General features: G+C 36.7%; 4 protein-coding genes across 4 annotated transcripts; all 4 read right to left on the bottom strand.

Annotated features, from left to right (window-relative positions):
• Positions 1–4,041: 4,041 nt before the first annotated feature.
• On the bottom strand, positions 4,042–4,977 carry LOC138074231 (olfactory receptor 4F15-like). The gene has a single exon (XM_068966301.1). It carries the CDS (start codon positions 4,975–4,977, stop codon positions 4,042–4,044), a length of 936 nt encoding a protein of 311 aa, XP_068822402.1.
• A 14,269-nt stretch (positions 4,978–19,246) lies between these two features.
• On the bottom strand, positions 19,247–20,182 carry LOC138073237 (olfactory receptor 4F21-like). Its single transcript, XM_068964823.1, has one exon. The coding sequence runs from the start codon at positions 20,180–20,182 to the stop codon at positions 19,247–19,249; it is 936 nt and encodes a 311-aa protein (XP_068820924.1).
• A 9,895-nt stretch (positions 20,183–30,077) lies between these two features.
• On the bottom strand, positions 30,078–30,989 carry LOC138073679 (olfactory receptor 4K15-like). The gene has a single exon (XM_068965528.1). It carries the CDS (start codon positions 30,987–30,989, stop codon positions 30,078–30,080), a length of 912 nt encoding a protein of 303 aa, XP_068821629.1.
• Positions 30,990–54,021: 23,032 nt separating this feature from the next.
• Positions 54,022–54,960, bottom strand: LOC138073467 (olfactory receptor 4K3-like). Its single transcript, XM_068965222.1, has one exon. The coding sequence runs from the start codon at positions 54,958–54,960 to the stop codon at positions 54,022–54,024; it is 939 nt and encodes a 312-aa protein (XP_068821323.1).
• Between the last annotated feature and the right edge of the window lie 17,129 nt (positions 54,961–72,089).

The raw sequence follows: 72,089 nt of genomic DNA on the forward strand, positions 1-72,089 counted from the left end.
CCAGTCCATTCTAAATGAGATCAGTCCTGCGTGTTCATTGTAAGGACTGATGTTGAAGCTGAAACTCCAATACTTTGGCCACCTGATGCAAAAAGTTGACTCACTGGAAAAGACTCTGATGCTGGGAAGGATTGGGGGCAGGAGGTAAAGGGGGCGACAGAGGATGAGATGATGGCCCACAAATGAAGAACTTTTAAAAGGCAAGGATGAAGTCTTTCTATGAGTTCTTTCAGCATAGTTACTTCTCATAAAGGCAATTCTAGCTATCACCACCCTTAAAAGTTTGATCTTTCAGAAGCACACATGGATGAGTGCTCAATGCTTGATATGGTTCCATCTATTCAGTCATTTTATCAGCAACTTAATGGCAAGATATTTACATTGGATTCCCTCCATGTTGGAAGAACAACAAATTGTTTTTCTTGTATACATATATTTTCGAGGTATCACTTTGACTACTCTTACAGCAATACCTTGGCCATTCAGTTCAGTCACTCAGTCGTGTCCGACTCTCTGTGACCCCATGAATCGCAGCATGCCAGGGCTCCCTGTCCATCACCAACTCCCGGAGTTCACCCAAACTCATGTCCATCGAGTTGGTGATGCCATCCAGCCATCTCATCCTCTGTCGTCCCCTTCTCCTCCTGCCCCCAATCCCTCCCAGCATCAGAGTGTTTTCTAATGAGTCAACTCTTTGCATCAGGTGGCCAAAGTATTGGAGTTTCAGCTTCAGCATCAGTCCTTCCAAAGAAAACCCAGGACTGATCTCGTTTAGAATGGACTGGTTGGATCTCCTTACAGTCCAAGGGACTCTCAGGAGTCTTCTCCAACACCACAGTTCAAAAGCATCAATTCTTTAGCGTTCAGCTTTCTTCACAGTCCAACTTTCACATCCACACATGACCACTGGAAAAACCATAGCCTTGACTAGATGGACCTTGGCTATTAGGTGATCCAAAAACACATAGGATGCTTAATGTCCTTCATAACATTTCTTAGGACAAAGGAATATGTTGACAAGAAAGAAAGAAAAAACGAGCACACAATCAAGTGATCCACTGGTGATTCAGCGACCAGAAGCTGTCAGCTCTTCGAATGTGGGGATAGCTTTTTAAAGGTATAGGTTAATATGCAAGTTAGTCCCAGTTTGGAAATGGCACTCTGCGCTTTAACTTTGAACCATTAGTATAAAGTATTGTGCCCCAGAATGCATAGGTGTGGGAGCCAAGGGTAGATAGTAAGTGGCTTTATTCACCATCACTTCATTGGAGAACTTGAGCTTTCTGAACCTACAACTTTGAACTCTACAGGGTTGGGAAAATGCTCCTTCTGAGGATAGAGTAAGCATTCCAATAAACCTGAAATTTTGGTAGCTCTCTGGTCATTTTGATTTTCTTGTGTCAGTAGATCATCAGACAATGAAACAAGTTTCTATCACTCTAGGGATAATTAACCTTCATTATCATGAATAAATATAGTTGCTGCTACACTTGCATCAACAGTAATGGATGATAACTTTAAATGAGCAGCTGTAGAACTTACAGTCTGAGAAGATTATGGGCTTGGACTTAGACTGCTCAAGTAGGAAGGTATGGATCTGGGCAAGTTATCTGGATTAGCAAAAGTGGTGGATAAATGTAAGGATGATCTAGAAACGGTTGTGGAGGAGGAAGCTGATGGATACCAGATACAAACTACTTTGTATAAAATAGATAAACCATAAGAATATACTATACAGAACAAGGAATTATAGCCATTACATCTTGTAATAGCCTATAATAGAGTGTAATCTGCATAAATACTGAAGCACTGTGCTATACACTGAAAGTGATATATAACAGTGTAAATCAACTATGCTTCAGTAAAAATAAATTTTAAAAAGATGATGAATATCATCCTAGGTGCATGTGTAATGACAGACAAATGAACACTTGTTCCATTTACACTCTTGTGTTTATAATAGCCAGGACATGGAAACAACCTAGATGTCCATCAGCAGATGAATGGATAAGAAAGCTGTGGTACATATACACAATGGAGTATTACTCAGCCATTAAAAAGAATACATTTGAATCAGTTCTAATGAGATGGATAAAACTGGAGCTGATTATACAGAGTGAACCAATACAGTATACTAACACATATATACAGAATTTAGAAAGATGGTAATGATAACCCTGTATGCGAGACAGCAAAAGAGACACAGATGTATAGAACGGACCTTTGGACTCTGAGGGAGAGGGAGAGGGTGGGATGATTTGGGAGAATGGCACTGAAACATGTATACTATCATGTAAGAAACGAATCGCCAGTCTATGTTCGATACAGGATACAGGATGCTTGGGGCTGGTGCACGGGGATGATCCAGGGAGATGATGTGGGGTGGGAGGTGGGAGGGGGTTCAGGATTGGGAACTCATGTACACCCGTGGCGGATTCATGTCAATGTATGGCAAAACCAATACAGTATTGTAAAGTAAAATAAAGTTAAAATTTTAAAAAAGTTAAAAAAATTAACGATGGGGTGAACTTACATGGGATGTGAATGCCTCTAAGCAAGACATCTGATGCTCTTAGCACCTGATGCATGTCCCTCTGCACTTAATATTTCCAAGAATGTACATTGTTCTCTATTATTGAAGAAGAAAAGTTAAAATTTTACGTAACATCCTGCTCATTCTGCCTCTGTAACTCAGCTTGCTCCTTGCAAAGTCTGGAGATCCATGTAGTCTCAGAAAGTGGGGGCTTACAATACTAGGAACTGGAGCTTATCTTACTCACCCTTGTCCTGCTCTTTGCTATTGCCCAGCCCCTGCAAACCTACTTAATCATGCCTGTCCGTGTAAAGGTCAGGCATCCCCATCTTGACTGCTGTTCCCACGCACGTGAAGCCCCTTAGTTCAAACCAGCCTATTAACATCTATTGTTGCCCTCTATAGTCTGTCTATAAAAACTCTGTAGCCCCTTTGTTCAGGGCTCAGAGCTTAGAGTGTTAGCTCCTCTGGGCCTGCTGGCGTAATAAACCTGAGTTCTCCAACTCTCTGAGTGTGGTGCTTGGGTTCTCAATTACTGGTTTCTGCAACACTGTGAGTTCCAGAAGCTTTCTACCTGAAGACATTTTCCTGGCTATCAAATTGTTCAACCCACTGTGTGGGGAAGCCTAGAAATTCCATGAAGTTAATGCCCCAGAGCTATGTGTGTTTTACTTGCTCAGTCATGTCTGACTCTTTGCAACTCCGTGGACTGTAGTCCACCAGGCTTCTATGTCCTTGGGATTCTCCAGGCAAGAATACTGAAGTGGATTGCTATTCCCTTCTCCAGAGGATCTTCCTGACCCAGGGATGGAACCCTGGTCTCCTGCATTGCATGCAGATTCTTTACCATTAGAGCTACAGGGAAGTCCCTATGAGAGCTATACTAGCACAGAAATAAACACCTTCCTTGCATCTCAGGTGGGACAACTGTAAGTCATAGAATCTATACAGTTTTTTAGAGGGTCACAGCAAGATTTCTCCCCACTTGTGTATAGTAGTAGGATACCAATTAATATATTCTTTATTGGCATCTTCTCTTTGTTGTTTCATGTTCCCACTTCTGAACAATTGTGTTCTAGGAAACCTTTCCAAATAAACTACTTGCATTCAGATTTTGTCTCTTTTAAATAATAAGTAAAATCATTGCAACTACATATATAGCAATTCAATGTGGTGATTCTTAACATTAATCACAACACATTTACAGGTTATTTTTTACACCTCATGAATAACAGAAGCAATATCATTATAGCTTTTTATTTGAAAAATAACCCCAAATTCAAAATTTTCTTTGTCAGATCACTCTGTTCTCTGTAAGGATATCAATTCTTAGTATAATATATTTACATTTCCCATGATGGTAATGGTCTTATACTCCACAGGTAAAGTAGTAGCAGATATAGGATGGCAGATGATGAGTCTATTCTGGGAATGATAAATCTGAGGTGCCTAAGTGGAGATGGGCCAGCTGGATATATACAGTTTTCAAGCTTCAAAAAATGCTGTGGTCAACAAAATCTGGAAAAAAGTATCTTTTTGAGCAATCTTTTTATTGCTACCTTTATGTCTTTGTTCCTCAGTGTATAGATAGCAGGATTCAACACAGGGGTAATAGCAAAGTCAACAATGAACAGATTTTTATCAAGTGATGGTGGAGGAGAAGGCCAGACATAGAGAAACATGCATGGAGTGAAAAACAAAAACACCACAGTGATGTGAGACGACAAAGTGACAAGTGCCTTGGACAAGTCTCCTGAAGAACGTTTCCAGACAGTGACCAAAATGAAGGAGTAGGAAAGGATTAGCAGGAAGAAGGTGCCCATGCTCATGAAGCCACTGTTGGCAGTAACAATAAACTCAAGCTTGGCTCCATCTGTGCATGCAAGTTTTATAATCTTAGGAAAGTCACAATAAAAGCTGTCTACTTCATTAGGTCCACAGAATGGCAATTTAATAACAAATAAAAATTGAGACATAGCATGGATCACCCCAATTACCCAGCCAGTGATTACAAATGAGACACATATTTTAGGGTTCATGATTTTCAAGTAGTGAAGAGGCTTACATATTGCTGTGCACCTGTCAAATGCCATGGCTATAAGTAACACCATCTCCACTCCTCCTATGGTGTGGATGAAACATATCTGTGTCATACAGCTTTGGAAAGATATTATTTTGTCTTCATTTAAGAGGTCTGTGATTATCTTGGGAACTGTGGTAGAGGAAAGGCCCACATCAATGAGGGACAGGTTGGCGAGTAGGAAGTACATAGGAGAATGTAAGTGAGAATCAAAAATTACTAAAATCAAAATAAAAAGGTTTCCCAAGATGACCCCTAAGTAGAGCAAAGAACATATCAAAATAAGAAAAAGCCTTTTCTCCCAAGAGCAAGAAAGGGCCAATAACACAAACTCATTGACCATAGAGTCATTTAGTCCACCCATTGACAGGGACAGAAGAGCTGATTTTTAAGTGACCTGAGGATAAAAATTAAAAAGAATAGGTATCACTGGTTCAGACATAGATTGTCTATTTTATTGGTAATTAAATTAGATATAATTGATTGAGAGGAGAAGCTTAAGAATTTGGAAGAAATAAGGTTAGCAACAAATTCATTGTACTATAGATAATATCTGAAGGTAAAATTGTGACTGTAATTTTTGTAGATAGAACCAAAAAGAGTTAACATTCCATAGTTAAGTCTCTTTTTAATTTATTTTTTCCTCAAAAAATTTTAGATCATTTTTCTGATCATTGCCTGTTTTCTCACATCAAATAGCCATCACCTCTTCTGTTATGCAACTATTAATACTTGTATTAATAGTTTAATACAACTTTTACACTAATTCTGTATGCTCTAAACTAAACATTTCTTAGTCCATTAATATTCTCAAACTTCTTTGAGCTTATTGAGATCACCAGGACAAAAAGACTTGAATATATTTAATCAGTTCTTACCATCAGCTTTTAAAGTTTAAATGGAGCTCAGGTGCACAGGACTTAATAATTATAATACTTGATTTATGGTATATCTTCTTTGGTCCATGACCACTTTTAATAAATATGTTAATTAATGAGAAACCAAAAATAAAATATTGGCTGAGGTAAATAATGGTAAATATGATGATAATTAAGAATCAGCTATGATCACAGCTAACATTTGAATGTCTTCTATACTCAGGTAATTGTAAGTACATTATCAAAGTACATTGGGAGTACAAACCTCCTAATGTCTCCTTAAGATATGTTCAGTTTTATTATACCTATTTCACCAGTGAAGAAACTGAGCCCCATAAAGGTAAGTGGCAAAGCCAGAATTTGAATCAAGAGCCACAGAACTTTCAGAGTACACACTCCAAGAACTGCTTTATGCTTTTCAAAGCCAGCACCTCCAAGTATACTAGATTTCCCTATGGATCTAGAAGCATCAATCAACCCATTTCCTTTCTCCCCAATTAATTACTATACATGTTGCCCATCCCAAAGCCTTTTCCCTCCCCATTTCTGGATAATGGAATACCTACCTATTTAGGTATTTGGTAGAGATTTCTCAATTTTGAAAAAGGGTAAATCCTTATCCTCATCCCCAGATGAAGCATGATAATCCAATGTCACTTAGCCATGAACTGGTTTATGAGGAGCATATAACCTAGATTTGTACAATGACATATAGAATAATGTCTTCTGGGCAAAGTTTTCTTTCCCAGTTTAAAATACAAAGCTTCATATGTAGAAGGCTCTTTTCCTGGCCCCTTTGTTCCTGCATTCAATGTTAGTGTGATGCCTAAAGGGAAAAGGGAAGCAACATTTGTGCTAGATAGTTTTACTCATATCCTCTCAAATCCTCAAAATATCAGAAGAAATAAGTTATACTTCTCCCACTTTATAGGTGGATACATTTCATCACCATTATTTGACAGCCTGCTCTGGTTTATATAGCTTCTAACTGGCAGAGTTAGAATGTCAACCAAAGTTTCAAAAGGCTTAATGGTTCTGCTTTGTGATGACCAGGAATAACCCAAATAAAAACATATGCAAAGACAGAGAAATGTGAAAAAATACCGTGACATATGGAATTTATTTGTTCTTTTTCCCTTTATTCTTCAAGACATACATTAAATGTCACCTACTCTGGAAAATTTATTGAAGACCGTAACCAGAGTAAATAGCTTCTCTCTATAAACTATCGTTAGTTATATTTTATGTGTTCTTTATAATAAAATATATTAGAATTTTTTGTATATTAGTTCTCTATTTTCAGCTAAGATTTTCAAGGAAAGGAACTGTTAGCTGATTTTGTATGCCCCAATATTTTGCACTATTTCTGGCACAATGTAGGAACTACTAAAGGATAATCTTCACTAACATCCTTATTGTAGAGATTAATAAGTAAAATCAGGGGCCTTGAAGCCCCTGTGATGAATTTGGAGCAAATAGCCACCAAATGACTTCAGGAATTGAATTCACTGATACTTGTAAAACCAGCCACTTTCCTGTCATGTGCCTCCTGGAGTGATATCAACACCCTGCATTCCCAATTAGATTCTACACCTAATACAATAAAACTAGAGAGATACCTTTCTCTTTTGCCTCAAACAAAATGTTTATAGGCACTACAGAGTATCTGACAATTTCCCTCCAGTTATAGTGGAGTATTAACATAAAACATAGTATAGAAATATTGCTGAGCAGAAAAACATTATCAGATATTTGATCAGCAATTCAAAAGAACAGTACAATTTTGATAAGCAAGGTTCCTGTAAAAAGCAATTTGCTACATAAATAAGGAAGAGAACCTTTAAATACCTTTGGATTTTTGATGCACATATAATAAATTAGAAGTTCTGATAAACTAACCTAAAATACATAATTTGTCATTAAGTTAAAAGCGATTATAGAGTATAAAATACTGCATATAAAGTAAATGTGTATGGAAATATTTAGACTATATACTGCAAGATCTTTAGTTTGTAGGGTTTCAGATGATTTCATATTTTTCCTAAATATTACCTCTTGTTTCCTGTATTTTACAAGAAATTTTTATGGATTTTCTAATTTCTAAGAAAAATTTGAAATTAGTGAAAGAAATAAAAATAATATAAGAACAATTTCATAAATAGTATAATGTCATAACTAAGAGCATGGATTCTAGGACCAGACTACCTGGGTTCAAATCTCCATCTCCTTGATTTATTAGTTAGGTTGTCCTTGGGTGAGTTACTTCATTTCTCTTTTCCTCAGTTTCCTCATCTGTAAAATAAGGATGATAATAGTACTTACCTTATAGTGTTGTTGTGAGGATTAAGTGAAGTAATAAATGGAAAACATCAGACAATACTCTGGCATATAATGAGTACTCAATAAACTTTTTAAAAATAATTTTAATTTTTAAGACTCGATATTCAATTCTTTCCAAAAATAAAGATAGCATGCTCTGCCATGTCTGTTGGAATGAAATCACTAAGACATAAATTTTTATTTCCATGAATCTAATTTCAGAGAGAAAAATAATGGAAAATTGAAGCCCCTTCACAGAACAATTTAATAAAGATAAGTGCTCTTTGAAGATAAATTTACCTCACAATACAATTGTAATAATGAAAATGAGACCGGAAGGATATAAAAAATGTGAGTGAAAATCATTCAAAAGGAAACTGGAGATAGAGGAAGGAAGATTTGCAAGCAAACTGAAACCAGTTGCTAGGCTTTGGAGAACAGGTTTTCTAGGTAACTGCTCAGTTGCACACTTCACTCAGCAGCAGCTGCAAGAGACTGAAGCACACAGGAAGTTAATAATCTTTTTGAATTGCCACCATTTCTTCATTTCTTAATACAGAGAGTTAAAAATAGTTCATACCATTAGAAAGGAAGTCAATTAGCAGGACTGGATATTGTCCATAATTTCTTCTAGTGGAAACCAGATCTTCTGTGCACATTGGTTTTCCCAAGGGTAAATTATTACAATTTGCAGAAGAGTTACTGAGAAATCGAAAAATTCAATATGATATTGAGCAGTAACTTTTTACTCTGAAAATATATTTTTTTCTCAAAGATTAGATAATTTTAGGTTTGCTTTAGATGTTCATTGAGTTATTGCACTTTATATGAACAACTTTTTGGCACCAATATAAGTTTGAGAACCATCATCTACACTCTTAGCCACTTGTCACACTTGGAATTTTGAGAAATAGTGAATTGATATTTGAAAAAATTAGGGGAGTTTCAAAATAGTGCCAAATTAGACTGGGAAAATCTCAATTGGTATTTTTTAAGTGAATAAACTTTAGTTTTTAGCACAGTTTTAGATTTACAGAAAAATTATGTGTAGAATCCCCATATTCCTCCTCACATGCCCTCCACAAAGTCCTTTTACATTAACATCTTGCCATAGAGTGGTGTTTTTGCTACAACTGATGAGCCAGTAGTGATACATTATTATTAACTAAAGTCTACAGTTGGCTTAAAACTCAGCATTCAGAAAACTAAGATCATGGCATCCTGTCCCAGCACTTCATGGCAAATAGATGGGGAAATAGTGGAAACAGTGAGAGACTTTATTTTGGGGGGCTCCAAAATCACTGCAGATGGTGACTGCAGCCATGAAATTGAGACATTTGCTCCTTGGAAGAAAAGTTATGACCAATTAAGACAGCATATTCAAAAGCAGAGACATTACTTTGCCAACAAAGGTACATCTAGTCAAGGCTATGGTTTTTCCAGTAGTCATTATGGATGTGAAAGTTGGACTTAAAGAAAGTTGAGCCCCAAAGAATTGATGCTTTTGAACTATGGTGTTGGAGAAGACTCTTGAGAGTCCCTTGGACTGTAAGGAGATCCAACCAGTCCATCATAAAGGAAACTGGTCCTGAATATTCATTGGAAGGACTGATGCTGAAGCTGAAACTCCAATACTTTGGCTACCTGATGCAAAGAACTGACTCATTAGAAAAGACCCTGATGGTGGGAAAGATTGAAGCCGGGAGAAGGGGACAACAGAGGGTGAGATAGTTGGATGGCATCACTGACTCCATGGACATGAGTTTGAGCATTCTCCGGGAGTTGGTAATGGACAGGGAGGCCTGATGTGCTGCAGTCTATGAGGTCACAAAGAGTTGGACATGACTGAGCAACTGAACTGACTGACTGACAGTTTACATTACACTACATTCTTTGTGTTGTACATTCTATGGGTATTGAGAAGGATATAATGACATGTATCTATCATCATATAATCATGCAGAATAGTTTCACTCACAAAAAATCCTCAATGCTCTGTTGATTTATTCTTAGCCCCTAACCTTCCCTTGGCAACCATTAATCTTTCTTACCATCTCCAGTCTTGCCTTTTCCAAACAGTCATATAGTTGAAATCATATAGTTTATAGCCATTTCAGATTGGTTTAGCATTTAAAGTTCTACCATGTCTTTTCATGGATTGATAGCTCATTTCTTTTTATTGCTAAATAATATTACATTGTCTGTATATATCACTCATTTATGGAAGGGCATTTTGTTGCTTCCAAGTTTTGTCAATTATGAATAATACTGCTATAAACATTCATATGCAGATTTTTATTTGGATATAAATTTTCAATTCATTTCAGTAAAACCAAATGGTGCAATTTCTGGACATATGATAAGACTATGTTTAACTTTGTAAGAAATCTACCTTTTAAGGGAGGTTTGCCTTTTTATTGTTTAAGTTTTTTATAGAATTGTACCTTCTTGATATATGAGTTCTATTTATATATTCTAAATTATATACCTATTCTGTATATTATTTCTCAGTGTGTTTATGTGTGTGTATGTTCTCAGTGGTTAGTCTATTCATTTTCTTAATAGCATCTTCTTAAATTGAGGTACAACTGACATGCAACATTACATGTATTCTTTTTAGGTTTACACAATAATTCAGTATTTGTATACATTGTGAAATGTTCACTACAATAAATCTAATTAACATCTGTCACTATATGTAGTTATGAAAATTTTTTTTCTTATGATAGTAACTTTTGAGATAACTCTCTTAGTGACTTTCAAATATACAGTATAGTTATTAACTATAGTCACCATGCTGAACATTGTATCTCCATGACTTGTTTATTTTTTAACTAGAAATAAACACTAGTTCTTTTAGACTCCCTCCACCCATTTTTGCACTCCATCAGCCCTTACTCTGGCAACAAGAATTCTGTTCTTTGTATTCATGAGCTTGGGTATTTGTTTGATATTTTATTTCTCATATAATTTAGATAACACAATGTTTGCCCTTCTTTGATTTATTTAACTGAGAAAATAACTAACACCTAAAAAAGATGTCCTTTTCATTATAGGGGACTAGAATGCAAAAGTAGAAGTCAAGAAACACCCAGAGTAACAGGCAAATTTGGCCTTGGAATACAACATGAAGAATGACAAAGCCTAACAAAGTTCTGCCAAGTGAACACACTGGTCATAGCAAACACCCTCTTCCAACAACACAAGAGAAGACTCTACACATGGACCTCACCAGATGGCCAACACCAAAATCAGATTGATTATATTCTTTGCAGCCAAAGATGGAGAAGCTCTATACAGTCAGCAAAAACAAGACCGGGAGCTGTGGCTCAGATCATGAACTCCTTATTGCCAAATTCAGAATTAAATTGAATAAAGTGGGGAAAACCACTTGACCATTCAGGTATGACCTAAATCATATGACCCTTATACAGTGGAAGTGAGAAATAGATTTAAAGGACTAGATCTGTTATACAGAGTGCCTGATGAACTATGGACAGAGGTTCGTGACATTGTACAGGAGACAGGGATCAAGACAATCCCCATGGAAAAGAAATGCAAAAAGGCAAAACAGCTGTCTGGGGAGGCCTTACAAATAGCTGTGAAAAGAAGGGAAGCGAAAAGCAAAGGAGAAAAGGAAAGATACAAGCATCTGAATGCAGAGTTCCAAAAAATAGCAAGGAGAGATAAGAAAGTGTTCCTCAGCAATCAATGCAAAGAAATAGAGGAAAACAACCGAATGGGAAAGACTAGAGATCTCTTCAAGAAAAGTAGAGATACCAAGGGAACATTTCATGCAAAGATGGGCTTGATAAAGGACAGAAATGGTATGGACCTAACAGAAGCAGAAGATCTTAAGAAGAGGTGGCAAGAATACACAGAAGAACTGTACAAAAAAAGAGCTTCACGACCCAGATAATCACGATGGTGTGATCACTCACCTAGAGCCAGACATCCTGGAATGTGAAGTCAAGTGGGCCTTCGAAAGCATCACTACGAACAAAGCTAGTGGAGGTGATCGAATTCCAGTTGAGCTATTTCAAATCCTGAAAAAATGATGCTGTGAAAGTGCTGTACTCAATATGCCAGCAAATTTGGAAAACTTAGCAGTGCCCACAGGACTGAAAAAGGTCAGTTTTCAATCCAATCCCAAAGAAAGGCAATGCCAAAGAATGCTCAAACTACCACACAATTGCACTCATCTCACATGCTAGTAAAATAATGCTCAAAATTCTCCAAGCCAGGCTTCAGCAAGCAATACGTGAACCATGAACTTCCAGATATTCAAGCTGGATTTAGAAAAGACATACGAACCAGAGATCAAATTGCCAACATCCGTTGGATCATCAAAAAAGCAGGAGCATTCCAGAAAAACATCTACTTCTGCTTTATTGACTATGCCAAAGCCTTTGACTGTGTGGATCACATGACCTGCCTCCTGAGAAATCTGTATGCAGGTCAGGAAGCAACAGTTAGAACTGGACATGGAACAACAGACTGGTTCCAAATAGGAAAAGGAGTACGTCAAGGCTGTATATTGTCACCCTGCTTATTTAACTTATATGCCGAGTACATGATGAGAAATGCTGGGCTGGATGAAGCACAAGCTGGAACCAGGATTGCTGGGAGAAATATCAATAATGTCAGATGTGCAGATGACACCACCCTTATGGCAAAAAGTGAAGAACTAAAGAGCCTCTTGATGAAAGTGAAAGAGAAGAATGAAAAAGTTGACTTAAAGCTCAACATTCAGAAAACTAAGATCATGGCATCTGGTCCCATCACTTCATGGCAAATAGAGGGGGAAACAGTGGAAACAGTGGCTGCTTTTATCTTAGGGGGCTCCAAAATTGCTGCAGATGGTGACTGCAGCCATGAAATTAAAACACACTTGCTCCTTGGAAGAAAAGCTATGACTAACCTAGATAGCATATTCAAAAGCAGAGACATTGCCAACAAAGGTCCGTCTAGTCAAAGCTATGGTTTTTGCAGTAGTCATGTATAGATGTGAGAGTTGGACTTAAAGAAAACTGAGCCCCGAAGAATTGATTCTTTTGAACTGTGGTGTTGGAGAAGACTCTTCAGAGTCCCTTGGACTTAAGGAGATCCAACCAGTCCATCCTAAAGGAAACTGGTCCTGAATATTCATTGGAAGGACTGATGCTGAAGCTGAAACTCCAATACTTTGGCCACCTGATGCGAAGAACTGACTCATTGGAAAAACCCTGATGCTGGGAAAGATTGAAAGCAGGAGGAGAAGGGGATGACGGAGGATGAGATGTTAGATGGCATCACTGACTCCATGGACATGAGTTTGAGTGAACTCTGGGAGTTGGTGATGGACATGGAGGCCTGGCATGCTGCAGTCCATGGGGTTTCAAAGAGTTGGACACGACTGAGTGACTGAACTGAAGTGAGGTAGTGATTCGGTTGCTTTGTTTTGCATGTGTCTATACAACTTTTCCAACACCGTTTATTGAAAAAAACTTTCCTTTTCTCATTAAGTGTTCCTGGCTGTTTTGTCATATATTCATTGAATGGTTATGTGTGGGTTTATTTCTGGGCTTTCTAATTTGTTCCATTGATCAATGCATCTATTTTTGCATTCATACAATAACTGTTTTGATGACTGTAGCTTTGTAATAGATTTTGAAATCAGGGAGCATGATGCCTCCAGCTTTGTTCTTTATCAAGATTCCTCTGGCTATTTGTTTTTTATGGGGAAAGTTCCATACCAGTTTTATATTTGTTTATTCTATTTCTGTAAATAATCCCATTAGAGTTTGATAGAGATTGTGTTGAATCTATACATGCTTTGAGTAGTATGGATATTTTGATAGTACTAATTCTTTCAATGCATGAGCACAGAATACCTTTCCATTTATTTGTGTCATCTTCAGTCTTTCATCATTATCTTATAGTTTTTAGTGGGTAGATTTGCTTTTTTGCTAGATCAGTTTGTATGTGACCTAAACTCCATAAGAATGAACTGAGGGCTATCCCATGATACCCCTTAAAACAGTGATTCTCATCTCAGTATATTGTCTCTAGGTGACATTTGGCACTGTATGGAGGTATTTTGGGTTATCAAAATTTGGGAGGAGGATTTGCTGCTACTGGCAGGGATGCTGTCCCAAATTTCACAGCATATAGAACAGTTTCCCAAACAGAGACTTAATTGCCTCAATATTAATATTAATGATGCTGAGGGTGAGATACCTTTCCTTATACCAGTTGGTTCCCTGTCTAAAAATGAAAGTGTTAGTCATTCAGTTGTGTCCAACTCTTTGTGAACCCATGGGCTATAGCCCACCAAGCTCCTCTGTCCGTGGAATTCTCCAGGCAAGAATACGGGAGTGAGTTGCCATTTCCTTCTTCAAATAAAGTAGGGTTCTCGGTACTATTATGAAGATGCTATATGAGCCTATGAGAAAGATAACTAACTTGTACATGACAACGTTGTCTAGGAAGAATGCCAGTTTTATTTATAACTTTAAATATGTATACATTTTATTTAGTATTCCTACCTTATTTTACTCATAAAACCCTCATTGCTATAACAAGAATGTGGACATATTTTTGATCTTGGAGGAAAGCTCTTAATATTTCATGTTATCTGCAATATATATGGTAGTTTTTATGTAAATATACAGAATTAGTTTCCTAGGGCTGCTGTACAAAATACCACAAACTTGGTGGCTTAAAAAATTTATTTATTCAGGAATTTGTTATTTTTTAATTTTTCTTGACTTTCCTTGAACATTAAAGATTTTTTTGTTTGTTTTTGGCTACACTGGGTCTTTGCTGCTGGGCTTTTCTCTAGTTGCAGTGATGGGAGTTAGTCTCCAGTTGCACTGCATGGGTTTCTCACTGCAGTTTCTTCCCTTGTTTTGGAGTATGGGCTCTAGGCACACAGGCTTCAGTAGCTGTTGCACGTGGGCTCGGTAGTTGCCCTTGGGCTTGGTAGTTGCACCTCCCAGGCAGTGGGGCACAGGCTCAGTAGTTGTGGTGTATGGGCCTAGTTGCTCCACGGCATGTGGGATCTTCCTGGATTCGGGATGGAACTGTGTCTCCTGAATTGGCAGTCAGATTCTTTACCACTAACCCACCAGGGAAGCTCAGGAATTAGTCCTTTCAAAGTTCTGGAGGACAGACGTTCAAAATCAAGGTGCTGACAGAGCCATGCTCCCTTTGAAGATTCTAGGAAATAATTTTTCTTTGCCTCTTCAAGCTTCTGGTGGTTGCTGACATTCCTTGGCTTGTGGAGGCATAGTTCTAACCTCTGCCTCTGTCTTCATAGAGCCTCCTTTCTTTTGCTTCTCTGTGTCCTTCTTTGTACCTTGAGGTCACTCATTTGATTTCCAGGTCCATTCTAGTTCAGGATGACCTCATCTAGAACCTTACCTTAATTAAATCTACATGGTTTGATCTCCAAATAAGGCCACATTGAGGTTTTAGTGAATGTGAATTTTTTGGGAACACTATTCAACCCACTATACCTTCTATGCTGAATTTGCTACAGCTTTTGCTCTGAAATTTATTGAGAATGGATATTTGTTTTTATCAAATACTTTTTTCTATATCTACCATGTTGTTTGTATGATTTTTTCCCCCTTGTAGCCTTAACATGGTGAATTCCTTTGGTTGATTTCCAAAAATCTTACATTCTGTGAGTAAAACTGACTTAACCTGGTGTTTCACCCTACTTATATATCAGTGGCTATAGTTTGCTATTACTTTTTAGAGTTTTGTGTCTGTGTTGAAGAGATACACAAATTGGGTTGTAATTTCCCTTTCTTGCAATGTTACTGACCTTTAAAAATATTATGGCTATTGAAAGGAAAGGATTGATAATGGGTCTGTAACTCATCTGCTGTTTCACGGTAACCAAGAGAAAGAGGGATGGTGGAGGGGAGAGAGAGAGTGCACGGGTGGAGCAAGGAGTCACAGAGGTAGAAACAGAGAAGACAGAGAGAGGTAGAATGATGGGTTGGGAGAGACTGAATGAGAATAAGAGGAAGAGATGATCTGGTCAAATCTTCATGAATACATACTTAGTGGATCTCTTCCTAGTGATGTTTTTTAGAGTATGGATAATGGAATGTTATTAATAGCAGGATATATCTTGTCCTTCTAGTTTGCTCTTGGTAAATTAATATGGAATTTAGGTTCTATGGGGTACATGACCTATAGGAAAATATTAGTGTTCCTCTGTAATTACTGGGATATTATAGGGAGAGATTTCATGACCAAAATAGATTTCATGACTTTTTATAAGTGATATTCTTAATGCATCATTGGAGATCACATTTTATATCTGGGTCAGAGAGCATCCTATTGCAATAAGAAAGAACCTGAGCAAGCTACATTGGCAGTCTCAGACTCCTGCTTCACTTTGTGTCTTCCAGTTACCTGAATCCTTTGAATTATTATGATAGTTTGAAACTGTAAAACTGTAAAAACTCTGATTCTTGTGTGTTTGGTTTGACACTCAAATCTTTTGTCTCAACCTTATAAACTTAAAAATATATATATTTCTAAAGGAGTTTAAGAATTCTTGTTTTCTTCTTAAATGTTTGGCAAATTCACTAGTAGAACCATTTAAGTATTTTTCTTTTTATTGGAGTGGAATGTATCAGATTGCAGCTAGGTGATAGGAATCACACAACTAAATTGTGCAATGAGCATTTAAACAATCATTACCTTTGTTAAAGTGTTTAGCTAGGTAATTGAAAGGATAAATGATTGTTAATCTCTTCTCAGTCCACCTAATCTTTGCACAATGGGTTCACCTGTGGAGAAGAACTATGGAGTAGGCCACTTACACAAGCTTTTTCTAGCTTCTACCCCTGTAGAATGTTTGGCCTTTTGGCAGCACAGATAGGTTCTTCAAATGGTACTGTCTTTTCAGGATGGAAATCAATCACTTGAAGGTAGTTATTAACATTTAACCCCTTCTAAAGTGGAAGAGACAGAAATATTTCCTTCCTGGCATAAATAAATAATTCTGAATATAGATTATCTTTCCCATTTTTAGTGCTTTGTCCAGCACAACTAGTCAAGTATTCACAGTATCTGATTTTCAACATGAAATCATGCATAATATTTCCTTAGGCTGAAAGTGCTCACTTTATAGCAAAGAAAATTCACAAAAGTAAACATAACTAGAGAACCAATTCAACTTATCATATACTGCACAACTGAGATCTGATAGCACATTGGCAAAGCCTGTTAAAATTACAACCGAGGCACTAGTTTGAAGATGATACACTGCAGAGTTGGGGTCTGTGCTTCAAAATAACATGCTTTGACCTGTCTTTAGATAAGTGCTATGTCCCCTATATTGACTCAATGGACGTGAATCTGAGTGAACTCTGGGAGTTGGTGATGGACAGGAAGGCCTGGTGTGCTGCGATTCATGGGGTCGCAAAGAGTTGGACACGACTGAGCGACTGAACTGAACTGAACTGATGTCCTCTACAGATAAAATATGCGCATATGTGCTCAGTTGTGTTCGACTCTTTGCAACCCCATGGACTGTATGTAGCCCGCCAGGCTCCTCTGTCCATGAGATTCTCCATGCAAGAATTGTGGAGTGGATTGCCATGTCCTACTCCAAGGGATCTTCCTGATCCAGGGATTGAAAAACCCATGTCTCCTGTATTGACAGGCAGATTCTTTACTACTGAGGCACCTGGGAAACACATTAAATGCACATGTCTGTAAAGCAAGTGTTAGTCGTGCAGTCATGTCTGACTCTGTGACCTCAAGGACTATAGTCTGCCAGGCTCCTCTGTCCATGGAGTTCTCTAGGCAAGAATACTAGAGTGGGTTGCCATGCTTTTCTACAGGGGATCTTCTCCTATAAAACAAAGGGATAGAGAAAACAGTAGTATCTCTTATCATAGATTTCAGTGAACTTCTTGTGCAGTTTGTGTTTTCTATTCCTGAAATCTTAGGATCTGCTGAAGTGGGGAGAATGCTTTTTTGAGGAGACATAGTATGGATTCTAAAAAACAATTTTTAGCTGCTTTTCTGTCATTTGGGTTTCCTCATGTTAGAAGAACAACAGTGAGAAGGCTGAGTAATCTCATTTTTATCCCATATTGGATAAAGATAGGGTTGCTGCTTCTTAATGGGTTATACAATGAAGAATATTTCTAAAATGAGAGATCCTTCTAGGGTACATGGTTGGCTCCATGGTTGATGGTAACTGTAAAAGTGCAATTGTAGCAACAATAGGCTGGCAAGAACATTTTAACCAGCAACTCAAATGCTCACAAATTAACTGGGTCATCTCACTGGGTAAGCAACATGGATCATCGGAAGAAGTACATAAGGATGAGGGGGATTTAAATGAGTAACGGAAGAAAATATCAGTGAGGAGCAACTATGCTGCTATAGCCTGTCTCTCCTGTTTAGAGTCTTTCTTTTATGAAATTGAAAACCACCACTTTGAAGAGTCTATGACAAGATGAAGTATAGTGAAACAGGAACTAAAGTGGACTATGCCTGGACATTTATTGTTTTCAAATGAGGATATGGTTTCCCACTGCCAGCAACTGAAAGTATACCTGATGACTTGTCTCTGGCTTTCTCACATATACAGTATCCTGTGTGGGAAAGGCTGAGTATGCCAAGGAATTAATGTACTCTCTAAAGGTGAAATTAAAAAAAAATACTCCAGCTTCCTTTCCTTACTTGGGACATTTCTAAATCTCAGACTTTATTGAGTCCCCCAGAGGGCTACAGTAAGACTATCTGCCAGCTACATTTACATTCTTCACTTGTCTCACTTTGCTAAATAATGATGTTTCTAAAAATAAGCTTTCAAGTAAATCAGTTTAGTTCAGTCGCTCAGTCGTGTCCGACTCTTTGAGACCCCGTGGACTGCAGCACGCTAGGCCTCCCTGTCCATCACCAACTCCCAGAGTTTACTCAAACTCATGCCCATTGAGTTGGTGATGCCATCCAATCATCTCATTCTTCAAGTAAATCACCCATAATCAAATTTTGTCTTTAGGTCTTCTTCTGAGGGAACACTAAAGAGCAGCTAGGTAGAGCTACTAGTTTTACATATATTCTATGTGATGATTCCTAACATTCAGCAAAGCAAGTCTGCCACTTATTTTCAAACCCTATGAGAAACAAAAGAGACACCATTATATTATTTCTATTATCAAGATGATACATTTTTAATTATAAATATGGTTTAGTAAAGAGTGATACTGTATACTAAAATAACCAATTTTTTGGTTGGATTCACTTTTCCAGTAGTAGTTAAGGCAAAGAGCTGATTCTCTACAGAGCTGAAGGAATATCTTCAGTGGGGTAGACGCCATGTCCATATCTGGCCATGTTAAATATCAGATGCTTAGTGTAGATATCTAAGGGACAGATAGATGGATAGTTTTAGAGTTCCAAATACAGCTCTAGTCAGCAAAATCTGACATAATGTCCCTCTTTGTTCAATCTTTTTATAGCTACCTTTATATCTTTGTTTCTTAATGTATATATGGAAGGATTCAAGATAGGGGTAATAAGAAAGTCAACAATGAAGAGGTATTTATCAACTGTTGATGTGGGGAAAGGCCATACATAGAGAAACATGCATGGAGTGAAAAAAAGAACCACCACAGTGATATGAGCTGACAAAGTGACAAATGCCTTGGACAAGTCTCCTGAAGAACGTTTCCAGACAGTGACCAAAATGAAGATGTAGGAAAGGATTAGCAGAAAGAAGGTACCCATGGTCATGAAGCCACTGTTGGCGGCAACAATAAACTCAAATTTGGCTGCATCTGTGCATGCAAGTTTTATGATCCTGGGAAAGTCACAATAAAAGCTGTCTACTTTGTTAGGACCACAAAAGGGCAAGTTTATAATGAAAGCAAATTGAGACATAGCATGGATCACCCCAGCTACCCACCCAGTTATTACAAATGAAATGCATATTTTAGAATTCATGATGTTTGAGTAGTGAAGAGGCTTGCAGATGGCTGTGTACCTGTCAAATGCCATGGCTATGAGTAACACCATCTCCACTCCTCCCATAATATGAATGAAGCATATTTGTGTCATACAACTTTTGAAAGAGATTATCTTATATTTATTTGGAAGGTCTGTAATCATCTTGGGGACTGTGGTAGAGGAAAGGCCAACATCAATGAGTGACAGGTTGGCTAATAAGAAGTACATAGGAGAATGTAAGTGAGAATCCAAAATTACCAAAAACAAAATGAAGAGATTTCCCAGGATGATTCCTAAATAGAGCAAGGCGAATATCAACATGAGAAAAAGTGCAATTTCCCAAGAAGTAGAGAATCCTAACAACACAAACTCAGAAACCACAGAATCATTTAGTCTATCCATTGACTTGGGCAGAAGAGCTCTTTCTCAAATCACCTGAGAATAGGAAAAGAAAAATCACAGTCAGTAGTACAAAGGCAGACTTCCAGTTTTTTTTGCTAGTGTTTCCTGTGGGTTCCACTTTCCTGAGTGTGAAATAATTTAATTGGATAAAGAAAAAAAAAACATAGAAACATTTTGACGATCAGGAGAATTTTTACATAAATAGAGAAAAATGAATATTTCAGATGGGGATAATTGTGGTTGCATTCCTTCTTATTCCATTATTAAGATAATTATTTTGTTTCACCTCTCAAGAATTGCTAAACATTTTCATTGACTACTGACCTTGGTATTCTCTCAGCTGAATAGTCTTAGCCATTTCTGTCACCTTGATATTAATGCTCTCATACTAACTTGTAGTCCTACTTATCTGAATTTCTTGTTCCCTGGTCAAATGGAGATCTTTCAGCCAAAATTGTTTATGTAATTGTATTTCACCTTGCTTCACCCAGTATGTGGTTGTTGTTTGTTTTTATTTGTATGTGTGTGTGTGAGATTTACCTGGGAAGTCAGAGGCTCAGATTGAGATTATTCATAATGTTCTATTCAATACGTTACTATAATTGTGCTTGCATTAGCCTATATTTCAAATAAAATATTAGATATAATAGAATAAACACCAGTAAGTGTTTAAAAAATAAAGTTGTTATTAATAACATTTATTGATTCCCATGCAAGGCACTGTAATAAGCACATGATCTTTTTTTTGCCTATATAAAATTCCATAAGATAAGCACTATTTGATTAGATTCATTTTACCCATGGAGAAGCTGAGTCTCAGCGGGATCAAATGTAAGAGCCAGAACTGTGTCTATAGGTTTAGGGTACTGTAATACATACCCTAAACCTTGGCACTGTGCTCTCAAAGGCCAGCCTCTTCAAGTATACCCTAGATATTTCCCAAGGATCCATCAATGAACTTTCAAGTTTATATTTTCCTTGATTTATTAGTATAGTGAACTGTGTTAAAAAAAAACACAAAACTCTGGATTTTTTGTCCCCTTGTTTTTATTCCTTTTTTTCTCAACTATTCATTGGCAAGTGTATTCTCACACTTCATTAGCTAATACTGGTACCCACAGATTTCTTATTTATAGAAAGGAACTCTGGATTCTCAACATATCATATAATAATCACTTTTCAATGATTATTTACCCTAATCTCCCTGTGAGGTTTAGTACTGTTTATTATGTGACTTTTGTGACTCCACCCTCTGCTCTTGATTCTTGCCTCACTAAAGCTATTCACCTTTTCACTCTTTGTCAATAAAAATTCAGTTTTTCAGTTAATGGACTACAATCTCTCAGTTTTAGGAGAGAGTAGCCCTATTCCAGCTTGAGAGCATGTTATATGGTTTTTCTAAACCAGATATTGTAATCACATTTTCCTCGGCCATGGATTATTGTAAGGAGGAGCATGTAGTCTGGAACTTTTCAACAAGATGTAAACCAATAAAAACTATCTTTCACAATAAAAGGAAAGGATTTTCCCACCCCATTTTTTCCCTCCATGTGATGCTAATTTTATGCCTGAGAGTGAAGCAATCATGCAACTTGAAAGCCCATATACAAAAGAAATAACTAAAAGTTAGGAAGGAATCAGGAACCCAAAATGCATGTTGAATCACTTAATCAAAGCCCATAATTGTCTTTACTCTTGTGCCTTCTAGTATCTACATGGTCACATCAGTGTCAGTAGCTTCACCACTGGTCTCCAGAGTAATATATTTAAGCTCTATGGAGCATATACAAACGGAAGTCCACCTGCACCTTCAAGTTAACACATCGAAATTTGAACTCATATTACATCCACTCCAATGCCTTTATAAATATTATTACTACTCCCTCAGGTCCCCACTATAGACACCTGTGTGGTACTCTTGTTTGTACTTCACTTTCCATCTCTAGTTGTATAGTTTTTACTATCAAATATTTCTCAATTCACTTCCCTTTTCTTCATTTCTATTGTTTTTTTTTGTGTTGTTGTTCTAGACTTCATATTTTCCTACCTTGTCTGAATGATTTCTCTGATCCATGCTTCCCTGCATCCAACTCATTTATAGTCTGATTATAGATGTTTATCTAAAGTCACATAAAATCCAAGGGCTTTCCCACTTAAAGACTCTGGCCTATCAAGAGAAAATTCTTGAAATCCCACAGCATATCACAAAATATCTGAGAGGAGATGAGCAATATTTGATTTTAGAAGATATTTATATAGAAAATTTAGGGTATGAATATATCAAAATATTACTGGATAAACTTCAAAATTGATTTCTGATAAAAACTTTTTAGTGAAATCATTTAAACAGATATATTGAATTTAACAAAAACCTATAAAGTATAAGAAAGATCTCATTTGTAAATTAAACAAATGTACTATGTATGCATTCTATTGAAAAAAACATAAATTTTTCTGAGATATCTGAAACAGACAAAATGGAGATAAAACCGTGCTAATGGAGAAAACCATGCTAAAAGCTTCAGGCTATAAAAATATAAATTGTCACTGAACTAATCTGTAAAAAAATTACAGTGCTCATTAAAAGTTCAGTGGAGTTATTTTACAACATTAAAAAGTGATCCAAAAGTTCATTTAAAAGCTCAGGTTTTGAAAATATAGCAAAATGGCATTTGGGGGAGAAAAGAAATGTTTTCTAAAAATATTTAAATATATCATAAATACATGCTAATTAACCTCAATAATTTGACTAAATTTGAAAACATAAATGTAACAAAGCACAGTTAAGAATTAGATACAAATTAAGAAATTTAGTATATGGTAAAAGGCATTGCTATTATATAGAAAAGTAAAGAGTTACTTAACACATTCAGAGTATTCAATAGTTGTTAAACATGTAGCCCAACACTGGAAACCTCAAATTTTATAATACATCTTACATATTTACAGCAAAGTAAGTTTGGGATAGTTAAAAACCTTAAATCTGATAGTAAAATTATAAAATTCTAATAAAATATTTCTGAATTAGTTTTTAAAGCAAGGTGGAAGAGGTCTTTGTCCTATTCAAATTTAGAAATTAGATTTGGTTTTACATTTTATTCTCTACAGAATGAAACAACCCCCATTGCTGTGAGATGGAGGAAGCAATGCTTCTCATGCTCAGCTGAAGGGCATGTGAAGAGGTGCAATCATTCCAGAGGACGCTTTAGTAACAGATGCAAAAAATCTTAACTGTATCACCAAGTCCAACTGGAATTATTTTGAAAAGAAATAAAATGAACAATGTGTATTAATGTTAGTTTACTTATCATCTTTTTATAGGAACAGATTGGAACAATACTAAGTGTTTGAGTAAAGAATGGATTAAATGGCTATACTTAAACAAACCTTTGAAGGATATTTTATGTTCATGGCACAAAATAGTATTAACTATGAGAATAGGACCATATGATATAAAACAACATGAGTGAAAGTCATTCACATAAGGAAATAAGGTGAATTAACAAAGGACAAGGGCAACAAAAAGAGAAATAAATTGTGGAGAGTCAAAAAGGAAGTGATAATTATGAAGACAGATGCTGAAGAATTTAAGAGTGAGTTCTCCCCTACCTGCAGAGGCTCACATTTCTCTTTCAGTAGCTTCAAAGGATTGAGAAACACAAGTAGATTGACTCCTTTTTATATTCACCATTATTGTTAAAGACATATAATATTTAAACCGTTCCTACCATGGTTATTAGTGACTAATATCTCTTCCATTATTGGCTTTTTATAGAAATTAGGTCTGTCATGAACATTGGCTTTTCCCAAGGGCCAAGTATCAAGAGATGTAGAACAGAGTAATCGGGAGATTGAACAATTGGTCTTATAAGTAGTGACTATGTGGTTCTGACAATATTTTTTTCTAATTTGAGATTATAGCTGTTCATTAAATTATTGATACCATTATTATAATTGATTATATCTGTTCAGTATGGATATCATATTAAAGACCAAATACAATAACATGCTTTTAATCACTAATCCCAGTTAGAATTTTGAGAAGTAATGAGCTGGTATTTGAAAAATATGGGAATTTGAAGATAGTGTGAATATAAACTCAAACATTTCACTTGGAGTTTTCACACCTAAAATTATTCTATAGAACTCTAGAGACAAAATTTGTTTTAGTAGAAGGCAACATGTAACTGGTATTTTCACAGTCTTCACAAACCACTTAATAACAGCTCATCCTATCTAGGGCTTCACTGTAGGATCACTTTTGATTTCTACCTGTAGAGCTGCTGCTTGGGATCCTTTTTGTCTAGAAATAATGCAGTTCCCGTCTAAAGGAAAGAGAAGCTATTTATTTAAGGTGAATCTATTTTCTGGAGATATTAGCTCCAGGTTTTTAGTCCTGTTTTGGCCAAAATGGCAAACAAAGTTTTTTATGTCATGTGTATATTGGCTAATTTTCATAGAGCTAGACAAATAGTGGATTAGAAAGTGATGAGAATATAATGTCTGAGAATAATAAGATTATAGTGTGTAGTTGCTCAGTTGTGTCTGACTCTTTGTGACCCCACGGACTATAGCCTACCAAGCTCCTCTGTTCATGGAATTTTCTAGGCAAGAATATTGGAGTCAGTTGCCATTTCCTTCTCCAATAAGATTATAACCAGAGATCAAATTGCCAACATACACTGTATCAGAGTAATAATATAGTACAGTGTATGAAGTGTGAATTGTGTGGAAGAGGAAAAATCAAGACAAGAAAGCAGTGAAGAAACAACTAAGTGAATTGAGGATCTTTTCTTTGCAAACTTGAATCCATAAATATTTACTGTTCCCAGTGAGGCAAAATTATAGAGTGGGAAGGCAATAGGTACAGGGCTTAAAAATTAAGAATACAGTCTCTATCGACTATTTGTTTTCCTCCTCATTTTAGGAGTATAGACTACAGGGAAAGGTGAGGCAAAAAATAAGAATGTGTAATTACATGATTTGTTATTTAAACTGACTTGGCAAAAGTCAGGAATATTGATCAGTTTTATATGGCTACTAGTTTAGAAACACGAATATTCTTACATGGATATTATTATTAAATTAAAAAATATTTTTACTATTTTGGATCATCAAAAAAGCAAGATAGTTCCAGAAAAACATCTACTGCTGCTTCATTGACTACACTAAAGCCTTTGACTGTGTGGATCACAGTAAACTGTGGAAAATTTTTAAGAGATGGGAATACCAGACCATCTTACCTGCCTCCTGAGAAACCTGTATGCAGGTCAAGAAGCAACTGTTAGAACTAGACATGAAACAATGGCCTGGTTCAAAATTGGGAAAGGAGTGTGTAAAGGCTATATATTGTCACCCTGCTTATTTAACTTATATGCAGAGTACATCATGTGAAATGCTGGGCTGGATGAAGCACAAGCGGGAATCAAGATTGCCAGGAGAAATATCAACTTCAGACATGCAGAAAGTGAAAAGGAACTAAAGAGCCTCTTGATGAAGGTAAAAGAGGAGCGTGATAAAGCTGGCTTAAAGCTCAACATTCAAAAAACAAAGATTTTGGCATCTGATCATATCACTTCATGGCAAATAGATAGGGAAAAAGTGGAAAGAGTGACAGATTTTATTTTTGGGGCTCCACAATCACTGTATATGGTGAGTGCAGCTATGAAATTAAAAGATGCTTGCTCTTTGGAAGAAAATCTATGTCAAACCTAGACAGTGTGTTAAAGAGCAGAGACATCTCTTTGCTAACAAAGGTTTGTTTAGTCAAAGCTACGGTTTTTCCAGTAGTCATGTACAGATGGGAGAGTTGGACCATAAAGAAGGCTGAAAGCCAAAGAATTGATGCTTTTGAACTGTGGTGTTGGAGAAGACCTGAGAATCCTTTGGACAGCAAGGAGATCAAACCAGTCAGTCCTAAAGGAAAACACCCCTTGGAAGGACTGATACTGAATCTGAAGCTCCAATATTTTGACCATTTTATGCAAAGACATGACTCATTTGAAAAGACCCAACTCATTTGAAAAGACCCTGTTGCTGGGAAATATAGAGGGGCACGAGGTGAGGGGAGTGACAGAGGATGAGATGGTCGAAACCCATCACTGACTCAATGGGTATGAGTTTGAGCAAACCATGGGTGATAGTGAAAGCCAGGGGTGTCTGGCTTGCTGCAGTCCATGGGGTCACAAAGAGTTGGACACAACTTAGAAACTGAACAACAAGACTATTCTATACTCGAGAGGCCTATAGAAAGGATATGTAACTTTTAAACAAAAAATTATCTATGAAGAGTAAGTTTATTTCACATAGTCACAGCAAGCAGAGGGAAAACCCAGAAAAGCAGAGGAAAGAGTCTTTTCTCCTTTTTAATCTTGCCATCTTCTTCTAGCATGCTCTGTCTTCAGAGCACAAAATAGAGACAGATGGGAAAAACAGAAATGTGGTTTGCAGAGTCCCATGAACAGGAAGCACAGTTGAGAGACTATAACAAATAGGACAGTAAATGTTTTAATTGCGGGTTCATTTTTTTTAGTAGTACAGGACCATCAAGATATTTCTGCTTTAGTAGCTAGCTTCTCTGAGGAACTTTCTCATTTTGTGTAAATTTAAAAATTTTGCATAATATCCACTTGCAACATTTTTGCTGTAATGATGTGTCCATTTTCTATTTTTGTATTTTTTATGGGTGCCTCTTCCCTTTTTCTTGATTGGTCTTTGGCCTCTTTGAATAACCAATATTGCTTTTGTTGATCTGTTGATTTTTAATATTTTAAAAGTTTATTAATGCTTATTATTATTTTTCCCTTCTACTATTCATAGTTTACTTTTGTCGACATGGATACTTGCATCATTGACACATCTACACATCTTTCATTAATATTTTTAAAAAATATGTGCAGATATATAAAGTCCCTGCAAGCATTTTATAGTTGCATTCCATATGTTCTTATGTAGGTACTGTATAATTTTTTCTATTAAATTCAAAAATGTTTAAATTTCTATTTTTATTTTTTGTGAAATATGGATAACTTAGAATCAAATTATATTAAATTGATCATGAATTAAATGAAATTCATATGCTTTGTAACTAGATGGAGGGTAGGACCTCATTTTGTAAGTCTACTAGAACTAATTATACAATCTAGAGAGGACTCAATCAGGATGCAGTGTTATTATATTCTTTCATAGAGAGATATGAAAGGAAGTTGCATGCAGGCTTCAAATCACTTATGAATCAATGGTGGCCTCTAAAATTAAAAATTTATGTCAATGAGCACAACTAAGATAATTTTATTTAAGAAGTATTCCAGGCAGCCATTATAAGATCCAATATGTGTCTGTAGACAGATGAAGTTTTCATGATCATCTGGTTTGGACTAATGTAGATTTTTCAATTATCTCTTGATATAGTATGCACTTCTTCTAAAATATATTTTCTTATATTTAGAAAATTAATAGCTATAATTATTTGTAATCTTTCTTAGGTCAGTTGTATTGTCATCATGGGTGCTTTGATTATTGGCATAGAGATAAAGATTGATATGTCAATATTAAGTTTATTGTTATTAATATAGGGATCTGACCCAATAAATCCTTTTTTCTTCTGTCCACAGGAATAAAGTAACAATGAATATACTGTAAAGATTTGTTAATATAATTTTATTCAACCAATGACAAATATCATCCAGGGTTATGAAACATGAACTACTACACAGGCCAACTCATTTTAAAAGTTTATAAGATGCAAACATAGCTAGTACATTCCTACTTACAATAACACCAAACTGCATGGCTTTTCCTTCTGTATATATTTTACTATCCGAATATGATATATGTGTCTAGGTACATATGTACTTTTTGAGGGGGTATCAGGTGAACCCTTCCCTAGAAATCGAAACCGGTTAGGTATACAGCCCAGAACTACAAGGACTTTCTGAAATCTGCAGTGAATGAATGAGCAGTTGTATTGTGTTTTTTTTTTTTTTAAGGCCAAAGAGAAAGGTTTTCCTTTATTTTTCCCTTAACTTTGCATTATACAAGATTTAAAGTGTAGCAGACAAAATAAATAACTCAGGATGAACAATGCATATTTGAACAATGGTACAATGCTAAATAGGACATTACCCACAGCATTCAAGTATTCTTCTGGAGTACATCCTTTTCCTGGTTGGAGCATTGGCTTTGCTCAACTTGTGGCTTCCATTATTGACTCCAAGGCATCTGTTCCAGGTGTTTCTTAATCCCAGCCACTGGGACAGAGGAAAGAATCCTGAGCTAATATTAATATCTTTTAAGTGATAGCTTGAAGGTACACACATCATTTCTCATATCCTGTTGCCAGAATTTAGTCATGTAGCCACAACTATCTATGGAGATTAGGAAATCTCTGTAGCTGGGTGGTCATGTATCCAGCTATAATTTCAGAGGTGTTCTGTTAGTAATAGGAAGAATAGGCACTTGACCACTGGGAAAAGTTAGGAGACAGTCATTGAGATATAGTTTATTCACATGTTTAGCTTTACAAAACAATATAAATTGTTTTTCAGAGAGGTTAAATCAATTTACACCCACACACAAGGCAAAGAATTTCCATGAATACACATTCTCAACAATAACTGCTGTTGTTTGATGTCCTTTTTATAAACCTGTTTCACAGATGTAAAATACCATTTCATCATGATCTTGTTACATATTCCAGATTACTTATGAGACAGTCTTCAGTGAAATAAATACCCATTCATGTCTTTTGCCCATTTTCTGCCCTTTTGGGTTGTTTATCTTTTTAATTCAGTTATAGGAGATATTCTGATTTCTGTAAAATATTATTGTTTTTTATTGATGGCTCACTTTGACCTCATCACTCTGAATTTCTTTTGCTTTAAAGCAACAAATTCCTAATATTTCTTCAATATAAGTTAAGTAAATAAAATAATTTATTAATATAATAAAAGATAATTTTTCAATCCAGTGAAAATCCATTTGCTTGTGTATTTAAGAAAAAATTTTCAAGGGAACTTCACTTTTAAATCAACATTTGACACTTGAAAACTTGAATTACAGGGATTATACTGTGCAATACAAGTATTGTAGCTTGATTTATTTATATTTTGTTTTCCAAGTAGAGACAGACCACTCAAATATCTTCCTTAACCTTTATAAGCTGATTTAGATTTAGGAGGAGTAAATCAAATATTTTTAGAAATGAGAATAATGATAATTAAACCAAAGTGATTTATTAAGTATACATAAGTTAGGTAAAATGCTTAGCATAGTCTTGGGAATATAGGTAGTATTTAATAAATAGTAGATTAATTTTTTCAGAGACGGCAGTGGCAACCCACTCCAGTACTCTTGCCTGGAAAATCCCATGGGCGGAGGAGCCTGGTAGGGTGCAGTCCATGGGGTCGCTAAGAGTTGGACATGACTGAGTGACTTCACTTTCACTTTTCACTTTCATGCATTGGAGAAGGAAATGGCAACCCAGTGTCCTTGCCTGGAGAATCCCAGGGAAGGGGGAGCCTGGTGGGCTGCCATCTATGGGGTTGCACAGAGTCGGACACAACTGAAGTGACTTAGCAGCAGCAGCAGCAGCAGATTTATTTTTTATAGTTCTTGTTATCATCATTATTACCATCTAGTAATTTTATATCATATACAAAAGAATATATAGGCAAATTTTTATTCTCTTCAAGTGATAAGAATATAAGTACTAGAAATTTGAATTTGTATTCTTAACGGAATAAATAGAAAACATATATCTGAGACTGCTTATAGCTTATAGATATGAACATATTTTCAGTTCAGTTAACAGGTCAAAATATGTCTAAATTAGGGAGCACACAGTGGAATTGCTGACTATATGAAAGATCTAAAAATTATACCTTGAATCCATATACTAACTTATCAGTCTCTTTATGGCATTCTTAATCTCTTTATTTCTCAGGGTATAAATGGCTGGATTCAAGAGAGGTGTGATTACTGTGTAAAATACAGCAAGGAACTTGTCCACCCAAGTGATGCTAGGTGGCCACAGATAGATGAAGATGCAGGGGCCAAAGAACAGCACCACCACTGTGATGTGGGAAGTACAGGTAGAGAGTGCCTTTGATGCTCCATCCTTGGAGCTAAGATGGACAGTCACCAGGATGTAGATGTAAGAGATCAGCAAGAGAATGAAGCAAGTTGTAGCCAAGACTGCACTGTCAGCATTTATCAACAGTCTCAGAGTATGAGTATCCATGCAGGCTAGTTTAATCACTTCAGGAATATCACAGAAAAAACTGTCCACTATTCTGGGTCCACAGAAGGGAAGATCTAAAATCATAGCTAGTTGACTTGTGGCATGCACAAAGCCAATGATCCATGATGTCAGTACTAGCCAGATGCACTTCTGTCTGTTCATGATGCTGGAGTAATGGAGTGGCTTGCAGATGGCTACATAATGGTCATAGGCCATTGACACAAGCAGTACCATCTCACCTCCTGCAAATACATGCACATAGAGGATTTGGCTCATGCAACCCTCAAAGGAAATGGTTTTATTATCCTTTAGGAAGTCTGTGGTCAGTTTAGGAGTGGTCACTGAGGAAAGGCAGAAGTCAACAAATGAGAGATTGGCTAAGAGGAAGTACATTGGAGAATGGAGATGAAAGTCTGTGATGATTAAGAACACAACGAAAAGGTTGCCCAGGACGGTCATCAGGTAGAGTGCAGAAAATGGCAGTAAGAGGAATTTCTGGAGCTCCTTTGAATCACAGAGTCCACGAAAAATGAACTCAGATACCACAGACTGATTTGCTCCTTCCATTTAGCGCATTTCTAATGTGACCAGAAGAGCTGAACTAAGAACATCTAGAATGGAAAGCAGAATTTATGTTTGGGTGCTAGAGAGCAGATAAAGTGCACTCATGCAAAAATTGAAACCTTAACAGTGTACTAAATTCCAAAATGAAAATAAAGTTTTTCGAATTTATGGTGGTCACAATATCCTAGCTCCAGAGCTAATTAAATGTAGAAGGGCAGGTCAAAGACTTTACCTGTCAAAAGTATAGTTCTTATGGTTATGCAAAATTAATATTCTGATACAAGTGCCAGTATGGCACATTACTATGTATTTCATAAACAGTTTTTCCAAGACTTTAACCTGCATTTTTTGCAGGGAAAATGCATGTGTAATATATATTTGGAAGTTCTTTATTTTTTTAGGCTCTGTTCAGGGTAGTAATCTAATACTACATTTCTCACACAAAACATGCTTCTCAGAAACAAAACTATTTCTAAGTAGATGTGTATGAACAGACTGAATTGAACCAGTCTTAAAACTGTGAGAAAGAATAGTTTATCAAGTTGCTTGAGAGAAGAGGTTCATGTTACAAAGAAACCCAGATGCTGGTTGCACTTTTCTAGTGCTAATATTTATTTCCACACATTTTGAATCTCCCCATGATAGGATATATTCATAAAATTGTATATTTCTGAGCCTGAGTAACTCCAATTATTAGCATATATTGACTACTCCTTGGCCCTCACTTGAAGCAAATTTCTTCTTTGAGAGTAGCCTAAATAATAAAATACTGAAAGCTATGTTTACTCCTGACTCCCCTTAGAAGACAACACAGACATTTTAATATCACTTGTACCAAAGTGTTCACTTATATAAATTGATCTCTGTCAAAATATATGTATATGAGTTTTTCTGTATTATGTAAGCCAAACAGCAAGGTCTTCTTTCCTTCCTTCCTTCGGTCAGTCAGTCAGTTCAGTCTCTTAGTCATGTCTGACTCTTTGCAACCCCATGGACTGCAGTATGCCAAGCCTCTCTCTCCATCACCAACTCCAAGAGTTTACTCAAACTCCTGTCCATTGAGTCGGTGATGCCATCCAACCATCTCATCTTCTGTCATCCCCTTTTCCTCCCACCTTCAATTTTTCCCAGTATCACGGTCTTTTCAAATGAGTTAGCTCTTCGAATCAGGTGGCCCAAGTATTGGAGTTTCAGCTTCAACATCAGTCCTTCCAATGAACACCCAGGACTGATCACCTTTAGGATGAACTGGTTGGATCTCCTTGCAGTCCAAGGGACTCTCAAATAACCTAACTCTACACCTAAAGCAACTAGAAAAGGAAGAATTGGAGAACCCAAGAGTTAGTAGAAGGAAAGAAATCTTAAAAATTGTGGCAGAAATAAATGCAAAAGAAACAAAAGAGACCATAGCAAAAATCAACAAAGCCAAAAGCTGGTTCTTTGAAAGGATAAATAAAATTGACAAACCATTAGCCAGACTCATCAAGAAGCAAAGAGAGAAAAATCAAATCAATAAAATTAGAAATGAAAATGGAGAGATCACAACAGACAACACAGAAATACAAAGGATCATAAGAGACTACTATCAGCAATTATATGCCAATAAAATGGACAACGTGGAAGAAATGGACAGATTCTTAGAAAAGTACAATATTCCAAAGCTCAACCAGGAAGAAACAGAAAATCTTAACAGACCCATCACAAGCACGGAAATTGAAACTGTAATCAGAAATCTTCCAGCAAACAAAAGCCCAGGTCCAGATGGCTTCACAGTTGAATTCTACCAAAAATTTCAAGAAGAGCTAACACCTATTCTACCTAAACTCTTCCAGAAAATTGCAGAAGTTAAACTTCCAAACTCATTCTATGAGGCCACCATCACCCTAATACCAAAACCTGACAAAGATACTACAAAAAAGGAAAACTACAGGCCAATATCACTGATGAACATAGATGCAAAAATCCTCAATAAAATTCTAGCAATCAGAATCCAACAACACATTAAAAAGATCATACACCATGACCAAGTGGGCTTTATCCCAGGGATGCAAGGATTCTTCAATATCTGCAAATCAATCAATGTAATTCACCACATTAACAAATTGAAAAATAAAAGCCATATGATTATCTCAATAGATGCAGAGAAGGCCTTTGACAAAATTCAACATCCATTTGTGATAAAAACTCTCCAGAAAGCAGGAATAGAAGGAACATACCTCAACATAATAAAAGCTATATATGACAAACCCACAGCAAACATTATCCTCAATGGTGAAAAATTGAAAGCATTTCCCCTAAAGTCAGGAACAAGACAAGGGTGCCCACTTTCACCGCTACTATTCAACATAGTTCTGGAAGTTTTGGCCACAGCAATCAGAGAAGAAAAAGAAATAAAAGGAATCCAAATTGGAAAAGAAGAAGTAAAACTCTCATTGTTTGCAGATGACATGATCCTCTACATAGAAAACCCTAAAGACTCCACCAGAAAATTACTAGAGCTCATCAATGAATATAGTAAAGTTGCAGGATATAAAATCAACACACAGAAATCCCTTGCATTCCTATACACTAATAATGAGAAAGTAGAAAAAGAAATTAAGGAAACAATTCCATTCACCATTGCAACGAAAAGAATAAAATACTTAGGAATATATCTACCTAAAGAAACTAAAGACCTATATATAGAAAACTATAAAACACTGATGAAAGAAATCAAAGAGGACACTAATAGATGGAGAAATATACCATGTTCATGGATCAGAAGAATCAATATAGTGAAAATGAGTACACTACCCAAAGCAATTTACAAATCCAATGCAATCCCTATCAAGCTACCAGTGGTATTTTTCACAGAACTAGAACAAATACTTTCAAGATTTGTATGGAAATACAAAAAACCTTGAATAGCCAAAGCAATCTTGAGAAAGAAGAATGGAACTGGAGGAATCAACTTGCCTGACTTCAGGCTCTACTACAAAGCCACAGTCATCAAGACAGCATGGTACTGGCACAAAGACAGACATATAGATCAATGCAACAAAATAGAAAGCCCAGAAATAAATCCACAAACCTATGGACACCTTATCTTTGACAAAGGAGGCAAGAATATACAATGGAGTAAAGACAATCTCTTTAACAAGTGGTGCTGGGAAAACTGGTCAACCACTTGTAAAAGAATGAAACTAGATCACTTTCTAACATCGCACACGAAAATAAACTCAAAATGGATTAAAGATCTAAATGTAAGACCAGAAACTATAAAACTCCTAGAGGAGAACATAGGCAAAACACTCTCCGACATAAATCACAGCAGGATCCTCTATGATCCACCTCCCAGAATTCTGGAAATAAAAGCAAACATAAACAAATGGGATCTAATTAAAATTAAAAGCTTCTACACAACAAAGGAAACTATAAGCAAGGTGGAAAGACAGCCTTCTGAATGGGAGAAAATAATAGCAAATGAAGCAACTGACAAACAACTAATCTCACAAACATACAAGCAACTTATGCAGCTCAATTCCAGAAAAATAAACGACCCAATCAAAAAATGGGCCAAAGACCTAAATGGACATTTCTCCAAAGAAGACATATGGATGGCTAACAAACACATGAGAAGATGCTCAACATCACTTATTATTAGAGAAATGCAAGTCAAAACCACAATGAGGTGCCACTTGACACCGATCAGAATGTCTGTGATCCAAAAATCTGCAAGCAATAAATGCTGGAGAGGGTGTGGAGAAAAGGGAACCCTCCTACACTGTTGGTGGGAATGCAAACTAGTACAGCCACTATGGAGAACAGTGTGGAGATTCCTTAAAAAATTGCAAATAGAACTGCCATATGACTCAGCAATCCCACTGCTGGGCATACACACCGAGGAAACCATAATTGAAAGAGACACATGTACCCCAATGTTCATCGCAGCACTGTTTATAATAGCCAGGACATGGAAATAACCTAGATGTCCATCAGCAGATGAATGGATAAGAAAGCTGTGGTACATATACATAATGGAGTATTACTCAGCCGTTAAAAAGAATACATTTGAATCAGTTCTGTTGAGATGGATGAAACTGGAGCCGATTATACAGAGTGAAGTAAGCCAGAAAGAAAAACACCAATACAGTATACTAACACATATATATGGAATTTAGAAAGATGGCAATGATGACCCTGTATGCAAGACAGCAAAAAAGACACAGTTGTGTATAGTGGACTTTTGGACTCTGTGGGAGAGGGAGAGGGTGGGATGATTTGGGAGAATGGCATTGAAACATGTATACTATCATGTAAGAATTGAATCACCAGTCTATGTCCGATGCAGGATACAGCATGCTTGGGGCTGGTGCACGGGGATGACCCAGAGGGATGTTGTGGGGAGGGAGGTGGGAGGGGGGTTCATGTTTGGGATCGCATGTACACCCGTGGTGGATTCATGTCAATGTATGGCAAAACCAATACAGTATTGTAAAGTAAAATAAAGTAAAAAAAAAAAAAAAAAAAAGAGTCTTCTCCAACACCACAGTTCAAAAGAATCAAATCTTCAGTGCTCAGCCTTCTTCACAGTCCAACTCTCACATCCATACATGACCACTGGAAAAACCATAGCCTTGACTAGATGGACCTTTGTTGACAAAATAATGTCTCTGCTTTTTAATATGCTGTTTTGGTTGGTCATAACTTTCCTTTCAAGGAGCAAGCATCTTTTAATTTCATGGCTGCAGTCACCATCTGCAGTGATTTTGGAGCCCCCCAAAATAAAGTCTGACACTGTTTCCACTGTTTCCCCATCTATTTCCCATGAAGTGATGGGATCAGATGCCATGATGTTCGTTTTCTGAATGTTGAACTTTAAGCCAACTTTTTCCACTCTCCTCTTCCACTTTCATCAAGAAGCTCTTTAGTTCTTCTTCACTTTCTGCCATAAGGGTGATGTCATCTGCATATCTGAGGTTATTGATATTTCTCCCAGCAATCTTGATTCCAGCTTGAGTTTCCTCCAGCCCAGCATTTCTCATGATATATTCTGCATATAAGTTAAATAAGCAAGGTGACAGCCTTGAGGTACTCCTTTTCCTATTTGGAACCTATCTGTTGTTCCATGTCCAGTTCTAACTGTTGCTTCTAACTGTTCCTTCCTTCTCTCCTTCTTTATTTCTATTCTTTCCTCTTTAGTCTCTTTTCATATCTCTAATTCTTACTATCCTGGTTTTTAAACAATATAGTTTAGATTATGAAGTTGAATAACTAGCCCTTATTAACTAGCAAGTCTATGTTCAGAACTTTAGAAATATTTATTTGCTAGATATCCCTACCATAGGGCTCAAAGCATTTTGTGTTTCCAATTGCAATGTAAAGATTGTCTCATTTTTTGCAGCATTGATAATACAATATGTTGCAATTATGATGATGAGAAGTGGTATTAGAATATAATTTTAATTCTTTATTGCAATATTAATAAATGATTTTCTTCTATTTTTGCAACTATTTGCCTTATTTTCTTTGACTATCCTGCTCTCCATTTGTTGTATTCATACATACATATATATATAATTTTTTTTTCTTTCCCCCATTGGGTTTTGCTCTTTTCAGGTTTAGACTATTTTTTAAAATGAAAAATCAACATGTTTTATGTCTGTGTGACTTTATCTTAGTACTGAATTCCAACTTCTTTATCTTAGAAGTGAAGTAAAGTGAAGTGAAAGTGAAAATCTCTCAATCATGTCTGACTCTTTGTTACCCCATGGACTATACAATCGATGGAATTGTCTAGGCCAGAATACTGGAGTGGGTAGCCATTCCCTTCTCCAGGGGATCTTCCCAACCCAGGGATTGAACCCAGATCTCCCACATTGAAGGCCCATTCTTTACCAGCAGTGCCATCAGGGAAGCCCCCAAATACTGGAGTGGATAGCCTCTCCCTTCTTCAGTGGGTCTTCCTGACCCAGGAATTGAACCGGGGTCTCCTGCATTGCAGGTGGATTCTTTACCAACTGAGCTATCAAATTTTGGTAATTTTACAGCATAGTATCTGATCACCTATATACACACACATCATCTATTTTAACAATAACATTTCTTGCTATTTTGTAGGAGAAAAACTAGATTTTTTTTCCAAGTCTTAATTTAGAAAGTATTAGAACTGGAAAATAAACTGAGGTTTGTCTTACTCCAGTGCATCCAGGATTGCTTCCCTACTAAAAATGGCTTGTGGTAGGAATCTTGATTTTGAAACAAGATTCTGAAATAAGATATTTTGTTCTATAAAGAAGTGACTGAGAAAAGAAACAAATGTAAATAACCAATAACAATAGGAAAAGAGATTTAAGTTTACATTAAAATCAATTCACTTTCATTTTTGTCTTTAAATTGTATGGTGCTTTGCTTTGTTAATATTTGACTGCATCAAATATTTACTCTATTTACTAAATTTGATCTATTTGAAAATAGAGTTATTGAATGGTCCTACAGTCCACTCTTGGGCATATACCCCAAGAAAACTCTAATTTGAGAAGACACATGTACCCAGGTGTTCATAGTTGCACTATTTACAATAGCCAAGACATGGAAGCAACCCAAGTATCCATCAACAGAGGACTGGATAAAGAAGATGTGATTATTGTATATACAATGGAATACTGCTACTCAGCCAGAAGAGAGAATGAAATATTGCCAATTGCAGTAACATTGGTGTACCTAGGGATTATCATATTAAGGGAAGTAAAGTCACAGGGAGAAACAAATATATTATGATTTAACTTATATGTGAAATCTAAAAGGAATGTGGGTATAAGTGGACTTATTTACAAAAGAGAAACAGAGTCACAGATATAAGACACAAATTTATAGTTACCAAAGGGGATGGGGAAGGGGAGGGAGATAAATTAGGAGTTTGAGATTAACATATACACAGTACTATATATAAAATAGATAAGCATGGACTTACAGTATAGTACAGGGAACTATATTTAATATCTTTAAAAAACTGTAATAAAATATACATATGTGTATATTTATGTATGTACTGAATCACTTTGTTGTTTACCAGAAGCTAACACAGCATTGTAAATTAACTATATTTCAATTAAAAATTAAATTTGAGACATATTTATGACTATTACTGTTACTGCAAACATTCAGCACAAGTGTTGTTATAAACATTGGTGGCAATGAGTTGAATCAATCAGAAAAGAGAGCCAGTCCACTTTACAAGGGAGAGGTCACCTTCCTTCCCCAAATCATCCCATCTCTCTCAGACTGAATAGGTTTTAAGCAGAAAGATGGTTTACTGGCCAGTGGTAAGAGGAAGGGGGTGCCCCCAAAACATCTGGTTTCCTTCTTAAACAGTGAAAAAAATTTGAAAGAAAAAAATACAAAAACAGCATAACAATTTGCCAAGGTGACTTTGGTCCAATTTAGCTTTGCTTCAACCCAGAGTTATTGTATTCCTATTTTTAAATTTCTGAGATTTCTTAGGGACACTTAGGGAAGGTCAAGAGAAGAACAAGAGGTTTCCGTATAAGTATTTTATAAAAAAGAGATTTTTTTATATACAAGGGGGAGGGGGAGGGTTGTTTCCTCTTTATGTCCTAAAAATGCATCAGCAAAGCCCAGAATCCACCAAGAACATTAAAGCAGTTATTCAAGCTAGAGAAATAATTAAGGCTATTCATGTTTGACACTTTAATATTATATTAAAATATATAAATTGCAAGTTAAAAAATGTATAAAAGACTGAGAAATTAAGAAAAAGGTTGTTTGTTTATGAATAAAATTCTTTCCTCTAGAATTTGGCACATATCCTTCCTAAATTTTTATTGAGAGTTTATATTCATAAACATATTCTTGAAAAAAGGATTTTAAATTTTTTTTGTGTCAAATTGTATTTTGTAATTTAATTTTTTATCTATCAATATGATTTGACAGTGTGTCTGTATTAGTATATGGACTTCTCTGGAGTATATAGATTAGTCTCACTTCTTTAAGCTATGCAATATTCAAAAGATGAATAAATCACAATTTGTTAATCCTTTAAAAATGGTAGAACAAATGAAATCCAAAAGGAATTAGAAGATATCAAAATAAATGGAAGGGTCTTTAAGAACTGATTTCACCCAATGCGGGCATATGAGAACTTCATAGACTGTAGAAAGGCACTGTTGGTGAACACATCCACAAACCTGGAGATGATGCATCCCAATGTGACAGGCACAGTAGCTGCTACATTCAGAACCATCTCAGTCTTTGCCTGTGTATCTCTTCATCTGGACATTTATCTAGATTCTTTATTATATTTTTAAAATAATCTAGTAAGTTCAAATAAATAGATCCCCAAGTTCTGTGAGCCACTCTAGGAAGTTAATTGCAATGGAGGAGAAGACCCTGGGAGCCTCTGATTTACAGACAAATCAGACAGAAGTTGTCTATAATCTGGGGACCTATTACCTTAGATTGGCATCTAAGGAAAGAGAAAGAGTCTAGTGGGACTGAGCCCTTTACCTATGAGCTGTAGCATTAGCTTCAAGTACACAGTGCTGAACTGAGTTTGTGGGACACCCAGAATTAAGTTGTTGCAGATAATTGCTTTGTATGGGGCAAAACCTCCACATGTGATCAGGTGTCAGAGATGGAGTGTTTGATGTGAATAGCAAAAGACACTCGCAGGGAAGAAACAAGAAAGAGGTAGATGGAACTGAGTTTCTCTTTTCTAATGTGATATGATGTTTTTTCTAAACCAGTTACTATATTCTAGTTTTTCTTAGCCATTGAGTGTTGTCAGGTGGGCATGTAGTCCAGAATTATTCAATGAGATATAAACCAAAGTCAGTTTTGGGGATCTGTCTTTCCCAAACAAAAGGACAAATCTTCATGTGTGGATGGATTTTCCTGATCTTTTTTCTTTTTCTTTATTTGCTGCTAATGTTATGCCAAAAGTGAAGCCTTATAGAGCCCATATACAAAGAGTAATAGTGAAAAGTTTAGAAAGAAACTGGACCCAAGATGCGTGTTGAGTCACTTAATCAGAGCCCATAATGGTCTTCTGTCTTTGCCTTCTAGTACATGGTCATGTCTGTATCTGTAGCTTTATCATTGGTCTCCAGAGAAATCTATCGAGAGCTATATATGACATACACAAATGGAAGTCCTACTTCCACCTTCAAGTTAACAGGTCAAAACTGAACTTGTAACATTGTAATCTACCCCAATGCCTTGATAAATGTCATTACCAATCCCCCAGATGCCCAGAATAGACACCTATGTGGCATTCTTGTCCATACTTCACTTTTTATCTCTAGTTATATAATTTTTACTCTCAAATATGTTTCAGTTTGCATCTCTTCTCTTTACTTCTGTTTTCATGTTTTGCTTCTAGTCTACATGTTTTCCCATGTTGACAATTTAAAAGACTATTAAAAGACTGCTGATGCATTTCTCTTCTCCGTTCTTCCCCAATTCCAGCTCATTGCGTAGTCTGTTTCCAGCTATGTGCATTGAAAGTCAAATATGATCACATGGTTTTGTACTTATATTCTTAATCAGTCAATCAAGAAAAAAATCCCTGAAATCCCACAGCATATCACAGAAGACTGTGAGACGTAATGAACAATATTTGTCTTCAGAGGAATTTGCATAAACATTTTAAAAAGTGATCATGTCAGAATGTTACTGAATACATTTCAAAATTCCTGATTAAAACAAAAGCTCTTGGTAAGATAGGAAGTATTAATAACACACAAATAAATAAAAATATAATTATTGATATACAGCTGACATAGACTATTATCTTCGTTTCAGTTTTCACAGTTATGTGAAAAACACATTATGAAATAATCACCTTTATAATAAGTCCAGTTAACTTCTGTCATTTTAGAAGTTGTTACAGTATTACTGACTGTATTTCCTATATGTACATAACATCCAATTGATTATTCATTTCATAGCTGGAAGTTTGTCCCTCTAATACCCTTATTTCATTCATTTCTCCAACACTCAATCTATCTGGCAACCGTCAGTTTGTTCCCTTTTTTAAGAGTCTGTTTCTGTTTTGTCTTATGTTTGTTTTATTTTTTAGATTTCACATATAAATAAAATCACATGGTATTTGTCTTTCTCTGTCTTACTCAGCATAATACCTTCAAGTTGCTGCAATGGCAATATTTTTTTCTCTTTTTTTTTTCCCCCTTAAAATTTTTTTTTAATTGGAGGATAATTGCTTTACAATATTGTATTGCTTTTTTCAGTACAGCAATGTGAATCAGGCATAAGTATACATATACCCCCTCCCTCTTGAGCCTTCCTCCCACCACCCCTATCCCACCCCTCTTTGTCAACATAGAGCATCCGCCTGAGCTCCCTGTTATGTATAGCAACTTCCAAGAGCTATTTTACACACAGTAGTTTTATACATGTCAAACAAAGCTACTCTCTCAATTCTCCCTATCCTTTCCTTCCCCCACTGTGTCCACAAGTCCATTCTCTCTGTCAGCATCTCTATTCCTGCCCTGCAAATAGGTTCACATATAAATTTTTTTATATTATATATATCATATGCATTAATATATGTTATTTGTTTTTCTGTTTCTGAACTTACTTCAGTCTGTATGACAGATGCTAGGTCCACCCACATTTCTCCAAATGACCCATGCTGTTCCTTTTTAATGGCTTCCTCCATAGCTCAGCAGGTAAAGAATTTGCCTGCAAGGCAAGAGACCCAGGTTTGATTCCTGGGTCAGGAAGATCCCCTGGAGAAGGGATGGGCTACCCACTCCGGTATTCTTGGGCTCCTCTGGCGGCTCAGTCTGTAAACAATCCACCTTCAATGTGGAAGATGTGGGTGTGATCCCTGGGTTTGATCCCTGGGTCAGGAAGATCCACTGGAGAAGGGAACGGCTACCTTGTTTTTATCTTTCTGAACTTACTTCAGTCTTTATGACAGATGCCAAGTCCATCCACATCTCTACAGATGACCCACGTTGTTAGTTTTTATGGCTGAGCAATATTCCACTGTATGTATGTATCACACCTTCTTCATCTATTCATCTGTCAGTGGATATTTAGATTGCTTCCATATACTGGCTATTGTAAATAGTGCTGCAATGAACACTGAGGTACATGTCTGTGAATTATAGTTTTATCAGGGTATATGCCCAGGAGTGGGATTGCTGGGTCATACGGTAGTTCTATTTTTTGTTTTTAAAGGAAGCTCTATACTCTTCTCCATAGTGGTTGCATCGATATACATTCTCACCATCAGTGCAAAGAAGGTTCCTTTTCCTCTGCTGGTACTCTAGCAATTATTGTTTGTAGATTTTTTTGATGATGGCCATTCTGAATGCTGTGAGTGGATATCTCACTGCAGTTTTGATTTGCGTTTCTATAACAAATTCCAAGTGGGCCTTAGGAAGCATTACTGTGAACAGAGCTAGTGGAGGTGATGGAATTCCAGCTGAGATGTTCCAAATCCTAACATGAGGCTGTTAAAGTTCTGCACTCAATATGCCAGCAAATTTGGAAAACCCAGCAGTGGCCACAGGACTGGAAAAGGTCAGTTTTCATTCCAGTCCCAAAGAAGGACACTGCTAAAGAATGTATAAACTGCTGTACATTTGCCAAAGATTGTACAAACTACCATACATTTGGACTCATTTCACATGCTAGTAAGATTATGCTCAAGGTAGGCTTCAGCAGTTTATGTGAACTGAGAACATCCAGATATACAAGCTAGGTTTAGAAAAGGCAGAGGAATCAGAGATCAAGTTGCCAACATCCATTGGATCATACAGAAAGGGAATGCCAGAAAAACATCCAGTTCTGCTTCATTGACTATAGTAAAGTCTTTGACTATGAGGATCAAAACAAACTGTGGACAATTTTTAAGAAATGGGAATATCAGACCACCTTACCTGCCTCCTGAGAAACCTGTATGCAGGTCAAGAAGAAATTGTTAGAACCTTACATGGAACAACAGACTGGCTCAAAATTAGAAAAGGAGTACTTCATGGCTGTATATTGTCACACAGTTTATTTAATTTATATGCAGAGTACATCATATGAAATGTTGGGTTAGATGATCACAATCTGGAATCAAGATTGACAGGAGAAATATCAATAATCTCAGATATGCAGATGATAACACTTTAAGGGCAGAAAGTAAAGAGAAACTAGAGAGCCTCTTGATGAGGGTGAAAGAGAAGAGTGAAAAAGCTGGCTTAAAACTCAATATTCAAAAAAGTAAGATCATGGCATCCAGTTCCAACACTTCCTGGCAAATAGAAGGGGAAAAAGTGAAAACAATGGGTTTATTTTTTTGAGCTCCAGAATCACTGTGGTTGGTGACTGCAGCTGTGAAATTAAAAGATGCTTGCTCCTTGGAGAAAAAGCTATGACAAACCTAGACAGTGTATTAAAGAACAAAGACTTCACTTTGCTGACAAAGCTCGCATAGTCAAAGCTATGGTTTTTCCAGTAGTCATGTATGGATGTGAAAGTTGGACCATAAAGAAGGCTGAGAAAGCACCAAATAATTGATGCTTTCAAACTATGGTGCTGGAGAAGACTCTTGAGAGCCACTTGAACAGCAAGGAGATCAGACCAGTCAATCCTAAAGGAAATCAACCCTGAATATTCATTGGAAGGACTAATGCTGAAGCTGAAGCTCCAATACTTTGGCCACCTGATGCGAAGAACTGACTCATTTGAAAAGACCCCGATGCAGGGAAAGATTGAGGGCAAGAGGAAAAAGGGACAGCAGAGGATGAGATGGTTGGATCACATCACTGACTAAATGCACAGGAGTTTGAGCAAACTCAGGGAAATAGTGAAGGATAGGGAAGCCTGGAATGCTGCAGTTTGTGGGGTTACAAAGAGTCATACATAACTTAGTGACTGAATAACAAAAAGCAATGTGTTATTTGATTCTGTTTGAAGAATTTTGTTGAGGATTTTCGCATCCATGTTCATCAGTGGTATTGACCTATAATTTTGTTTTGTGTGTGACATCTTTGTCTGGTTTTGATATCAGTTGGTGGTGGCCTTGTAGGATAAATTTGAGAGTGTTCCTCCCTCTGCAATATTTTGGAGGAGTTTTAGTAGGACAGGTGTTAGCTCTTTCTCTAAATTTTTGATAGAATTCTCCTGAGAAGCCATCTGGCTCTGCCTTTTGTATGTTGAAAGATTTTTAATCATACTGCTTGTGATTTATCTGTTCATATTTTCTATTTCTTCCAGCTTCAGTCTTGGATGATTGTATTTTTCTAAGATTTTTGTTGGTTTCTTCCAGGTTGTCCATTTTGTTGGTATATAGTTCCTTATAGCTATCTCTTGTGGTCTTTCTTATTTCTGCATTGTCAGTTCTCATTTTTAATTTATAGGTTTGTGGATTTGAGTTCTCTTCTTGTTCTTTCTTGATGAATCTGGCTAATGGTTTATCAATTTTATTTATCTTCTCAAAGAACCAGCTTTCAGTTTTATTGATTTTTACTGTTGTTTTCTTCAATTCTTTTTCATTTATTTCTGCTCTGATATTTATGATTTCTTTCCTTCTACTAATTTTGGATTATTTAAAAAATTTTTTCTCTAATTGCTTTTAGTGTAAGATTTGTTGTTGTTCAATTGCTAAGTCATGTCTGACTCTTTGCAGCATGCCAGGCTTCCCTGTCCTTTACACGCTCCCAGAGATTGCTCAAATTTATATCGAGTCGGTAATGCTATCTAGCCATCTTATCCTCTACCTCCTCCTTATCCTTCTTTTGCCTTCAGTCTTTCCCAGCATCAGAGTCTTTTCCAATGAATTGGCTCTTCATTTCAAGTGGCCAAATAGTGGAGCTTCGGCTTCAACAGCAGTTCTTCCAATATATATTTAGCATTGATTTCCTTTAGGATTGATTGCTATTCTTGCAGTCCAAGGGACTCTCAAGAGTCTTCTCCAGCACCACAATTCAAAAGCATCAGTTCTTCAGCACTCAGGCTTCCTAAGTGAGACTAGTGGTAAAGAATCCACTTGCCAACACAGGAGATTGCTGGGTCAGGAAGATCCCCTGGAGTAGGAAATGGCAACCTGCTTCAATATTCTTGTCTGGAAAATTCCATGGACAGAGCAGCCTATGTAAGGTTGGATTTTACTTGTTTCTTGAGGTAGAACTGCTTCTACTTCATCTCATAAATTATGGATCATTATGCTTTGATTTTCACTTGTCTCTGGATGTTTTTTGATTTCCTCTTTGATTTCTTCAGTAATCTCTTGGTTATTTAGTGGCATGTCATTTAGCCTCCATTCAATTGTGTTTCTCATATAATTCTACCTCAAGAAAAAAGTGGAGCTTCAGCTTCAACAGAAGTTATTCCAATGAATATTCAGTGTTGATTTCCTTTAGGATTGATTTATATTCTTGCAGTCCAAGGGACTCTCAAGAGTTTTCTCTAGCACCACAATTCAAAAGCATCCTATAATTGATAACTAAAACATAACATTGTGATCAGAAAAGATGCTTGTTATGCTTTCAATGCTTGATATTCTTACCAAGGTTTGATTTGTTATCCCAGATGTGATCTGTCCCGGAGAATGTTCTCTGTGCACTTGAGAAGAAAGTTTATTCTGCTGCTTTTGGATGGGATGTCCTATAAATTTAAATCTATCCAGTCTAATGTTTCACTTAAGACTTGCATTTCCTTATTAATTTTCTGTCTGGTATAAGTGGGGTATTAACGTCCTCCACTGTTTTTGTATTCCTATCATTTTCCCCTTTTATGACTGTTAACATTTGCCTTATGTGTTGAGGTGCTCCTATGTTGGGTGCATAAATATTTATAATTGTTACATTTTCTTTTTGAACTGATCCTTTGATCATTATGTAATGTTTTCCCTTATCCTTTGTAGTATTCTTTATTTTAAAGTCTATTTTCTCTAATATGAATATTGCTACTCCAGCTTTATTTTGATCTCCATTTGCATAGAATATCTTTTATGATTCCTTCACTTTCAGTCTTCATATATCCATAGGTCTGAAGTGGATCTCTTGAAGGCAGCATATATATGAGTATTGTTTTGTATACATTTATCTAGTCTTTGACTTTGGGTTAGGGCATTCAATCCATTTATATTTAAGGTAATTATTGATATGTATGTTCCTATTTCCCTTTTTAAAAATTGTTTTGAGTTTGTTTTTGTAGCTCTTTTTTTTTTCCTTGTGTTTCTCACCTAGAGATGTTTCCATAGCATTTTTTGTAAAGCTGATTTGATGGTGCTGAATTCTCTTCACTTGTGCTTGTCTATAAAGATTTTGTTTTCTCCATCAAATCTGAATGAGCTTCTTGCTGGGTAGAGTACTCTTTTTGTAGGTTTTTTTCTTTCATCACTTTAAATATATCCAGCCAACCCTTCTAGCCTGCATAGTTTCTGCTGAAAGTCAGTTGATAACCTTACAGGGATTCCCTTGTATGTTATTTGTTTTTTTTCCTTGCTTCTTGTAATAATTTTTCTTTGAGTTTAATTTTTGTTAGCTTTATTAGTATATGTCTTGCCATGTTTCTCCTTGGGTTTATTCTTTATGGAACTCTGTGCTTCCTGGATTTGTGTGGCTATTTCCTTTCCCGTGGACTTCCCTGGTGGCTCAGACGGTAAAGCGTCTGCCTACAAGGTGAGAGACCGGCTTCGATCCCTGGGTTGGGAAGATCCCCTGGAGAAGGAAATGGCAACCCACTCCAGTGTTCTTGCCTGGAGAATCCCATGGATGGAGGAGCCTGGTGGGCTACAGTCCATGGGGTCGCAAACAGTCGGACATGAATGAGCGACTTCACTTTCACTTTCCTTTCTCGTATTAGGGAACTTTTCAACTGTCATCTTCTCAGATATTTTCTCTGACTCTTTCTCTTTCCCCTCTTCTTCTGGTGCCCCTGTAATTCAATGTTCGTGTGTTTAATGTTGTCCCAAAGATCTCTGAGACTGTTCTCCTTTCTTTAAATTCTTTTTTCTTAATTCTTCTCCTTGGCAGTTATTTCTGCCATTCTATCCTCAAGCTCACTAATTTGTTCTTCTGCTTCATTTATTCTGCTATTGATTCCTTCTAGTGTATTTTTCATTTTGTGTTTTTATGACTATTTATTTGTTCTTTATTTCTTGTAGTTCCTTGTTAAACTTTTCTTGTATTTTCTCAATCTGTGCCTCCATTCTACTTCTGAGATTCTGAATCATTGTTATCATCAATTCTTTTTCAGATAGGTTGCCTATTTCCTCTTTATTTATTTGGTATTTTAGATTTTTACCTTGCTCCTTTGTCTGTAATATATTTTTTATCTCTTTATTTTTTTATTTCTTTTATGGGCAGGGCTATGTTCCTATCTTGCTGGTTTTTTGACCTGAGGCATCCAGCACAGGAGCTTGCAGGCAGTTGGTTGGAGCCAGGTCTTGGTGCTGAGATGAGGACCTTGGAGAGAATTCACAGCTATTAATATTCTCTGTGGTTTGAGGTTCTCTGTTAGTCTGGTGGTTTGGACTCAGTGCTCCTACCACAGGAACTAGGCCTGAACCTCAGCCAGTGAACCAAGGGACCATGCAAATTGCATGCCATGGTGAAAAAAAAAAAAAAAGGCAGCAATAAAAGAAGCAGAATAACAAAGAAGAAATTATAAAATAAAAATATAAAAAATAAAAATAAACATGAAATAACAACAAAGCAAAATATAACCATGATGAAAAAAAAAAAAAAAAAAGCCAGAAAAGCCTTGGTGGGAGATGGAGGCTCAGCCCCTCTATCTTCCTGACTGGAAGAGTGCCTTGGGGGATCTTAGGTCCAAATCCCTCATGGCCAGAAAAGGCCATGAGGAGGGGGTTTGGGCTCAGGATGTTATGGCCTGAGAGGGTCTCAGAGGATTGAGGTTTGGGCCCAGGATCCCAGGAGACACACCAGAGCCCTCAAGAGCATGGGAAACACTGGCTGTGTTCCCATCCCCTAATCTCTTGAAGGTCTCTTTCTGTGTCTGCTGCTCTCCTCACTGTGAATGGGCCCCTCCAAGTTTTGGAACTCTTTCCCTCCCCCAGCCACCCCTCAGTGGGTGCTGGTTCCATTCTGTCTCCACTTTTCATCCTTCTCTTTCCTCCTCACTTCTTACCCAGTCTTGTAGGGATTCATCCAGTTCCCTGAGGTGTTCCAGGTCCTCCACCAGAGCCTGGTAGGTGCCCTAGTTGTGAGGAGCCGTGAGTTTCCATCTTCCTACTCCACCATCTGGACTCCATCCTTTACATCTTCTTTACCTGTTTACAAATGGGCATGTAAGTTGCTTCCATAACTTGGCCATAGTAAGTAGTCCTGCAGTGAACACGAGGATATATGCATCTTTTCAAATTAGTGTTTTCAGTTGTTTTCAGAGAAATGCCTAGAAGTGAAATTTCTATAACATATGGTAGTTCTATTTTTTAATTTTGAGGGAAAGATCCATACTTTTTTCCACATTGACTGCACCAAGTTACATCCAACCAACAGTACACAAAGATTCCTTTTTCTCCAAACCTTCATTGACACTTGTTATTTGTTGTTGTTTTTATAAATAATAGCTGTTCTGGCAGGTGTTAGATCTCTCATTGTGGTTTTGGTTTACATTATCCTGATGATTATTGATATTGAAAATTCTTTAATGGGTCTGTTGGACCCATCTGTATGTCTTCATTGGAAAAATGTGTATTCATATCCTCTGCCTTTTAAAATCCAACCTTTTACTTTCTGCTATTGTATTTTATAAGCTCTTTATATATTTTGGATTATAAGCCCTTATCAGATATATGATTTACAAATATTAATATTTTCACCCATTCAGTAGACTGTTTGAAACACTATTAAATCTATATTTGTCTTTACTCTCCAACAATCCTATGCTTATCAAGCTTGTCACCTATTAAGAAAAACAAATGAAACAGGAATATTATGTGTTAAGCTATTATAATTAAGCACACTGCCATAGAGTGAGGAAACTATAGAGTGTATATAACATTTAAACAAAAATATTATCTGTGAAGAACAATAGTTTATATCTTTTTACTCATTTTATTTAGTTCTCTTTTCTTATTCAACTGGACAAGACTTCCAATAAAATGCCAAATGTTGGTGTTGAGAGGAAGCATTTTTTCTTATTCCCAATGTTAGGGATATGGGAGAGGGGTTTCCAATATTTTAACATTAACTATAAGTTATGATGGAGATATTTTACATTAATCACTTATCAGAATGAATAATTTTAATTCAAAATCTACAACTAGGAGTTTTATTATGAAAGTGTATTTGATTTAATGAAATGCTCTTTCCCTATTTATGGAGATATATGATTTTTCCTTTCTTAGCCCGGTGATTGATTTCCAGTTGTTAAATTGATCTTGCACTTCAGTTATCAAATTAATTTTTTGTTACATTGTTCCACTATCATTATTTTGTTTTTGTGTTGATGTTGAGTAAGTGCATATCCTATAAATTTTTTATTTTAGTACATTTATCTGGTGTTCATATCAAATTTATACCACTTCATAGATAAACTAGGAAATAGAGTTAGCATCAGGTCTGATACCTACACTCTATACTTTGGAGAAACAGAAAATAAAGAAAGATAAAAATGAACTTGTCAACCTAGCTTACTGATGCTCTTACCTCTAAAGCAGCATGGTGAGACAAATTCTGTGCCTGTTGGAACAAGTTCACCTTGGGTTCAACTCATGCCATAGGAAGGAACTCTTGCTGTAGTGGCTGTGGTAATGCTCACACAGGTACAGCTAACAGAGGGAAAGCCCAGAAGAGCAAACAGGAAAGAATCCTTTTCTCCTTTTCTAACGTGCAATCTTCCTCTAGCATGCTCTTCAGAGCACAAAATGTGGCCAGATGGGAAAATAAAAATGTGATTTGCGTAGTCCCAGGAGCAGAAAGCAGAGTGTAGAAGCAGAAAGCAGAGTTGGGAGTCATTAACTAATGGACAAGAAAATATTTTAATTTTAGATGAAATTTGTTTAATAGACATAGAACCACTAATATGTTTTGCTTAGTAGCTGGTTTTTCTGAGGAAATTTCTAATTTCATATATATTTCAAAATTTATTTGTATAAAGTTTTATATAATATCATGTTGTAATATTTGCACAGACCTTGGCATGTGTAGATATATCTCCCTTTTCATTTCTGGCATTGGTTATTTGTGTCTTTTCTCAATCAATCTTACTGATGTATTGTCATTTTTTTTCCTATTGTACTTTTAAAATAAGCAATTTTAGTTTTGTTGGGATTTTTATGTTTAATATGTTTATTTATTAATATTTGTTCTTGATATTTCATCCTTACTTTCTATAGTTTAACTTTCTTGACATGAGCACCTGGATCATTGACATGCATCTTTTATTTTCTAAAAATACATGCATGAATAGTAACGTCTCTGCCAGCATGACTTAACTGCATTCTATATGTTCTTATGTAGATATTGTATTTTTTATTGTTGCTGTTTAATCACTAAGTCATGTCTGACTCTGAAACCCCATGGACTATATAACCTGACAGGCTCCTCTGCCCATGCCATTTCCCAGGCAAAAATACTGGAGTGGGTTGCTATTTCCTTCTCCAGGGGATCTTCTTGACCCAGGAATCGAACCTGTGTCTCCTGCATTGGCAGGCAGATTCTTTGAATTTCTATTATGATTTTTTTGAAATACGGATTTTATAATCAAATTGTATTAAATTGATAATGAATTACATGAAATTTGTGGGCTTTGAAACTAGGTGTACAGCAGTATCTTATTTTGTAAGTTTACCAGAACTAATTATTCAAATTAGCAAGGACTCAATCAGGATGAAGTGCCATTATTATATTCCTTTCCAAGAGGGATGTGAAAGGAAATTACATTCAGGCTTCAAATCACTTATGAATGAATGGTGGCTTCTAGAATTAAAGATTTATATCAGTGAGCACAGCTAAGATATTTTCATCTAAAAAATATTTCAAGAAGCCATTATAGGTCCCCAAATGTGTCTGGACACTGATGTAAGTGATGCTTTCATGATCATCTGGTTTGGCCAAATGTAAATTTCTGCAATTATTCCTTGGTGTAGTTTGTACTTCTTGTTGTTTTTTTTTTTTTAAATTTTTAGGAAATTAATAGCAATAATAGTATGTCTTTTAAAGTCAATTATATTATCATTAGTAGTGTTTTAACTTACTGGTATAAAGATTGATACATTATGATTGAGTTGATAGTTACTGGTATAGGGATCTGACCCAAGAAATCAACTTTTTTCTGCAGTTCACAGGAATAAAGTAACAATTAATATACTGTAAAGATTTGTTAATATAGTTTTATTTGCAAGTGACACATATCAACTAGGGCTATGAAACATGCACTATTACACAGGCAGATTCATTTAAAAAGTCTATAAGATACAGACATAACTAGTAAACAACTTGCAGTAACACCAAACTGCATTCATTTTCCTTCCAGATATATTTTACTCGCTGAGTATGATACATGTGTCTAAGAACATGTATATTTTTGGGGAAGGTATTGAGTGAAAACTTCCCGAGAAGGCTTATTCCCTAGAAGGGTTTTTCCCTAGAATAACAGATATTGGTTAGTTATACAGCCCAGAACCACATGGACTTTGGGTTTGTGTGTGTGTGTATGTGTGTGTGTGTGTGTGTATGTGTGTGTGTTTGTAGAAATCCAAAGAGAAAGCCTTTTGTTTATTGTTTCCTTAACTTTGCATTATACAATATTTTAATTGTAACAAACCAAATAAATATATCATGAAGAACAATGCACAAGTGAAGATGGTATAATGATAAATAGAACATCACCAATCAACATTCAAGTAGTCTGATCTTCTTCTGGAGTCCATCCATCTCCTGGCTGGAACACTGTCTCTGCTCATCTCAACTTGTGGCTAAAAAGTATCTTTGCCAGGTGTTTTGTGTCACTGGGACAGGGAAAGGAATCCTGAGCTGATGTCTTTAAAATAATGGTTTGAAAGATGCACAAATCACTTCTCACATTTATTGCCAGAACTTAGTCATTCAGATACAACTGTCTATAAGGATTAGGAAATCTACTGTATAGCTGGGGAGTCATGTATCCAGCTAAATTTTGAGAGATTTACTATTAGTAATAGTAAGAATAGGCACTTGGCCACAGGGAACAGTTAGGATACAATTATTGAGATGTAGTTTATACACATGTTCAGCTTTACAATACAAATTATTATTCAAAGTACTTAAATCAATTTACACCCACTCACAAGGCATAGCATTTCCTTGAATACACATTCTGAACAATAATTATTTTTGTTTGGTGTCTTTTTTAATAAATCCAGTTCAGTTCAGTTCAGTTCAGTTCAGTCGCTCAGTCATGTCTGACTCTTTGCGACCCCATGAATCACAGCACGCCAGGCCTCCCTGTCCATCACCAACTCCCGGAATTCACTCAGACTCATGTCCATCGAGTCCGTGATACCATCCAGCCATCTCATCCTCTGTCGTCCCCTTCTCCTCCTGCCCCCAATCCCTCCCAGCATCAGAGTCCTTTCCAATGAGTCAACTCTTCACATGAGGTGGCCAAAGTACTGGAGTTTCAGCTTTAGCATTATTCCTTCCAAAGAACACCCAGGGCTGATCTCCTTCAGAATGGACTGGTTGGATCTCCTTGCAGTCCAAGGGACTCTCAAGAGTCTTCTCCAACACCACAGTTCAAAAGCATCAATTCTTCAGTGCTCAGCCTTCTTCACAGTCCAACTCTAACATCCATACATGACTACAGGAAAAACCATAGCCTTGACTAGACGGACCTTAGTCGGCAAAGTAATGTCTCTGCTTTTCAATATGCTATCTGGGTTGGTCATAACTTTCCTTCCAAGGAGTAAGCGTCTTTTAATTTCATGGCTGCAATCACCATCTGCAGTGATTTTGGAGCCCCCCAAAATAAAGATGTATAATACCATTTTATCATGATCTTAAATTGGATTGCCCTGATTAATTATGAAATAGTCTTCAGTGAAATAAATACCTGTACACTTTTTGCCCATTATCTCCCCTGTTGAGATGTTTATCTTTTTCATTCATGTGTAGGAGGTATTATGATTTCTGTATAACGTTGTTTCTTTGATTGTTCCCTTTTACTTTCCTCTCATTACTAAATTTCTTTTGTTTTGAAGCAACATATCCTTATTATTTCCTGAATGTAAGTAAAAAAATAATGTTTCAAGCAATGTCAAATCCTTCTGCTTGTATGTTTAAGAAAAAAAATTTCAAGGAAACTGTACCTTTAAATCAATAGTTAAGACTTGAAATCTTGAATTACAGAGATTACACTGTTAAGTAGCAGTATTGTGGTTTGATTCATTTAGATTTTATTTTTCAAGTAGAAGCAGAGCAGGGAAATATATTCCTTAAGCTCTCTAGCTAATTTAGAGTTAGGATAGATAAATCATGTATTTCTAGAAGTGAGATTAATGATATTTAACTCAAAATGATTTATTAGGTAATTCATAGATTAGGTAAAATACTCAGCATGAGATTTGGAATATAGGTAGTGTTTATTAAATTAGGCATGCTTCAGTCATGTCCAAATCTTTGTGACCCTATGGAGTGTAGGCTGCCAGGCTGCTCTGTCCATGGGATTCTCCAGGAAAGAATACTGGAGTGGGTTGACATGCCCTTCTTCAGGGAATCTTCCTGACACAGGGATTGAACCCACACCTCTTGTCTCCTGCATTAGCAAGTGAGTTCTTTACCATTAGCACCATCCATAGAAATAAATTTTATAATTTTATAATTCTTATTATAATCACCAGGCATTTTTTTTACAATACACAAGAATATTTAGACAAATTTTTATTTTCTCCAAGTGGCAAAAATATATGTATTAGCTTTTTGAACATATTTTCTTAATGGAATAAACACAAAAAATATATTTGAGACTACTGATAACTAACAGATATGAACATTTATAGTTTAGTTAACATGTCAAACTATGTCCAAATTAGGGAGCAAACAGTAGAATTACTGATTACGTGAAAGCTTTAAAAATTGCACTTTGTATTCTTATGCTGACTTATCAGTCGCTTTATTGCATTTTTAATTTCTTTATTTCTCAGTGTGTAAATGGCTGGATTCAAAAGAGGTGTGATTACTGTATAAAACACAGAAAGTACTTTGTCTACCCAAGTGATGCTAAGTGGCCAGAAATAGATGAAAATGCAGGGTCCAAAGAACAGCACCACCACTGTGATGTGGGAAGTACAGGTAGAGAGTGCCTTTGATGACCCATCCTTGGAATGAAGGCGAATAGTTACCAGGATGTAGGTGTAAGAGATTAGCAAGAGAATGAAGCAAGCTACAGCTAAGATACCACTGTCAGCATTTATCAATATTCTCAGAGTATGAGTATCCATGCAGGCTAGTTTGATCACTTCGGGAATATCACAGAAAAAACTGTCCACTATTCTGGGTCCACAGAAAGAAAGATCTAAAATCATAGCTAGTTGACTTATGGCATGCACAAAGCCAATGATCCATGATGTCAGAGCTAGCCAGATGCACTTTTGTCTGTCCATAATTCTGGAGTAATGGAGTGGCTTGCAGATGGCTACACAACGGTCATAGGCCATTGTCACAAGCAGTACCATCTCACCTCCTGCAAGAAAATGTATAAAGAGGATCTGACTCATGCAGCCCCCAAAGGAGATGGTTTTATTATCCTTTAGGAAGTCTGTGATCAGTTTAGGAGTGGTCACTGAGGAAAGGCAGAAGTCAACAAATGAGAGATTGGCTAAGAGGAAGTACATTGGAGAATGGAGATGAGAGTCTGTGATGATTAAGAGCACAACAAGAAGGTTGCCCAGGACGGTCATCAGGTAGAGTGCAGAAAATGGCAGTAAGAGGAATTTCTGGAGTTCCCTTGAATCACAGAGTCCACGAAAAATGAACTCAGATACCATGGACTGGTTTGCTTCTTCCATTTATTAAATTTCTAAAGTGACCAGAAGAGATGAACTGAGAACTTCTAGAATGGAGAGAAGAACTAAGTGTTTGAGGCTTGTGAGCAGACAAACACTTCTCCTGTGCAAATTTAAATCCTAGGAAATGTGCTCAATTCCAAATTGAAAACAAAGATTTATTGAATCAATCTCGGCTCTCAGGAGCTAATAATATGTAGAAAGGAAGTTTAAAAACTTCACCCAACAGAGAGAGTTCTTTGTTTATTCAAAATGAATATTCTCATAAAAAAAAGACTATTAATGCATTTTATAAACAATTTCTCCACTGCTTGAATCTTCCTTTTTGGCAGTAAAAGTGCATAGGTCTATAATATATTTTGAGGTTCTTTATTTTTTTACTCTTATCTAGGGCAATAATCTAATGCAACATTTCTCACACAATACTTGACTCTCAGAAACAAATTCATCGCTAAAGTTGATATGTGTGAGCAAACTGAATTGAATCAAAGATTTTTACAAACTGTGAGAAAAAGTTGTTTATCAAATGACTTGAGGAAAGCCTATCTTCATCCAAAGGAGACCTCAGATGCTGATGGCACATTTCTAATGCTGAATGCTGCTGCTACTGCTAAGTCGCTTCAGTCGTGTCCGACTCTGTGCGACCCCATAGACGGCAGCCTGCCAGGCTCCTTTGTCCCTGGGATTTTCCAGGCAGGAACACTGGAGTGGGTTGCCATTTCTTTCTCCAATGCAGGAAAGTGAAAAGTGAAAGTGAAGTCACTCAGTCGTGTCTGACTCTTAGCAACCCCATAGACTGTAACCTACCAGGCTCCTCTGTCCATGGGATTCTTCAGGCAAGAGTACTGAAGTGGGTTGCCATTGCCTTCTCCTAATGCTGAATATTTTTACTAATTTTGAATCTCTGTATAAGATTATATATTTCATAGGCTGAGTAACTCCACTTATTAACATTATAGACCAGTTCTATTCCCTCACTTGTCACAGATTTCTTTTTTGAGAGTAGCTTAAATGATAAAGAAATGAAAACTACATTTATTCCTGACTGTTCTCAGAAGAGAATATATAAAATTTAACTTCGTTTGTCCTTAAACTGTTCACATATACTATATAAATTGAGCTCAGCAAAATATAGATGTTTTTCTATATTTTGTAAGCCAAACAGCAAGTTCTTTTTTCCTTATTTCCTTTCTTCCATTTGCCCTCATTTTTTATTTATATTTTTTCTTTAGTCTCCCTTCTTGTCTGTATTTCTTTATTATCCTATTTTTTTTTAGAAAATATAGTTTAGATTATCAAGTACAATAACTGGCACTTATGAACTACCAAGTCCTTGATAAGCATTTTAAAAACATACTTTAAAAACCATATTTAAAAAAAACATATTTTTTAAGGTATTCCCACTATAGGACTCAAAGCATTTTGCATTTCCAACACAATGTACAAATCCCTTTTCTTAAAAATATACAATGTGCTGTCTTTATGATGATGAGAAATGGTACTGGGATGTAATTTTAATTATTTTAATTACAAGATTAATTATTTTTCCATTTATTGGTATTATTTGCCTTTTTTTCTTTGAATATCTGCTCCCTTTTTGTTGTACTTTTTTTCCTACTGAGTTTTGCTCTTCATTCTGTTCAGCTTTTTTTTCCTCAGCAAATATGACTTTTTAAAATGAACATCAGCATTGTTTATGTCTTGTGACTCTTACTACTGAATTCTAACTTCATTATCCTTAAATTTTTGTAAAAATACACCATGAGATCTAATCAAGTATATATATATATGTGCATATTACCTATTTGAAGAATCATAGTTCTTGCGATTTTGCAGGAGAGAAATTTGATTTTTCCCAAGTCTTAAGTTCAAAAATACTAGAACAACAAAATACATGGAAATTTATCTGGCTTTAAAACCTCCAGAATAGCTTTCCTACTAAAAATGACTTCTAAGCATCTTGATTTCGAGACGTCTATAAAAGTAAAAAAAAAAATTCTGAAATAAGACATTTAGTTTTGTAAAGAGGTGACAGACACAAACTATGTAAATAACTAAGCAATAGTAAAGAGGTACAGGTTTACATTAAAATCAATTCACTTTCATTGTTTGTCTTTCAATTGTATGGTACTTTGCTGTATTAATATTTGACTGAGGCTTTTTTCCATTTACTTACTTTTGTCAGTGATAGAACTGAATAATAGAGTTACTGTATGATCTTGCAATTCCACTTCTGGGTCTATTTGGAGAAAACTCTAATTTGAAAACATACATGTACCCTAATGTTCATAGCAGCACTTTCTATAATAGCCAAGACATGGAAGCAACCTAAGTGTCCATCGATGGAATGGGTAAAGAAGATATGGTGTATATATATATATATGTATATATATATATATACACACACACACAATGGAATACTATTACTCAGCCATTACAAAAAATAATGCCATTTTCAGCAACATGAATGTACCTAGAGATTATCATATTAAGTGAAGTTAGTCAACAGAGAAAGACAAATATATAATATCACTTATATGTGGAAAATTTAAACAATGGTGATATAAATGAGCTTATTTACAGAGCAGAAACAAACTTGCAGATATAAAGAACAATCGTATGGTTACCAAATGGGGTGGAGGGGAGGGAGATAAATTATTAGTTTGGAATTAACATATGCACACTACTACATATAATAGATAAACAACAAAAAACTACTTTGTAGCACAGAGAGCTATATTCAGTGTCTGATAATAACCCATAATGAAAAAGAATATATATAATTACATATTTTATATATACATATATATTATATATGTATAATTATATATTATATATATAATAATATATATATAATTATATAACCGAATCACTTGCTGTATACCTAAATGTACACATTGTAAATTAACCTATGTTTCAATTAAAAATGAAATTTGAGCCATATTTTATGACTATTACTATCACTACAAGCATTCAGCACAAGTGTTGTTATAAACAGTGGTGGAAAACACAGAGGGAAACAGAGCCAGTCCACTTTACAAAGGAGAGGTCACCTTCCTTCCCCAAGTCACCGTATCTCTCTCAGATTGAACAGATTTCAAACAGAAAATCATTTTCTGGCCAGTGGCTAAGACAGAGAGTGCCCCCCTTAAAACCTGGTTTCCTTCCCAAACAGTGTCCAAACAGGATTCTGAGATTCCTCTTTCATTTACTGCCTCACTTAACAAATGGTGGGTATTAAAGTTGAAAGAAAAAAAAAACAACAAAACAGCATGACAATTTGCCAAAATAACTTTGGTCCAATTTAGCTTTGCATTAACTCACAGTCATTGTGCTGCTATCTTAAAATTTCCATGATTCTTTAAAGGTTAAGGAATGTGAACAGGAGAATTAGAGATATCAGTATAAAAAGAAATATTTTATGATAATAATGTTATTTTTGAGAAGAGGGTAAATGATCATTTCTTCTTTTTCTATGTTCTAGAATTGGGTCAGCAAAGCGCAAAATCCCCTAGGACATTAAAGCAGTTATCAAAGCTATATAATTAAGGCTCTTCATATTTGTCACTTGAATATATTATTATTTTAAAATACATAAATTACAAGTTTAAAAATGTCTCAAAAGCCTTAACAATTACATTAAAAATTTCCTTTGAATATCCATAAATACCATATTTTCTTCCCCCAGAATTTGGCATGTATCCTTCCTAAATTTTATTGATAATTCATATATAAACATATCCTTAAAAACAATATTAAATTTTTTCCGTAAGTTTGAAACTATGTGTTTTGCCATTTTATTCCCTATCTATCAATATGATTTGATAATGTCTCTATTAGTGTGTGTGTGTGTGTGTGTGTGTGTTAGTTGCTCAGTCGTGTCTGACTCTTTGCAACCCCATGGACTGTAGTCCAACAGGCTCCTCTGTCCATGGTGTTCTCCAGGCAAGAATAGTTGAGTGGGTTGCCATTCCTTTCTCCAGGGGATCTTCCTGACTGAGTGATCAAAGCTGGGCCTCTTACATTGCAAACAGGTTCTTTACCAACTGAGCCACCAGGGAAGCCTCTATTATATATAGATCAACCTAATTTCTCTAAACTATGTAATATTCAAAATATGAATGAAACACAACTTATTAACCCTCCTAAAAATGGTAGAACAAATAAAATCCAAAAGGAATTGGAGATATCAGAATAAATGAGAGGGTCTGTGAGAACTGATCTCACCCAAAGTGGACAGCTGAAAACTTCTTAGATTGTAGAAAGGCAGTGTTGGTGAACACATCCACTAACCTAGAGGGTGGTACACCCTGACTCCAGAGGCATGGAAGCTGCTGTACTTGAGCCCATCTCAGTCTTTGCCTGTGTATTTCCTCATCTGGATATTTATGTAGCTCCTTTATTATATTTTTAATTAAACATGTAAATGTAGGTAAATATTTCCTAAGATCTGTGAACCACTCTAACAAATTAATGGAAGCTGGGGAGGAGATCCTGGGAACCTCTGATTTGTAGCCAAATTGGACAAAAATTGTGTCTTATCTGGGGACCTATTACTGAGATGGGCAACTGAAATAACAGAAAGGGTCTAGTGGGACTGAGCCCTTAACCCATGAGCTCTAACACTAGCTTCAAATGCATAGTGTTGTTAGAATTAAGTTAGGTTGTGGGATACCCAGGTGGCGGTGCTAGTGGTAAGGAACTTGCCTGCCAATGCAGGAGACGCAAGTTTGATCCCTGGGTAGGAAAGATCCCCTGGAGGAGGGCATGGTAACCCATTCCAGTACTGTTGCCTGGAGAATCCCATAGACAGAGACGCATCTTGGCTACAGTCCATAGGGTTGCAAAGAACTGAATATGACTGAAGCAACTTAGGACATAGGACACCCAGAATTGATTAAGTTGTTGTAGATCATAGCTTGGTATGGGGAGAAACCTCTACATCTGGTGATCAGAAGTGTCAGAGGTGGAGTGTTTTATGTGAATCAAAAAGGACACTTATAGGAAAGAAACACACATGAGGTAGACTGAACTGAGTTTTCCCTTTCCAATGTTATATGATTTTTTTCTAAAGCAGTTACTATAATCTCATTTTCCTTAGTTATGGAGTGTTGTAAGGTAAGCATATAGTCCAGAATTATTCAATGAGATATAAACCAAGTCAGTTTCTGAGGTCTGCCTTTCTCAAACCAAGGGACACATCTTCGTGTGCATATGGACATTCCTGGTCCTTTTTCCCTGCATTTGATGCTAACGTCCTGCCAAAGTTAAAAACGTTTAAAGTCTATATACAATGAGAGCAAAAGGTTAGAAAGAACCTAGGATCCAAACCGTTTGTTGAACCACTTAATCAGCACCCATAATGGTCTCCCTTCTTGTGCCTTCTAGCACCAACACGGTCACATCTGTATCTGTAGCTTTATCACCAGTCTTCAGAGAAATCTATCCAGAGTTGTAGATGATATACACAAATGAAAGTCTCACCTCCACCTTCAAGATACCATGTCAAAACTGAATTTAGAATACAATAATCCACCCCAATGTCCTGATAAGTGTCATTACCATTCCCCCAGATGCCAAAAATAGATGCCTATGTGGTTGTCTTGTCCATACTTTCACTTTCTATCTCTAGTTGTCCAGTTTTTAGTCTCAAACATGTCTCAATTCACTTCCCTCCTCTTTACTTCTGCTGTCATTATTTTTTGCTTCTAGGCTACATATTTTTCCATATTGACAGTTTAAAAGACTCTCAATGGATTTCTCTGCTCCATTCTTTCCCAATTCCAACTCATTCTGTAGTCTGATTCCAGCTATGTGTATTGAAAGTCAAATATGATCTACATGGTCTCCTAGTTAAATTTTTAATGTGCCTATGAAGAGAAAATTTCTGAATCCCCACAGAATATCACATAATACTAAGAGAAATAATGAATAATATTTGGATTTAGAGAAAGTTACATAAACATTTTAGAAAATGAACTTTAGAACTTTACCAGAAATTTACTGAATAAATTTCAAAATTGACTCATTTAAAAAACTCTTGGGAAAATAGGAAGTATTAAAAAAAATAAATAAATAGGCTTCTCTTGTGGCTCAGACAGTAAAGAATCTGCCTGTAATATAGGAGATCCAGGTTCAATCCCTGGGTCAGGAAGATCCCCTGGAGAAGAGAATGGCAACCTACTCCAGTATTCTTCCCTGGAGAATTCTGTGGACAGAAGAGCCAGGTGGGCTACAGTCTATGGGGTTGCAAAGAGTCTCAAATAGTTGGACTGAGCAGCTAACACTTTCACTTTCAAATAAATAAGTAAACAAGCTTAATTAGTGAAAATCAGCCGATATAGAATATTATATTAGTTTGAGGTATACAACTTAGTTATCTGACAATCAAATACATTATGCAAGAATCACCCTTGAAATTCCCATTATCATTCATTACCATACAAAGTTGTTAACAGTATTAGTGACTATATTCGCTATGTATACATTGTTGTTATTGTTATTCAGTCATTCAGTCATGTTTGACTCTTCGTAACCCTGTGGGCTCATCAAATCCCATGAAATATTCCTTTCATAGCTGGAAGTTTGTTCTTCTAATCCCCTTTACTTATTTCACTCATCCCCTTAGCACCCACCCTATCTGGCACCACCCGTTTGCTCTAAGAGTCTGCTTTTATTTGTTTATTTTGCTTTTTAGATTCCATGTATAAGTAAAATAATATGGTGTTTGTCTTTCTGTGTCTGACATTTCACTTAGCATGATAGTGTCAAGTTCTTGCAATGGCAAACTTTCTTTTTTTATGGCAGGGTAGTGTTCCTACATATACAATCACATCTTTTTTATTTCATTTTATCATTGGACGCTTAGGTTGCTTCCATAACTTGGCTATTGTAAATAGTCCTGCAATGAACATAAGGATGTATGTATCTTTTCAAATTAGTGCTTTCAATTTTTTTTTCAGATAAATTCGAGGTATTTATTTTGGAACCTGAAATTGCCAGGTCACATGGTAGTCTTTTTTTTTTTTTTTAAATTTTTTTGGGGGAAGATCCAGTGTTTTCCACAGTGGTTTCACCAGTTACGTCCTACTAATATTGCATGAAGTTTCCCTTTTCTCTAATCCACAATGATGCTTGTTCTTTGCTGCCTTTTTGATAATAGTCATTTGACAGGTGTAAGATGGGTTTTGGTTTGCATTTCCCTGATGATTAGTGATGTTGAACATAGTGTTGTGTTGTCCATCTGTATGTCTTCATTGGAAAAATGTCTATTCAGATTTGACCTTTTATAGCCCAATTGTTTTTTGTTTTTTTTGCCATTGTGTTGTAGAGTGCTTTATTTGTTTTGAATTATAAGCCCTTATCAGATAGATTTGCAAATATATTCGCCCATTCAGCAGGTTGTCTAGAACACTATTAAATCTATATTCATCTTTACTTTCCAACAATCTTATGATCATCAAGCTTGCCATCTATTGAGGTAAACAAATGAAGAGGCAATATTATGTGTTAAGCTATTATAATTAAGTAGACTGCCATAGAGTGAGGAAACTATAGAAATATATGTAATTTTTAAACAAGAATATTGTCTGTGATGAATAATAATTTATTTATATTTTTTTGTGCATTTTATTTAGTTTTCTTCTCTTATTCAGCTGGACAAGACTTCCAATAAGACACCAAACATTAGTGTTGACAAGAAGCAATTTTTGTCATTTCCAACCTTAGGGACATGGTAGAGGGATTTCCAATATTTCAGCATCAACTATACGCTATGATGGAGATGTTTTGCATTAATCACTTATCAGAATGACTAATTTTATTTCTAAATCTACAGCTAGGAGTTTTATTATGAAAGTGTATTTGATTTAATGAAATGCTCTTTCTCTATTTATGGAGATGTTTGTATGATTTTTCCTTTCTTAGCCTGGTGATTGATTTCCAATTGTTAAATCAACCATGCACTTCAGGTATAAAATTAATTTGTTGCCATATATTATTCATGTCAAATTTATACCTGTTTCATAGAAGAATTGGGGAATTCATCTATAAATTCATCTAACCCCTGGTCTGAAACCCTTACTCTGTACTTTGTAAACCTCTTGGAAGAAGAGAAAATCCAGAAGAAATACAGAAATGACCTGATAAGTCCCCTTGAAAGCATGCTAATTGGGCCCCTTGATGATATTTCTATTGAAAAGATAATGGGGTGCTTCATCTATGGAACCCTTTTAAGCAAGATACACTTGACCTGTCCAGGTTGCTAGTGACAAATCAGCCTATAAATTTATTAGCTAGAATTGAGCTGGAAAATGTCAATGAGCTATGCAATTATCAAATTAAAAGTTGAAGGTGCTTCATGACCAGTATAAGCTCCCTTTGTAAATTATGTTCAGTTCAGTTCAGTTCAGTTGCTCAGTCGTTTCCGACTCTTTGCAACCCCATGAATCACAGTACGCCAGGTCTCCCTGTCCATCACCAACTCCCGGAGTTCACTCAGACTCACGTCCATCGAGTCCGTGATGCCATCCAGCCATCTCATCCTCGGTCGTCCCCTTCTCCTCCTGCCCCCAATCCCTCCCAGCGTCAAAGTCTTTTCCAATGAGTCAACTCTTCTCATGAGGTGGCCAAAGTACTGGAGTTTCAGCTTTAACATCATTCCTTCCAAAGAAATCCCAGGGTTGATCTTCAGAATGGACTGGTTGGATCTCCTTGCAGTCCAAGGGACTCTCAAGAGTCTTCTCCAACACCACAGTTCAAAAGCATCAATTCTTCGGCGCTCAGCCTTCTTCACAGTCCAACTCTCACATCCATACATGACTACAGGAAAAACCATAGCCTTGACTAGACGGACTTTAGTCGGCAAAGTAATGTCTCTGCTTTTGAATATGCCATCTAGGTTGGTCATAACTTTTCTTCCAAGGAGTAAGCGTCTTTTAATTTTATGGCTGCAGTCAACATCTGCAGTGATTTTGGAGCCCCCCAAAATAAAGTCTGACACTGTTTCCACTGTTTCCCCATCTATTTCCCATGAAGTGATGGGACTGGATGCCATGATCTTCATTTTCTGAAAGTTGAGCTTTAAGCCAACTTTTTCACTCTCCTCTTTCACTTTCATCAAGAGGCTTTTTAGTTCCTCTTCACTTTCTGCCATAAGAGTGGTGTCATCTGCATATCTGAGGTTATTATCATGTTATATATGTGTTATTGTTTGATTCTTCATTTGTTTAATCTGCTTCAAGGTGTAACTTAACAATAGTATGAAAAACCTTGGGGACTTGGGGTCTCAGAATTCTTCATGCATGACCTTTGACTGCAGCTGCCAGCATCCTTTGAATTGTTAATAATCTTGACAGTATTTTGACAATGTCAAAATTAATAATTTTATAGTATTTCAGACAATCCTATTTTGTTCTTTTACAGGGAAATAAATGTTCCTTCTCTTTCTCATCTCAGGAGAAGTTTATGTAAAAGATATTTCCTTTTTCATACTGTGCAGTGTTCATCAGGAAAGTCATTTAGGCTGCACTTTTCTGTGTGGAAAGCTGTTTCAGTCAGGGATCAGTTGGCAAAGAGGAACCAAGATACTTGAACAGAATTTAATATAAAAAGTAAGCAGATATAATATTGCCAACTAGAGGTCTGAGAGAGTAAAAAGAAAACTTTATTAACATGAAGGTAACAACTGTAGGCAGCAGCTACTGCTCACAGGGTGGGGAACAAAGTTTAAAAATTAAAATGATAGAAATTAAGTGATGTAGGAAAAGATTCCTATGGAGTGAAACTCCCTCTTTGGAGGGATTATACTTACCTCCTACTTTTTCTCTGAACTCAGAAGTGTGGCATGTTGATTCTGAGTCTCAGATATTTGAAGATAGGGTGCCAGCTTGCTGGTGCTCTTACCTCTGATGGAACAGAATGAGTCTAGTTCTGAACCTGCCAGGAGCCAGCGTGAGGAACGCCACCCATGGCAAAGATCATGAGGAAGTAGGCTTGGCATACGCAAAGGCGTGATCAAGCCTCAGGAAACCACTGTTCCTGAGCATCTACCCCCAAAACCAGGGTCTGCCTACTTTACTGTTTCATACTCTCACCTATACCTCTGACTTTACGGGGGGCTGAACCCCATTACCTCTCTCGGAGAAGGAGTTAGCTTACAGCTCCAAGTCAATAAAAATTCCTGGGCGTGACAAGAGTGTTTCAACTTACGAACTCCTCTGAAGGTTATCTAGCCTGCCTGTACGGGTTCATCCAACCACATGTGATTGTTTATAGCCTCCCAATGGTGAGAGGCACGAGATGTTTTAGACTTACTAAAGGCAGATTCTTTGGGAAGTTAGAAATTATTAGTATAGTGAGTTGATTAGGAATTATATTGGTGAAGGTATTTTCATTTGTTGTGCCAATCAGTTCAGTTCAGTTCAGTTCAGTTGCTCAGTCATGTCCGACTCTTTGTGACCCCATGAATCACAGCACGCCAGGCCTCCCTGTCCATCACCAACTCCCGGAGTTCACTCAGACTCACGTCCATCGAGTCCGTGATGCCATCCAGCCATCTCATCCTTTGTCGTCCCCTTGAGTTAACTCTTCGCATGAGGTGGCCAAGGTACCAGAGTTTCAGCTTTAGCATCATTCCTTCCAAAGAAATCCCAGGGTTGATATCCTTCAGAATGGACTGGTTGGATCTCCTTGCAGTCCAAGGGACTCTCAAGAGTCTTCTCCAACACCACGGTTCAAAAGCATCAATGCTTCGGCACTCAGCCTTCTTCTCAGTCCAACTCTCACATCCATACATGACTAATGGAAAAACCATAGCCTTGACTAGATGGACCTTAGCCGGCAAAGTAATGTCTCTGCTTTTGAATATACTATCTAGGTTGCTCATAACTTTTCTTCCGAGGAGTAAACGTCTTTTAATTTCATGGCTGCAATCACCATCTGCAGTGATTTGGGAGCCTAGATAAATAAAGTCAACCACTGTTTCCCCATCTATTTCCCATGAAGTGATGGGACCAGATGCCATGATCTTCGTTTTCTGAATGTTGAGCTTTAAGCCAACGTTTTCATTCTCCTCTTTCAGTTTCATCAAGAGGCTTTTTAGTTCCTCTTCACTTTCTGCCATAAGGGTGGTGTCATCTGCATATCTGAGGTTATTGATATTTCTTCAGGCAATCTTGATTCCAGCTTGTGCTTCTTCCAGTCCAGCATTTCTCATGATGTACTCTGCATAGAAGTTAAATAAGCAGGGTGACAATATACAGCCTTGACGTCCTCCTTTTCCTATTTGGAACCAGTCTGTTGTTCCATGTCCAGTTCTGACTGTTGCTTCTTGACCTGCATACAGATTTCTCAAAAGGCAGGTCAGGTGGTCTGGTATTCCCATCTCTTTCAGAATTTTCCACAGTTTATTGTGATCCACACAGTCAAAGGCTTTGGCATAGTCAATAGAGCAGAAATAGATGTTTTTCTGGAACTCTCTTGCTTTGTCCATGATCCAGCGGATGTTGGCAATTTGATCTCTGGTTCCTCTGCCTTTTCTAAAACTAGCTTGAACATCAGGAAGTTCACGGTTCACGTATTGCTGAAGCCTGGCTTGGAGAATTTTGAGCATGACTTTACTAGTGTGTGAGATGAGTGTAATTGTGTGGTAGTTTGAGCATTCTCTGGCTTTGCCTTTCTTTGGGATTGGGATGAAAACTGACCTTTTCCAGTCCTGTGGCCACTGCTGAGTTTTCCAAATTTGCTGGCATATTGAGTGCAGCACTTTCACAGCATTGTCTTTCAGGATTTGAAATAGCTCCACTGGAATTCCATCACTTCCACTAGCTTTGTACATAGTGATGCTTTCTAAGGCCCACTTGACTTCACATTCCAGGATGTCTGGCTCTAGATGAGTGATCACACAATCAGGATTATCCGGGTCATGAAGATCCTTTTTGTACAGTTCTTTTGTGTATTCTTGCCATCTCTTCTTAATATCTTCTGCTTCTGTTCGGTCCATACCATTTCTGTCCTTTATCGAGCCCATCTTTGCATGAAATGTTCCCTTGGTATCTCTAATTTTCTTGACAAGATCTCTAGTCTTTCCCATTCTGTAGTTTTCCTCTATTTCTTTGCATTGATCACTGAAGAAGGCTTTCTTATCCCTTCTTGCTATTCTTTGGATCTCTGCATTCAGATGCTTATATTGCTGCTAATTCCCTGCCTTGGGTGTGACAAGGGTGTCTCAGGTCAAACCTCTCTGCTGACAGACTAGCTTGTGTGACAGAATTATCCATACTCCAGGATTATCCATACTCCCATACACATGATTGTTTACTACCTCTCAACCATAAACAGCACAGAGAGTTTGGAGTATTTTGAGAATCTTAATTAAATAGGGCTTTTCTCATTGTTGAGTCAACGATTGCCGCCAGGCCTCTATATCCTTAGGCACCTGGGAATATATTAATCAATGTATTTGGAATATAGAAAAGGAAATATAGTAGTTTTTGATGTTAGCAAACTAGACTTTTTGAGTTAATGAATTTTCTCTTTTATAATAGATCACTGTACTTTGTTATAAATCATTGTGTCCTTGCTATGCAAAAATGTAACTTTATCACTATCTTAAGACTAAATAGATCTTAAGGGGAACATTGGTGAAGGGTTTTCATTTGTTGGGCTGATGTTTGCTGCTAAATCTCCATATTCCCTGCCCTTATAATGAATATAACTAGCATATAGGAGAAATAAGTATTAACCTTTAAGATTAATCATGTTAACCTTGGTTTAATAAATTCCTTTCTTGATTGTAACTCACTACACCCTCACCCTATAGGAATGCAACTTCATTTGGAGGGTGGTGTCTAGTTTCAGAAAAAACACCCTTGAAAAAAATAAGTTTTTTGGTTATCAAAAAGAAAGGATCATAAAATGTCAGCAGGCCTCATAGCCAGAAGATGATGTAAAACCCCTAAGACCTTTTTTTTATACATTTATATGAAGCACCTGATCTTGATAAAGGTCAGGACTGCTGACCCCCGCGTGACTCTGTATTCATCCCTATGTGTAACAAAAGGTATATAAGCAAACCTAAAAAATAAAGAAATGGGACCAGTTTCTGGAAAGACTGATTCCCCCATGTTGTTCTTTCTTGCTCCCTGTTTTTCTGGCTGAATTCCCATCTGGAATGTGGGTCCTCACCAAGCCTACTAATTTTGCCTGGGCTTCTAAGATCAGACCAGGGGGGCCTCAGTGCCTCCTCTCCTTCGGGAGAACAGAGAGAACCTGTGGCCTACGTAGGTGGTGATTGGTATTCCATGTAAACCAAGTTATTCAGCTTCTTTTTCTCTGCTAATTTTTGAATCCCTCTCTATCTGTAATTAAATAAGTTATTTCCAAGGATGCCGACTCCATCCCCACCTTCGAATCACCCTGGATCTACCGGGGCTGGACCCTGGCATGAACATGTAAGAAAAGCTGCACCCTGGGTTCAGCTCATGCTATAGGAAAGAACTATTGCTATAGCGACTATGGTAAAGCTCACAAGCAGACGCAAAGCCCAAAAGAGCAAACAAGAAGGAGTCCTTTTCTCCTTCTCTAAGAATACACAGAAGAACTGTACAAAAAGGAGCTTCAACCCAGATAATAATCACGATGGTGTGATCACTCACCTAGAGCCAGACATCCTGGAATGTGAAGTCAAGTGGGCCTTAGAAAGCATCACTATGTACAAAGCTAGTGGAGGTGATGGATTTCCAGTGGAACTATTTCAAATCCTGAAGGACAATGCTGTGAAAATGCTGCACTCAATATGCCCGCAAATTTGAAATACTCAGCAGTGGCCACAAGACTGAAAAAGTTCAGTTCTCATCCCAATCCCAAAGAAAGGCAATGCCAAAGAATGCTCAAACTACCACACAATTGCACTCATCTCACACGCTAGTCATGCTCAAAATTCTCCAAGCCAGGCTACAGGATTACGTGAACAGTGAACTTCCAGATATTCGAGCTGGTTTTAGAAAAGGCAGAGAAACCCGAGATCAAATTGCCAACATCTACTGGATCATCGAAAAAGTAAGAGAATTCCAGAAAAACATCTATTTCTGCTTTATTGACTATGCCAAAGCCTTTGACTGTGTGGATCACAATAAACTGTGGAAAATTCTGAAAGAGATGGGAATATCAGACCACTTGACCTGCCTCTTGAGAAACCTATATGCAGGTCAGGAAGCAACAGTTAGAACTGGACATGGAACAACAGACTGGTTCCTAATAGGAAAAGGAGTACGTAAGGCTGTATATTGTCACCCTGCTTATTTAACTTACATGCAGAGTATGTCATGAGAAACGCTGGACTGGAAGAAGCACAAGCTGCAATCAAGATTGCCAGGAGAAATATCAATAACCTCAGATATGCAGACGACACCACCCTTATGGCAGAAAGTGAAGAGGAACTAAAAAGCCTCTTGATGAAAGTGAAAGAGGAGAGTGAAAAAGCTGCCTTAAAGCTCAACATTCAGAAAACAAAGATCATGGCATCTGGTCCCATCACTTCATGGGAAATGGATGGGGAAACGTGGAAATAGTGTCAGACTTCAAATTTTAGGCTCCCAAATCACTGCAGATGGTGATTGCAACCATGAAATTAAAAGACGCTTACTCCATGGAAGGAAAGTTATGATCAGCCTAGATAGCATATTAAAAAGCAGAAATATTACTCTGCCAACAAAGGTCCATCTAGTCAAGGCTATGGTTTTTCCAGTGGTCATGTATGGATGTGAGAGTTGGACTGTGAAGAAAGCTGAGCACTGAAGAATTGATTCTTTTGAACTGTGATGTTGGAGAAGACTCTTGAGAGTCCCTTGGACTGCAAGGAGATCCAACCAGTCCATTCTGAAGGAAATCAGCCCTGGGATTTTTGGAAGGAATGATGCTGAAACTGAAACTCCAGTACTTTGGCCACCTCAAGTGAAGATTGACTCATTGGAAAAGACTCTGATGCTTGGAGGGATTGGGGGCAGGAGGAGAAGGGGATGACAGAGGATGAGATGGCTGAATGGCGTCACAGTCTCAATGGACATGAGTCTGAGTGAACTCCGGGAGATGGTGATGGACAGGGAGGCTTGGCGTGCTGCGATTCATGGGGTCGCAAAGAGTCAGACACGACTGAGCGACTGAGCTGAACTGAACTGATGTATTAATATGATACATGTGTCCATATATGTGTAGATTTTGCAGGGGCTGTCATGTAAAACCTTCCCTAGAAACCTATAGTGAGTGAATGAGTAATTGTATTGTGTGTGTTTTGTTTTAGTTTTTTGTAAAAGGCCATAGAGATTTTCCTTTAGTTTACCCTTAACTTTGCATTATATGATATTCAAAGTGTAGCTATCAAAATAAATAAGTTATAAAAAAATGCACAAATGAGCTGTGGTACAGTGCTAAATAGAACATTATCAATACCATTCAAGTTGTCTGGTCTTCTTCCGGAGTCCATCCATCTGCTAGCTGGAGCATTTGGCTCTGATCCTCTCAACTTGTAGCTTCCGTATAGATTCCAAGGCACCTGCTCCAGGTGTTCTGTATCTCAGCCACTGGTTCAGAGAATTGAATCCTGAGCTGATATCTTTTTTTATATAAATTTATTTTAATTGGAAGTTAATTACTTTACAATATTGTATTGGTTTTGCCATACATCGACATGAATCTGCCATGGATGTACACGTGTTCCCCATCCTGAACCCCCTCTCCCTCCTCCCTCCCCATACCATCCCTCTGGGTCATCCCAGTGCACCAGCCCCAAGTATCCAGTATCGTGCATTGAACTTGGACTGGCAATTCATTTCATATATGATATTACACATGTTTCAATGCCATTCTCCCAAATCATCCCACCCTCTCCCTCTCCCACAGAGTCCAAAAGACTGTTCTATACATCTATGTCTCTTTTGCTGTCTCACATACAGGGTTATCATTATCATCTTTCTAAATTCCATATATATGCATTAGTATACTGTATTGGTGTTTTTCTGTCTGGCTTACTTCACTCTGTATAATAGGATTCAGTTTCATCCACCTCATTAGAACTGATTTAAATGCATTCTTTTTAATGGCTGAGTAATATTCCATTGTGTATATATACCACAGCTTTCTTATCCATTCATCTGCTGATGGACATCTAGGTTGCTTCCATGTCCTGGCTATTATAAACAGTGCTGCAATGAACATTGGGGTACACGTGTCTCTTTCCATTCTGGTTTCCTCGGTGTGTATGCCCAGCAGTGAAATTGCTGGGTCTTATGGCAGTTCTATTTCCAGTTTTTTAAGGAATCTCCACACTGTTCTCTATAGTGGCTGTACTAATTTGCATTCCCACCAACAGTGTAAGAGGGTTACCTTTTCTCCACTCCCTCGCCAGCATTTATTGCTTGTAGACTTTTGGATTGCAGCCATTCTGACTGGCATGAAATGGTACCTCATTGTGGTTTTGATTTGCATTTCTCTGATAATGAGTTATGTTGAGCATCTTTTCATGTGTTTGTTAGCCATCCGTATGTCTTCTTTGGAGAAATGTCTATTTAGTTCTTTGGCCCATATTTTGATTGGGTCGTTTATTTATCTGGAATTGAGTTGCATAAGTTGCTTGCATATTTTTGAGATTAGTTGTTTGTCAGTTGCTTCATTTGCTGTTATTTTCTCCCATTCCGAAGGCTGTCTTTTTCACCTTGCTTACAGTTTCCTTTGTTGTGCAGAAGCTTTTTATTTTAATTAGCTTCCATTTGTTTATTTTTGCTTTTATTTCCAGTATTCTGGGAGGTGGGTCATAGAGGATCCTGCTGTGATTTATGTTGAAGAGTGTTTTGCCTATGTTCTCCTCTAAGAGTTTTATAGTTTCTGGTCTTACATTTAGATCTTTAATCCGTTTTGAGTTTATTTTTGTGTATGGTGTTAGAAAGTGATCTAGTTCCATTCTTTTACAAGTGGTTGACCAGTTTTCCCAGCACCACTTGTTACAGAGTTGTCTTTAATCCATTGTGTTCTTGATTCCTTTGTCGAAGATAAGGTGTCCATAGGTGTGTGGATTTATCTCTGGGCTTTCTATTTTGTTCCATTGATCTATATTTCTGTCTTTGTGCCAGTACCATACT

The sequence above is a fragment of the Capricornis sumatraensis genome, chromosome 2 (assembly GCF_032405125.1).
Source record: "Capricornis sumatraensis isolate serow.1 chromosome 2, serow.2, whole genome shotgun sequence".
Lineage (NCBI taxonomy): Eukaryota > Metazoa > Chordata > Mammalia > Artiodactyla > Bovidae > Capricornis > Capricornis sumatraensis.

Bases quoted from the DNA above. Each gene is read 5' to 3' on its own strand.
- LOC138073467 (XM_068965222.1), bottom strand. From the start codon at position 54,960: ATGGAAGAAGCAAACCAGTCCATGGTATCTGAGTTCATTTTTCGTGGA.
- LOC138074231 (XM_068966301.1), bottom strand. From the start codon at position 4,977: ATGGGTGGACTAAATGACTCTATGGTCAATGAGTTTGTGTTATTGGCC.
- LOC138073679 (XM_068965528.1), bottom strand. From the start codon at position 30,989: ATGGAAGGAGCAAATCAGTCTGTGGTATCTGAGTTCATTTTTCGTGGA.
- LOC138073237 (XM_068964823.1), bottom strand. From the start codon at position 20,182: ATGGATAGACTAAATGATTCTGTGGTTTCTGAGTTTGTGTTGTTAGGA.